The sequence below is a fragment of the Physeter macrocephalus genome, chromosome 11 (genome assembly GCF_002837175.3).
Source record: "Physeter macrocephalus isolate SW-GA chromosome 11, ASM283717v5, whole genome shotgun sequence".
NCBI classification, from domain to species: domain Eukaryota; kingdom Metazoa; phylum Chordata; class Mammalia; order Artiodactyla; family Physeteridae; genus Physeter; species Physeter macrocephalus.
In genome coordinates this window covers 98,664,857-98,736,945 of record NC_041224.1, presented here as the reverse complement: position 1 = coordinate 98,736,945, position 72,089 = coordinate 98,664,857, and the positions used below count along the sequence as shown (strand labels likewise).

At 43.3% G+C, this 72,089-nt stretch overlaps 2 protein-coding genes across 6 annotated transcripts in view; one reads left to right on the top strand and one right to left on the bottom strand.

Annotated features, from left to right (window-relative positions):
* Positions 1-36,795: 36,795 nt before the first annotated feature.
* On the top strand, positions 36,796-53,297 carry THBS1 (thrombospondin 1). Its single transcript, XM_007103207.3, has 22 exons — positions 36,796-36,982; positions 37,557-37,652; positions 37,931-38,490; positions 39,401-39,476; positions 39,765-39,964; positions 40,078-40,200; positions 41,251-41,344; positions 42,772-42,945; positions 43,256-43,432; positions 43,732-43,905; positions 44,143-44,270; positions 44,377-44,529; positions 44,975-45,193; positions 45,706-45,813; positions 46,389-46,548; positions 46,692-46,810; positions 48,425-48,659; positions 48,849-49,076; positions 49,245-49,516; positions 49,929-50,026; positions 50,130-50,269; positions 51,194-53,297. The coding sequence occupies exons 2-22, from the start codon at positions 37,586-37,588 to the stop codon at positions 51,199-51,201; spliced, it is 3,513 nt and encodes a 1,170-aa protein (XP_007103269.2). The 5' UTR covers positions 36,796-36,982; positions 37,557-37,585; the 3' UTR covers positions 51,202-53,297.
* A 3,110-nt stretch (positions 53,298-56,407) lies between these two features.
* FSIP1 (fibrous sheath interacting protein 1) overlaps positions 56,408-72,089 on the bottom strand; it is a 199,153-nt gene continuing 183,471 nt past the window's right edge. For 4 of the 5 annotated variants that reach the window (XM_024132750.3, XM_024132745.3, XM_024132754.3 and 1 more), the window contains exon 12: positions 56,408-56,483. In XM_024132750.3, the coding sequence (XP_023988518.1) occupies positions 56,437-56,483 (47 nt within the window). In that variant the 3' untranslated portion in view covers positions 56,408-56,436. The remainder of the gene's footprint in view (positions 56,484-72,089) is intronic. The other variant, XM_055088327.1, reaches the window with a different exon arrangement.

The following is a 72,089-nucleotide window of genomic DNA, read 5'->3' as shown; positions in this document are numbered from 1 at the left end:
CCAGGGAGCACGGAACCAGAGGCCAGGAAGCCAAGAAGAAAGGGACCCGGTGACAGTTTGTTGACTTCACTCATGCCCAGGGATAGCCTGGCCTCCACCACTGCACTGTAAATGCTCTTGTATGTATCTGGCTCCATGCTGGCCCAGAGGAGCAGCTCAAAGGCAAAGAGGGGGACTTGTTCCCTGGATCTCTGAAGCCGAGCATTGTGTGGTCATTGTGTGTTCCCCGCTGCCCTAGGTGCTGACATACCACACAGCCCTTCATATGACAAATGTGCTCTCAGGGTCCAGCCAGCCTGCTCAGATGCGCCTGCTACTACATGACAGACAGGACCCTTCCCAACCCTTCCATCCCCACACCTGTCATGGACAGCACCTTTATTGCAAGTGAAAGGGCAGACCTCCAGTCAGAGGTTTGCCTGAGCACAGGACTCTGAGCCACTATCCTAGGACCTCTTTGCAAAGAGAAGTTTGGAGGTGAAAGCTGATCTTTGCTTAACAGGGGCATCTTCTTCCATAGCTTGCATCTCCTGTTCATTAGCAAGGGGGATGCTTGGACCTACAAATGTCAAGATTAGGCAGGCTACTTCAGGATGATAGAGAATAAATGCAACTTGTTAAGAGGAAAGAATCATCCTAAAACAACTAAAAATAGAGTTATCGTATGATCCTGCAATCCCACCACGGACATATATCCAGAGAAAACTCTAATTTGAAAAGATACATGCACCCCAATGTTCATTGCAGTACTATTTACAATAGCCAAGACATAGAAATGTCCATCGATAGATGAATGGATAAAGAAGATGTGGTGCGTGTGTATATATGCATGTACGTATATATATATACATATATATATAATTACTCAGCCATAAAAAAGAATGAAATAATGCCATTGCAGCAACATGGATGGACCTATAGATTATTATACTAAGCTAAGTCACAAAGACAAATACCATATGACATCACTTATATGTGGAATCTAAAATATGATACATATGAACTTATTTACAAAACAGAAACAGACTCACAGACAAAGAAAACAAACTTATGGTTACCAAAGAGGAAAGGAGGGGGTGAGGGATAAATTAGGAATTTGGGAGTAAAATATAAAATAGGTAAACAGCAAGCAGAGCCCAGCAGAGGCAGGAGTCCTCCCTGAAGCTCCTACTGTAGAGCACAGGGAACTATACTCAATACCTTGTAATAACCTATAATGGAAAAGAATCTGAAAAAGAATACATATATGTAAAACAAAAAAAGAAGAAACAAAGTCAGGGACTTCTCTGGTGGTGCAGTGGTTAAGAATCTGCCTGCCAATGCAGGGGACACGGGTTCAATCCCCGGTCTGGGAAGATCCCACATGCCGCGGAGCAACTAAGCCCGTGCGTCATAACTACTGACCCTGTGCTCTAGAGCCCATGAGCCAACTACTGAGCCCACGTGCCACAACTACTGAGCCCACGCACTCAGAGCCCGTGCTCTGCAACAAGAGAAGCCACCGCAATGAGAAGCCCACACACTGCAACGAAGAGTAGCCCCTGCTCGCTGCAGCTAGAGAAAAGCCCTCGCGCAGCAACAAAGACCCAACACAGATGAAAATAAAATAAATAAATTTATTTAAAAGAAAAAAAAAAAAAGGAGAAGAAGAAACAAAGTCAAACCATGGCAGGGAGCAGGTTCCTGCAGAAAAGGGAATCCTGACTCCCTGTGAGGGAATCCTGACTCCCTGTGAGAGAATCCTGGACCCCCAGAAAGGGCCTCACCGCCCCAGGGCCACTCTCTGCTAGGGGCTGAGCTCCACCCCAGGGGCAGCTGTGCCAGGACACTGTGACCCAGGGATGCAGGTGCGGCCATACAGGGAGCCCGCTGGCTCTCAGCAATACTGGGCCCACTGCTGGCGGGCTCTGTGACTGAGGCCACACACCAGCTGAGCCACACCGGTGTCCTCATCTGCGAAGAATGCACTGGGTTGACCCAGGTCATCATTCCAGGACCTTCTGACACTGAAGTCCTAAGATCGTAATGCTAAAGGAATAGCAAGTCATCAGCAATCAGCTTTCTTTGGGGTTTCTACAGGGCAGGCCATTGTGTTTTGTGTTCTAGGGCCTAAAAGACCCAGACCTGAGCAGAGGAAGATTTCTCTTTCTTTCTCTTTCTCTCTCTCTCTCTCCCTCTCTCTGAGGGTGTCCAGCAGAGGCACAAGTCCTCCCTGAAGCTCTCCCTGCCCACACAGCTCTAACCACCCCTGCCTCTACTTCCTCACTCAGCAGCCAGCACCTCAGCTTACCGTTCATGATCCTTTAGCACCTTGCTACTCACACGGTGGTCCCTGGACCAAGAGCCTCAGCATAACCTGGGAGTTTCTTAGATATACAGGCTCCACCTCAGACCCGCTGAATCCGAATCTTCATTTCAACAAGACCTCCCAGCTGATTGTTATATACAGTAAAGTTTGAGAAGCAGATTTACCAGACTTGTCAAACTGGGTGTAAACGGAATCACCTGGGGAGTGTTAACAAATAATGATGCCCTGTTCCCACCTCTCAAAAGTCTATTTCATTGGTGTGGGGTGTGACATAGGCACAGAGAGTTTGAAATCTCCCCGATGATTCTAATGGGAAGCACAGCCTGAGAGCACTGCTTTCATCTCTCTCTCCATTTGGATCTTCTATTCATTCATACAGTATCCAGTTACTGAACAAAGCAATAGTAAGCCGTCTTATAATCAGCTAAGTTATAAATATGTTTTAAATCAATTTTCAGTGCCGCTAATTTTAGTGGGTCCCGAGTTTATATCTTGCCTCTTCCATGGAGATGGGAGGTCTAAGGAAGCGGTGCAGACACAGGCCCAGCCCAGGAATCCTCTCAGAGGGCAGAGCAAGAACTTTTCCCCTTTTAATATCTGGACAGAAGGAGAATTTCAGGGACAAATCAGCAGATGACTGGCCTGAAGCCTCACTGTTATACTTGCTTAAGAATCTAAGAAATCAGATAAAGACAAATACCATAAGATTTCACTTCAGTATGGAATTAAAAAACAAAACTAATGAACAAAACAAAACTGTAGATGCAGAGAACAGATTGGTGGTTGCCAGAGGGGAGGAGGGTTGTAGGGTGGGCAAAATGGGTAAAAGGGGTCAAGAGGTACAAATTTCTAGTCATAAAATAAATAAATCCTGGGGATGGAATGGAGAGCACGGTGACTATAGTAATAATACCATACTACATATTTGGAAATTGCTATAAGAGAGTAAGTCTTAGCAATTATACTCCAACAAAGATGTTAAAAACAAAAAGTCCTCATCACAAGAAATAAAAAAGTATAACCTTTTATGGTCTGTAACAGATGGTAACTAGCCTTACTGTGGTGGTCATTTTGCAGTGTATACAAATATCAAATCATTATGTTGTACACCTGAAACTAATATAGTTCTATGTCAATTATACCTCAGTTTAAAAAAAAAAAGAATCTATAACTGCACAGTAGGAGGCAAGTTCTTTCCCTCCCTTTGGATCAAGGCCCAGTAGGCGATGCACTTTGAATGCATACCCTGAACACCAGCATGAAGCTCTAATCACATGAACATAGTCCAACCTGGGGCCCCTCCAAGGATGACGACACCACCTGGCAGAAGGCAGGGTTAGCCAGCTGCCATCTACGGGGGAAGAAGCCCAGGAAAGCTGGCTAAAGGGACTCTGCTGAGAACACAGAAAAGTCCAAGAAGGAAGACGGGAAGACTGAGCTCAGGGTTTTCTGAATAGGAGCCCATTTCTAGGCCAGAGGATTCCCCTCATTTCTCAAGGAACAGGCTATCCGACTAGGGCCTACCCAGACTTTTGGACCTTAGTGGGCGTAATCCTTTATATGGAAAACCGGCTTATGCTGCAGTCTGAGTAGGTTAATTTATTTACGAAGAGAATTTAATAGCATCAAAATGGGTATCCAAAGGAAATGTTAAAAATAAGAAATCTACCCCCAATAACCTTTTCTAAAAGTGCAGATACTCATCTGCCAGGTACACTTGGGTGGAAGAAGAGAGGCAAAGAAGCTGTGTGACCTTAGGTAAGTCACCTCCCCAATCTGGGCCTCAGTTTCCTCTATGTAAAATAGAGGGACTGCATTTGGATGATCTCTAACTTTCTATGTCAACATGTTGTGTCCTTCTAAAGGCTGAGGCTTTCCTTTCAAAGCCTTGCAATAACTGCTATGATCCCAAAATTTGATAACATACTTCCTCATGGTTGGAGCTGGATCCATATTCCTATCAACTAGGAATGTGTAGAAAATTCCAGAGAGACTGTAAGAGAAGATAATACAGGCAGGATGGGGGACTCTCTGTCCCGACCAGAGGTGCTTGAAGTTCTTGTTTTGTTCCATTTCATTAAGCGGCAAAGATGAATGAACTCTTTGAGCCCAACCCCATCAAGCTGTCACCTCCAGCCCTCCACCAAAAATGGCCTTGCCAAGGTCACCAAGAAGTTCACATGGTTAGAACCAGTGGCACAGCTCATCTTCACCTTCTCAGCAGCATTCTCCACAGATGACCACTCCCTCATCCTTGAAACCACGTACCTGGTTCTCCTCCTAACCTCTCTGGCTGTTCCTGCTTGGTATCCTTTGCTGGTTTCTCCCTGTCTCCTCAACCAGCCCCTGGTCTCTCAGTCTCTTCTCTCTTCTTTCTCTGTCCACTCCCCAAGTGATCTCACTAGTCTTGTGATTTTATCCCCGCTAACAATCCCCAACCTTACGTCTCCAGCCCCAACCTCTCCCTGTATAGGGAGCCAGGTACACCTGAATAGCTGGAAATGCTCCAGATGGAGGGGTTTGCTTTCCTAGTACAATGGGGTAGAAAACATCTTGAGCCTAGTTGGTTTTTTAAAGCTTTCTTTGCAGAGGACAATGGATACTTGCTGCTTACAAAACAGGCAGCATGTTTTGCAAACATCACAAAAACGTGAGGAACAAGGCAATACTCTACAGAGAGCTGGTCCTGTGTCAGGCACATTCATTCATTCATGCATTCGTTCATTCTGTGCAGAGGAACAATATGCCCATGAACCTGAGGGAACCACTCTCTTGGGAGGAGGCCAGGAGGCCTTGTCCTTGGGGCACTTCTGACTCAGCATTATGAGGAGGAAAGAGTAGGATGCCCACCAACCCATATTTCATGTTTGCCAAATGAGTGAATGAATGAAACAAAGAAGGCATAGTTCTGTGCTGGTTAATGAACCAAAAGCGCATTAAAAGGCAATCATAAGTTTTCAGCAATTATTTTGAGGACCAACCATATGCATGAATCATGGTAGGCTCTGCATGGTATACAAAGCTAAGGTCACATCCTTCCCCAGGCTATTTGTCACAGGGGTCCAAAGGGCCTAAGTGCTCCAGGACAAATGGGCAAGGCTGTCACACACTGAGAAGCCAGAGCTGGCCCTCGTCCTGAGCCACCTTCCCAGTCCTCTGCACTCCTTCGCAACCAGTGGCCCTCCAACCTCACAGGCCTATTTGTCCCAACTTGTCTGAACACATACGACTTTTTCCTTTTCCATTTGCAGTCTTTGATAAGCAAGTATGTAAGCAAGCACAGAGCAAGGAGTTTAATCTGGAAACTGTTTCTCAGAAGTCCCTTTTGTGAAAGAGTTTCTAGCTCTGCCCTGCTTTCACAGGATCAGAGGAAGGTAGGGACAGAAACACAAAGGAGGGACCACCCTCCCAAAACCTTTGATCTCAGATTCGATAACACCCCAATAAAGCCCCAAAGCCATCACCTTCGGGGAGGCTCCTGAAACAAGGAATTCTACCAGGATTTCAGTCAACAGGCTTTCTGAGGCCCTCTCGCCTCCCAGTCCACACTGCACAGGAAGGTGAAAAGCAGCCCTCACCCCAAGGCTCGTGTCCCCCCATCAGCAATGAGCAGGTCTGCCCACGTGGCTGCACCATCGCAGCAGCAGGAACCAACCGTGGGTCTGTTCTCCCACCTCTGACCTGGAGGCTGAACCAGCCCCAGCAGAAGTCCCCAGAGAGGCTCAGGCCCTCCTCACCTCCTGTTTCCCATGTTGAGATCCCATCAGAATGAAAGATTGAAAAGGCCCTTTCACGGGGGGACTGGCAAAGCTTGCCTTTATTTTTTATAATCTTGATATTTCATCATCCTTTTATAAGCAGAAAAAAAGTCCATGGTGGTTTTGTTTACCTGCTCTCCATTTCAACAACTGGGCGGCTTGCCTACCCAGCTCCCTCACTCCTGTTTGGAAATGGGCACTAGAAATTTTTCCTGCTCGCGACTGAGGCTGCAGTCTATTTCCAATTACCTTGTTGTAGGTCGCACGGTTACATCCCCTTTATAGTGGAAGGAAAACAATAGCTAATGCATTCCAACTCCAGTGGGGCTTCAGTCCCTCCAAGAGCTGCTGACATACATTCCAGCCTGAGGTGGGTTCCCTCAGAGGGTGACTGAGGATAGACTGGGGCCAGAGACAGGGAGCAAACTGAAGAGGCATCCCATGGGGTTAGGAGCCTCCTTACAGGTGAAGAGCAGGCTGTCTGATATACCAGGAGAAGGGCACTCCGAGGCCGGGTCCTAGGCAGCTGAAGAACAGGGTAAGCCAGAGGGGCAAAACCTAGGAACTATACCGAAGTAGCAGGACTGAACAGATGGTGAGTGAAATCTTTAGCAGGATGAAAACCCACCCGGAGGGTCGTTAAAACGCAGACTCCTGGGCCCAACCCCAGAGATTGCTGATTCCACAGGCCTAGGGAGGGGACCAGGCAGGAACATGCATTTCTCCGGTTTCCCAGATGGTTCCAGTGGCGATGGTCACTGGATTACCATTTGAGAAACACTGATGAAGTGTAAGTGTGGTCAGACTGGAAACACTGACCAAACCAATTTGTGTAAAGAGTATGTACTTTAGAAGACAAATCTAAAGTCAGAGGCTGGAGGGATGGACGGGAACGCACTCCAGCTTGAGGGTTAGGTCTGGAGGCCCAAAAGAAACACAGGTCCAGAGGCCAGAGCAATCGTTGAGGTGAATGAGCCTCAGAGGAGCTTCTGGAAGCCAATGGCATGGCAGATGGCACACAGCAGGTGAACCCTATATGCACAGCATTCAAAGTCACATTTAAGAAAATAAGGTGGGTTGTTAGCAAGTGGACTGGCTCCTCTACGTCCAGAATTACTGGGCAGTTCTTTAGAAGCATGGGTTCTGTAGGGGATTTTTACCTTCCCTCAGCAGGAATAAGCACAGGTAAGCATAGGTTGAAGCCATAGTTCAATTGCTCTGTATCTATTATTTGAGCATGGATGATGCTAGGTTCTGGGAGAGATTCTAAAGAAGATGGCATAGCTCCTTTGTCACCGTTAGGGAGACATACCTAACACATAAAGCACTTTAGAAAAAACTGGCTATTTAAGTAGGCCCCGATATTGGATAAGACAGAAGTCACTGACCACAATCTAGAGTATAAAGGGGGTCCAATTAGGCCAGGAAGAAGTTCCCAGAGCAGGCAGAGAGTCAGGACTAAGCAATTTAAAGTCAGGATCCTGCCTGCTGGGCCCCTTTTTCCAGCAGGCCTGACCCTGTTTTATGCAGTCCAGATTACATGAAATTAGACCTCAAAGCATCAGTTCTCTCTTACTTGCACCTTCTGGGACCCACATTTGGCTTCTTGTCCCATTCCAACCCTTCTCAGCTTCTGATAATCCATCTTCCCTATGAGGTCTTGCCATACCCTTGAACCTGACATGTAGATACCACTCCAGTTTTGACTTTTGCTATCCTCTCTCCTCATTCTCAACACAATGATTTGCAAATTTCCTCTGGTTATAAACATGCACCCCAATCCAACCTGGCCCCAGATCCTTGCATCCTTGTACCTTGGAATAGGCAGCAGCTCTACGGGGTTTCTCTAGCTCCAGAGGAGAATTCACACACCCATAAAAGGAGAGAGCAAGTGGGCTGGGTATGGGGGGACAAAGGAGAGATGGCATGTAAGAAGCAGTAGTCAGAGAGGAGGGTCCACATTCTGAGATCAGTGATCCACATCTTCTCTTTCAATCAGAATGTTTCCCAATCTCAGCTACTCTGTTGGGAAGGGAGAGAGTGATTGTTTCTGGAGTCAAATAAAGGCAATCTTTGGCTTGAAGCACTAGCCAAGCATAGTCTTCTCCAACTTGCTGGAACCACATGGAAAGGCGGAGTCAGAGCACAACAGAAATATAAAAGGAAGTCTGATGAAATTGATCATTAGTGGCAGAACTTCAGTTCCCTGGCCTGATCTGGGCCAGAGCTGGGCTGTGGGAGTCTTGTTATTGCTGAGCTTTGTCTTTAGCCCCAAAGCCTTTGGGCATTTAGAACCCATTGGTTCTATCAATCGGTAGTCTCTGGCCATGGTCCAATACTTGGAGGTTTAGGGATTTGTAGCCTAGACATATACGTTTATCAGAGAGGATGCAGTAGGTAGGCAAATAAGGATAGGTGAGAACTATCTATTTTACCCACTCTGTAAAACTGTAGAAAAGCCATTCTTCACTTCCCCAAGAACCCCTCACTGATAAAGATTTGCAGAGAGTGTTGGTTTGGGGTCCCCCACTGTTTCATTCACTTTTCATAATGAATCAGCCATATCAGGGTCCCACCTCACTGGATATCAGCAAAGCCTTTGGGAGAAAGCTCATAGGTCTATGGCTCTGCATCCTTCACCCAAGGATTACAGGTCCCTGGAGACATTTTTCATCAGGGCTTGCCCAGGATTTGGGCTGATCCCATTGCATTCCAGCTAAGGCTTAGCTGAAAACCTTATGGGAATAGAAAACCCTCTAAGCAGGACAGAACAAACATCCTCACTCTAAAATGGTTTTGCCTTTCCTGGTCAAAGAGTCTCTGATATGTCTTTTGTGAATAGGGCAACATGTTACTCCTCCCAGAAAAATATTGATTCAAAGTGTGCTGGGGTAAAAAAGAGTTGCAGAGTGAAGCTGGTCTTCCGATTCTCTCATTTTGTTCCCATAAACAATTTGAGGAAAACAAGTATTACCTTTTCCCAAAGAGAAAAGTGTCTGCCATTTTGGGAAACCAGGTGTGATATGATCTCAGAGACAGGAGAAAGTTGCCTTGTCTAGGGTTAAAGGCCACAGAGTCAAATATAAAGAAAAAAGAAATAAAGACACTACATTGTTGAGCTGAATGGCCACCCAAATATCCCAAAGAATGAACTTGAACTTTCTCAACAGAAAGGCAACCGCAAGCAGTTTGGCAGCTCATGGAGAAAGTTCCTTCATGAATGTGGGACCTTTACAGCACTTCATCTTCACACAGAATTAACACAGGGCCTGAAAGATGTGTGTCTTTTCCTATTTTGTTTTAATGGCAGACCCAGAACACAGGGTACAGTTTTGCTTCTGTCTTGAGAGCCGTCCTCGCCTTGCCCTCCATGGCCCGCAGCCAGCTGAGTATTTTTGGCCAGACAGGAACATTCTCCAATCCCAAGAATGCCCAGGAACCAACTGACCTAGGTGGTTCCTAAGCTTATTTCCTGTGTTCAGATTCTGGAGTGCAATCCCAGTTTGGCCTTGCTATAGAGACTGGAAGGGAGAAAAGGTGAGAAATTCTCTAAAATGTTTCCAAGTTTTCTATTTACTGGATAGACAACAAACCAATAACTGTTTGGAGGAGCTAGCCTGCTGCCAGCGATTTTCCAAGAATTTCCAAATAGCTGTGCATGCCCTAAGGGAAGGAGGTACCAGGAATGGAGTAAGAAGGGAGGAAAGAAAAAAAAGATTTATTGGTGCCCTTGGTAATTTAAGGTTGGAGTGGATAGCACAGCTAAAATGTAGCTTGCTACTGCAGAAGGGAACTTAGCCAAGGGTGGTACCATTGGAGTTACAAAGGATGCTAATTTCACAGAAGAAAAAGAAAACTTTGCTTTCCTGGAGATAACACAATTGACCTGATACACAATTCCTGTTAAAGACTAATGTTCCTCCCTTACTTGAAGACAAGGACTCTCTGCCTGGCAAGGCGACATGGTGTCTGTCCCTCAGGATCTAGCCCCATCTCTCTACTTCTGGCAACCAGAAAGTCACGTTGTAACCGAACCTGGCCAGGAAAGTGCTAGGTCTGCAAGGAGAGGAAAGAGACCATAACCCAAAGGGGCCATGGTTCCCAGACAACATGCAATAGGGGGAGTGGAATATAAATCTGAATAAGGGAGAGATCATTGCTATGAAAGCACTCTCTCTGATGAACACCCAGGCAGATGGTATTAACATCCTGCCAGGATGGCTCTTGGAAACCAGGAAAAAGCAATGGCTCTCAGGAAGTAAAATTTAAAACCAGACCACCAGGATATGGAAGAAGAAATCAAAGGCTCAAAGGGGTGGATATGAAGTAGTATAGACAATGGAAGCTGGTACCTACCAGCAGATTACATTCTGCAGGAGGCCAGGTGCACACTGCATCCACCAGTGATGAGGGATGCACTGGGTAGAGCAGTAGCTCGGTGGTGACGGTCCTCTGTAGGCTGGGCCATAGCAGATGCTGTTACAGAGCTGGGCTCCCCAAGAGCAATGGAGATGAAAGGAAATAACAAACACAACAGAGGCCAAGTGGCAGTGCTTAAGTGTCAGAAACAAGATGAATGCAATCATTGTATTGAGCAGCAAGACTCGAGTGGCAGCCAGGGGCGCCTGACGTGCAGGGAGCTATGGAATGGTTAATAGAACATAACATCCCTAAGAGCAAGAAAGATGGGCTGTCAACAAGAGTATTTCTCAATCTGAATGGTCCAACCAAGACTGGATGATCAGGAGGCTAAGGGCAACCACCCAATAAAAAGTTGTGATCCCTTGCCCAGTTTCCAGAACTAAACCAGTTCTCAGATCTTCTACCTTCTGACCGAAGAAGAGGTCAAGTCCCCAGAAGGAATGACCCTGCGATGCCTCAGCAGGTGTGTAAGGTAGTGATGGCATTAGTCTTCTCCAAAGGGTCCATGGCCATTCACTCAAGTAACCACAAAGTGAGGAAAAGGAAACATCCTGGCAATATGAAGACTGATGGATATAGGGTCTTTCACCACTTTTGCACCACCTATGGCTGCATGGAGGTGCCTGATGTCTAGCTGATGGAAGGGGAAACACGCCAGGCTTTGTTCATAGATGTGTCAGCTTGATGTATGGATGCAAACCAGAAACAGACTTTAGTGTTCTCAGTCCCACTCAAGAGTGACCCTGGGAGAGACCAGTGAGGGGATATCCTCCCAATGAATTTCTGGTGATGCACCTAGTCACTCACTTTGTGAAATACATACAGACCACATGTTAGTGGTCAATAACTTGACTGGTTGTTACTGGCCTGAAAGGAGAGAGCTTAAAAGATCAGAGACAGTGAGGTCTGGGAGAGAGGAATATGGAACTGGACATAAAGTGTGAAGATCTCTGGATCCCATGTTAATGTCCACCAAAGAGCACTCACCATGGAAGAGGCTCTTTACAGTCAAGCAAACAAAATGACTCGGCCAGTTGACGTCTGACAGCCTCTCTCATTCACCACCCCAGTGCTGGTCCAACAGGCATTTGAACAAAGTGGTCATGGTGGCAGAGATGGAGGCTATGCAGGAATCCTTCTTACAAAAAAGCTGACCTATCTACTGCTGCTGCTAAACCTCCAGACTACCAGGAACAGAGATTATTGCCAAGTCCCTGGTATAGAACCATTCTTCAAAGAGACCAACCAGCTATTTTGAGGTACACTAATTACATTGAACCCCTTTCTCTATGGGAGGGCCAACCTGATCCATCTTGAATGAAATCAACACATACTCAGGGTATGGGTTTGCCTTTCTTGCCCAGAGAGCGTCGTCCAGCATCACTATGTAAGGGCTTACCTCATGTTTAGTTCACGAACACAGAATCCCACATAGCATCTCATCATACCAAGGAACTCACTTAAGACAAAGGAGGAACATTAGCAAGTACAGGACCATGGGATCCACTGTCTTGTCACATACTGTACCACGTGGAAGCTCTCGACTTTACAGGGTGAAGGAACAGACTTTTGAAGGTGCTACTGAAGCACCACATTCGAGGTGATACTTAAGGATGGGGTGTCGTACTGCAGGATGCAGTGAATACCTTAATCAATGTGAATTGTGTGGTACTGTGTCCTCTCTCTATAGAATACATGGTCGGGGATAGATTCAGGGGTAATCCTACTCACCATCCCACCCCGTGACCTACCCAGGGAATTTATTTCTTTCATCCCCACAACTCTGGGCTCTACAGAACTAGAGATTCTGATTCTAAGAACAGAAACACTTCCACCATGGGCACTACAAGAAGCTATTAAACTTTAAGCTACAGCTGCTACCCAGGCACTTTGGACCTCTTGTGTCAAGAGTTCAACAGGTAAAGAAAGGCATCACCATCCCTGCAGGGGCAACTGACTCTGGTCATAAGAAGGTTGGGCTGTTGTTACACAATAGGAACAAAGAGGACTATGTTTGGCACCGAGAAAGACCTCTGGGGCATCTTTTGGTACCCCCCTAACCAATTATAATGGTAAATGAATAAGAGCAATAGTCTGCTTGAGAAGAGAATGATGACCAGGGGTTCAGATCCTTTAAGGATGAGGATCTGGGTCACCCACCCGGTAAGCCCCCGGAACCAGCAGAACTGCTAGCCAAGGGGGAGGGGAATCTACAGTGGGCTGTAGAGGAAGGATTTGATGAATGCCAGGTGTCCCTGAGAACAGCTGTATCAATGAGAGCTATAGTTAGACCCATTAAATTTTCTCTTGTACATTTCCCAAGGAAAAGAGGCTGACCAGAATTCTAAAGGATCTGTTCCCAGATAGGATGAACTTTTTATAAGAAACAAGTGTTTCTTTTCCAGGAGGTGCAAGGGGTGACTTCAGTGGATGCTGTGCTACACCACCACATTCTCCCCTTCAGTTCTGAGGACTCATCCCCCAGCTGCCAGGACTGTTAGCTGCTGACAGCTGACAATTGAGTCCTTCTCCAGGAATTGCCCTTGGCTAAAGGGAGAGGCCTCACTTAAGGACAGGCCTGCTCCCCAGAGGCAACCTGCAGCCATGAGTGGTCAACATAAAGGCACAAAAGCTCAACCCCTTTGTCTCAGTTTAGGACAATTCTAAAGGGACCTCCAAATCCCAGAGCTCTCCAGGATCAGCTGAGGCCAATATTGTAGTACATCCCAGTTCAACTTCTTCCTCTGCCTAATCCTTCCCATCACCATCTCACAGATGTTCAGGGAGCTCCCTAGTAAACTTCCTGTACACAGACCTCTATGTCCTTGAAGCAAGATCTGAAACATAATATACATTAAAATCTTAAAAAACATTCATACACTTTGACCCAGTAGTCTCAAGCCTAAGATGGTCTAAGGAAATAACGAGAGATGAAATCAGAGTTTTGAGTTTGCTGTTGTGATATTATAATTTTAAAAACTATAAAGAACCTAAATGATCAATAAGAGGGCAAAAAGTAAAATAATGATATAGAATTCTTTGCAGCCATTACAATTCATATTTTTGAAAAATACGTTGTGACATACGATAGTGTTCACATATATATTAAGTAAAAACAGCAGAATACAGAACTACAAAAATATACATGGTTTGCAAACATATTACTTAAAGAACCGTCAAGTGTAAAAGAAATTAGATGACCGAATGGTAAATTTATGAGGAAAATCCAAGAACACAGTCAAATTTTGTTTAATTGAGTAAAATTCTATCTCACAGCCATACTGATTTTTAGATAAAATAATGATAGTGAGTTTCCCAGCACTGGATATTTCAAGAATAGTGTAAATGACCACTTGGCAAGCTTGATGTAGAGTGGAATTTAGTATTAGTTGAAATTTTTAAGGTACTGTGTGGCCGTCTGGAATTCCATTCCACAGTGGGTAAGTGTCTTAGAGTTGTGTGGTTTGGGTCTGCTTTCCTTCGCCGTCCCTTGGTTTGCTTTGCTTTGGTTGGTTTTTCTGAGTTAACAACTTAACTCTTGAAGACTTCTGATTTCTTTGGCTGACTTTGACAATTCAGTGAGAAGTAATTTGCTTAATCATTCCCACCTCAAAACCCTACAATCCTCAGACCTTTATCACAAGCATTACATGAAAAGAATCCCAATAAAAGAAACTCACTTAAGATGACACCAACAAGAAGCTCTAGGCAACGGGAAGGAGTAACCCGGCCCTAATATTGAGGAAGGGGGAGTGCTCTTTATTTATTATTAAAATTTATTTGTTTATTTATTTATTTATTTTTGGTTGCGTTGGGTCTTCCTTGCTGCGCGTGGGCTTTCTCTAGCTGCCATGCGCATTGCGGTGGCTTCTCTTGTTGTGGAGCACAGGATCTAGAGCGCAGGCTCAGTAGTTGTGGTGGTGCATGGGCTTAGCTTCTCCGTGGCATGTGGGATCTTCCCAGACCAGGGCTTGAACCCGTGTCCCCTGAATTGGCAGGCAGATTCTTAACCACTGCGCCACCAGGGAAGTCCAAGGGGGAGTGCTCTTTAAATGTAAGGTTTTACCTTACATTTAAATATTTCATGTTTAAATAATCCCCTGTGCATTTTCTCTCACTTTCAGCCGAGCTCAACCGCACCAGAGCAGTTCAGAGAATCTGATCCCCTTCCACTGCCAGGCCCCTGGCATTTTCTAGGTCTGAATAAAGATCCAACACTCTCATTTTCCTAGGTTTTGACCCCACCGCCCATATAGTTCAAACACCTGGAATGGATAATTTGAAGGTTTTAAAGAATGAAATTTAAGGTCAACACACCGTCCCCCACCACTACTCCACACTCCTGTGACTACAGCCTGTCTGTAGAAGGAGACACTTAACTCCAAGGAGAGATGAGCCCTGTCTTTGTCTTCTTTGTGCCCAGCCTTCAGTGAGAAGGGTCAGTCCCTGCCCTGCCCTTTCCAACCAAGGACGCCCTAGCCTGGCCGTGAATAAGGAGTTCCTCAAAGCAGAGGGGGGCCCATGACTTTGTGTTCTCAAGAAGTCACCAAGGGACACTGACCACCTCTCCTTCCCTCTTCACCTCATTTTTCTCCATAACGTGATTAAAATGCAAGAATATACCAAGAGGAATTGATTGGAGGAATTGATTGAATTCAAGTGACCTCGTGGTAAAACAAGAAAACTAGCAGTGGAAAAGAAGGGGAGTATAATGGATTTAGTTCCTCTCCATTCCGTCTACAGAACTGGAGAAATCTCTTTGATGTAGAACCACTGATTGAAGAAAAGTCCATGTGGAACTATAACACGTGATTATTCAACAAAATATTTTTAAAGCACTTGCTCTGTGTCAGGCACTATACTAGATACTGGAGATCTATAGACCTAGATCTCGCCCACATGGAAATCCTGTTCCAGCAGCTCAGAGATTTATTAGAAGATTATTTCACAACACCTGGTAGACCAGACAACACTGTCAGACACAACAGTGCTGTGAACTTATCCATCCCTTAGATGTTCCCAGGAGTGCTGAGAAAGGGAAGTACCAGCTGGAGACATCCCGAGAGGAGGACGAGTCCAGCAAGAACAACTCAAGAAAACCTACGGAGTTGCACCTGCTTTCCTCTCCTCCTCTGCCAGGCAGGAAGACAAGATGGGATTGGAGAGAGCAGATGTGAAGAACTCCAAAGAAGCGCTGCTGTCTCAGCTCGAACTACTGCAGCCCTGGGCGAAACTGCCTCATTATCAGTCTCCCAGACACTACATGCACTTAAGCTGCTTTAAATCTGCCCCCATCTTCCAATAAGCCTACACATGCCATTAGATTACTGTCTGATTAAAAATGCAAATTAAGTTTTACCTCACCAGGGCTGCTTCCACAGCCCCTGGCCAATCCTCCACTGAGACAGGAAGAAGTGGTGTAATGGAAAAAGCATGGGTTTGAAGCCAGAGAGACTTGGTTTCTGCACCCTAGTTCTACCACTTACTATTTTGTGACCGCAGGCAAGTTACTTAACCTCTTTTAAGTCTCAATGTTCTTGGCCGTAAAATGTAGATAGTCATGTCTGTCCAAGTACATCTGGGGAAAGATTAAAATACAAACAAGCTCTTCATTTCTTATCTTATCCTTCCTCGGCTTGTAAAGGGAACCTATAAAGATCAGGAAAAATAAAATAAAATAGGCATTGACAGAAACCCTGTCCTGAATAGGGACCCCCGCCTGTAGTTTGCTGTTGTTGGTTGCCTTGGCTAGGAGGTGGGAGATGGGTCCTGGGGCAAAGTGCAGTGACCCAGGGGATCACCCTAGCGGGGGCCAGGCCCCCAGACAAAATGTCTGAAAGAAGCCATTAGTATTTTAATCCCCCTAAGAAAGGGCACGAAAAGCAAAGTGCATTCTTAGCGGCTTCAAAAAGCTCTGGGTTCTAAATAACGTGTCCTGGAAATAATGACAAGAAGAAAGATTAGACTTGGCTTTATTTATGGAGGTGACATCATCGGGATTTGCAGCCTCTTTCCTGGCAATAGCGCAGGGCTGGCCTCCACCGCTGCTTCCTACATGAAGTCAAGGCCCTGACCCACACCCAGCCTGGACGCCCCCTGCTCCCCACCAGGCAGCCCCCGCTCAGTTCCGTCTCAGCCAGCGCTTCCCTGCACCACCAGCGAGCTTCTGCTTTCCTGCCTCTGTGCTATTCATCCTTTTCTTCCTCCTCCTTTCATGGCTGCCCTTCACCTTCCCCACATGCCCATGTTCCAGCTCAAATGGACCCTCTTCCAGTCACGGAGAGGTGATAGAAGCCAGAGCCCAGGATCCGTGTCCGAGGACCAGGGCCTGGTCTGGACACTGCAGACGTGGGACTCACTCCAGATTGTGGCTCTCAACCAGGCTGCCCTTAAAATCAATTCAGGAGCTTTTAAAAACAGATAGACACCCAGAGCCCACCCCAAACCTACCAGCTTGGCATACCTTGTGGAGAGGTAGCTGGGCATCTGTATTATTCAAAGGCTCCACCCTAGAGTCTAACATGCAGCCCTAGCTAAAAACCACTGCTCTCAGATAAGGACTTTTCTAAATGAAAGAAATTGGATGCCGTGGTATTACTTCAAAGACTCTACAAATAGAGCTGATGGAAAATAACACAAAAAGCAGTGGTTGGACAACCTGAACATTTACAAATCAAAGGGGCCAGGTAATTAGTCATTTGGGATGTTCAAAGACATGGGTAAGAAACCAGTGAAAGGTTTCATTATTTCTCAGAATTTATTGGTGAGCAGAGGGGTGGAAGAAGTGGAAACTGAAATGTCTGGACATTTGTCCTGAAATTAAGCAACATCTGTAGGTCTGTAATTAACAAAGTAAGGATAGTGATGGTTTAAAATATGATTTGTAGATATATCTAGGACAGTGAAATTCTCAAGAAATAACCAGAAAGTTCTGCTTAAGGACAAAGAATGCAAAACAACATGATATCTTGTTTTTTTGGTTTTGAAAAGGGTAACCGTATGATAGGAGAAAAGAAGCACAGCAGATGTTGCATTTTTGGGCTCGAGTTGCAGTATTTCATACAGCAACTCATGAAATTTTAATTGCTAAAATGGTTCAGTTGGCAGAGAGAGCAAGTCACATGGATTGAATACAAACAAAAGATTATGAAGAAAAGGTGAGGCTCTCTGAAACTCTCCAGCAAGAGGTGCTTAGCAGGGTGCCCTGGGGTCAGTGCTTGCTCACTTTAGATTTCCTTGTGCATTCTAATTAGCAACGTAGGAGAGAGAACAAGAGACCCCTGAAAGTGATCTGAAGAAGACTTGCAAAGGTGGATGTTGACTAACCCTAAAGAGAAGTCCAAATTGAGATGGATGAGCCCACAAGGTTTAACCTACGGACGAAATAACCAAAGGCTGAGATTATTTATAAAAAGGCAAACAAGCTCATTGGAGGGACACTAATCAGAGCCCCTTATACCACAGAAACAAAAGGACCCAGACCACAGAAGTCTCAGCTAACAGGAGTAAGAGTGGACAGCACCCTGGCGATGAGGTCAGGCTGGACCGGACCCAGCAAACCTGCCCTACCCGCCCCATATCCTATTTACCATCAGTATCAGCCACACGTGGACAAAGGCAAAGCCTGTCAGTGTATTGGTGACCAGTATGTTGATGGTTTCTTTCTAGAAAAATAAAATGTTAAAAGAAATGTCTATTAGCCAAACAATCTGCTTCAAGATCTTTTCCCCACCCACAGCCATTCTTTGATCAGCATGTGCAAGTAGCCAAAATCTAAAAAGCCTCCATACTTCAGCAGCCTGATCTAAGAAGAAAAAAGAAAAGGAGGTGGGGTTGGCTGGTCAAGGGGAGAAGGGGATTCTCTACGGCCCCTGTACTGAGTGCCTGCTGTGAGTGTAGCCCGGCCTTAGTCACACGATTCATATCAGTCCACGTAACTACAGTGGCAGAGTTGTGAAGCAGTCGTTACACACAGGGCCTGGAGAAGTTAAGCACCCTGCTTGAGTGTATACATCTAGTGAGTGCAATCATCTGGATTTCAATCTGTGTCCCTCTGACTCCACAATCTAGGCAAGGTCTTCCCTTCCACTGCCCAGGCACCCATTGTTCTCTCTAAGAGAGAACATTTCCTTCCAGGCCTCAGTGCTGCCTTTCTGCCTTTGCTCCTGGAGGCTTGAGAGAGCATCGTTGGATGGTGCTGGCACACAGACCCTTTTACAGTGGCCCAGACAACAAGTGAGCCTCTCCCTTATGTATGTATTGATGGTTTTCACTGATGGTTTCAGTGACCCTCTGGCTCACTACTCAGCCAGGGAAGGCAAAGATCGCCTTCTCCTGGGAGTCCCCCTACTCCTTGGAAATGCTGCCTGCAGAATTCTGTGGTTCTGGCTTCTAGTGAGTCAATCTCAGGCCCAGAGGGTCCAGAATCAGGCAGAAGGGATTGAAAAGGTGAAATACGGTAGTCAGGCATTTAAAAAGGACGTGGAGGGAAATTCAGGATCCCTTGAGAAGGGCAGATAGCAGAGCAGTTAAGAGAGCAGATGTGGGAGCTTCAGTGTCTGGGTGTAAGTCCTGGTTCTAGTACCTTCTATGTGAATTTGAGCAACTCTCTCTGCCTCAGTTTCCTCATCAGTAAAATGGGTTGCAGTGAGCATGCTGCGTGAAGCACTCAGAAATGCTTGATGGCTGCTAGAAAAACAAAATGGAACGGAGATAAAGGTTCTAAGAAGCCTCAAAAGGCACTCTCAACATTCCCGGATGGAGAGGTTTCATATATCTACTTCCCTTGTTTACTTCTCCAGGGACTATTCCTCATTTCTCCTGTCTTGCGTAGACTAATATACCTCTGAAGTTGTTCCTGCAACTCTTTATCCCAAGGAAGGTGGAGGATAACAAACAGGCAAGGTGTGCACTGAAGTCAGATGGCTGCCAGCAGTGGGCCTTTGGGGGCAAACAGGAAGGAAGGGGTTGTGGGTGAGGAGGAAGGAGAGGTACCCATGAAATGAGATTCCAAAAGGGCCAGTCAATATTTCTGGGAATAACAGATGCTTCTTGCTGAATTTAGAAGAGTCTTTTTTGTTTTGGACCTCCTGGACCAACTGCGAAGCTGTTGAAAAATTAAATCTGAACACAGGGTACCGCACCTAAGCAAAAAACAGATGAGCAAGTGCAAACGGGCCCACTGGTCTCTCTTCCCATCACATCTCACCATCAAACACCCTCTGCCGTGACAGCTGTCACCGTCACCGTTGCTGCTGCCAAAATACAAAGTGGGCGTGACCCAACACTGCTTCTGCCACAAAGGAGAGAGGACTGGATGAGGGCCCTGCCTACTCATTGGGGTGGGGTCCACATGCAAGGGTTTTCTAGCACACAGCCTCCAACAGGAAAAGAGGAAGAGGCAGGGAACCCTTCGATGATAATATAAACTTGTTGCACTGCAGCTACTGGCCCCAAAGGCAGCTTTGGATGTCATCCTCGGATTTCTTGAGATTTTCCAATATCTAGAACATAGGAGGTTCTCAAAACATATCTGCAGAATGAAAAAACATGAAAGAATGCATGCGAGGCAGTGGCTGCGTCACTGTAACCCCCGGAGAAGACAGGGACAAAGCACTTTGCTAAACAAGGCATAGAATTACGAGAGCATCCCGTGTGGTAAAAAAGAGAACTGGACTTGGCATAGAGGCTTGAGACCAGATTTCCCAAGCCGGGAAAAATGTAGATCCTAGAGCTCCACTCCCCAGGAACTGGGATTCTGGGGCCGGGCCCAGGAGTTTGCCATTTTAATGAGTTCCATAGATGATTTCAAACTAGGTGGTCTGTGATTCACACTTTAAGGAACAACTCCTCTAGGTCCCACTTAACTAGCAGCCTTGCCTTGAGCTTCAAAGATGATCAGAGTGCTGGCTACCTTTTCCCCCCAGAGGAATCCCTCAGCCTCTCCAAAATTAATGGATGCTACGGCCTCCCAGACCTAAATGCAGACAGAAATGTTCTAGAGGGGATGGCACGTAAACCCGCTCACCAGCAAACAAGCCCCAGGTCAACCAGAAGAGGAGTTTCTGGTTTGGCTGAGCTGTAAGAAAAGAATAACATTATCTGAACCACAACCCCTGCCCCACTAAAATTCCTGTCCCATGAAGTAAGAGCCTTCTGCGTAAAAGCCTTTGTCCCTTGGAGAGGAAATTCTTGGAAAACGTAGAGGTTTTTATGGCTTAGTTTTAGAAAGAGGACAGGGTCAATCTCCCTACTATAAAATATGGGTAAATGGAGAGCTGAGTATCCTGCAAAACATCATAAAATTTTAATTTTATGTTATTGCCAGCTTAATTCTATTGGTGGACTCTTAGGAAGAACAAAATAATAAGGGGCATTCCTCAGAGCACTTTGACAGAAAGAGAAAGAGAGAAGGGGCTTTGGAATTGAGAGATGTTCCATCGGAAAGCCAACTGACCTTGGGAGGGGTATGTCTTTGAAGGCTCAAGTCTGAGACACACAAAACTCAGAGTACAGGAAGCAGCCCCTCCCTGGATCAGGAGTTCAGTGTCTCAACAGGTGTGAGCAAGTGAGAAAAACCAAACAGGACTAAGGGGAAACGGGCAAGCTTAGCTCCCACCCTTTCTCCACTGGAGTGAAATGCAATCTGCTCACTGTATCCAGGCAAAGGGACCAGAAAGACAATGCCTGGTCCTCACCTGGAAACTGCTGGAATGCAGTCTGTTAGCATCGGGCTCTCCTCTCTGCAGCAACCTTCCTCCGAACCAAGAGTCTTTTCTATTCTTGTTTGGCCAGCATCTGTTGAGTGCCTAGTGGATACTCCCAGAAGTGCAGGAAAGGATCCCATCCGCCTGTCCCTCCAGGGCAGTGTCCAGTCTCATACTGGAGACAAGAACACACCCTTAAAGTCCCCAGTGGAATTTTAAAGAAAAATAAATTATCAGAAATTCAAATTACAAGACCTGGAAGCACTAACTACTTACAAATGAGTTGTTTCCCAAAAGTTTCTTTTCAAATTCATTGTTTAGAGGTCCAAACATATTTGTCCAAAGGACAGGGTTATGAATCATCCTTGGGGACACAGTGTGAACTAATGAATTCATAATGCAGCTAAAGCCACGCTGTGCAATATAAATGGGAAACACTTCTGCCCCATTATTATAATTAACGTCAAAATAATTTTTAAAAAAATAAATGAATAAAAATTTTAAAAACTAAAAATCATTTAAATGAAAATATTTAAAAGACTTATCTTTAATGATGACAGTCCCAGGAAATAAAGCTCAATTCGAATTTGATCAAAAAGAGAAGGCTGTTACAGAAAGTAATGGGAAATCTGGACGCAGGGGACTTTAGATTCTTATCTCACATTCTCTTTTAAAAATGACATTTTCTCTTTATAAAAATAGTACATGTTGTCATGGAAATTTTGAAAAATAAAATTAAAAAGTAAAAAATATAGATTACGTATGGCCAACAGTTTGTAACGGCTGTTAACATTCTGTATATTTCTGTCCAGGTTTTTTATTCCAAACATATATGCGTGTATTTTTAACTGGACAATAGAAACATTTTTGTCATCTGCTTTTTCACTTTTTTACTATAAAACTGTCCATTTTATCACAATACCATCAACGCTGTGTATAAGCTTTCTTCTTAATCCTTGCCAAATTGAGAAACCAAAAATCATGTCTCACCTTAATTTTTATTTATTTGATCAATAGTGAGATTGATCTTTGCTCTCCTTTGATTAGATGGCCACTTGTATTATTTTATATGTAAATTATCTTTTGTGTTTTGTGTCTATTTTTCTGCTGGAGTACCCATAGTTTTCTTTGAGTTGAAAATATTATGAATATATATTAATCTCCTTGGTCATATATATATATATATATAACAAATATTTTCATGGTTTTTCATTTAATTTTGACTTAATTCATGGTGTCATTTAACACAGAGAATCTTTGATTTGTATATAGTCAAATCTAACCATGTTTTCCTCTTCAGTTTCTCCCTGGTTTTAAGTATTGAAATTCTTCTCCACATGATCCAATATCCATGTTTGTTTTCTTCAAATTGATATATTATTGAATTTTTATATTTTGAAAAGATGATGCATTTCCATGATTATAAGACCAAATCTGGAGAGACAGATATCCACAGAGAGGTCCTGCCTCAGCCCTCACCTTCCTCACCCCAATCACCCCCACTCCCTGTAGGTAACCAGTTTTATTAGGGTCTTAATTTTCCTTCTAGTACTTCTTTTTGCAAACTTTAAAACAATTATTTATTGATCCTTCTGGAATTTGTACAGGGTATTACATTTTTGAAAAGTATTTTTTTCCATTAAATTTTCTAATTGGCTATGGCTGATATCAAAGAAAAAATGTTGACTTCTGAACATTTATTTTGAATACATTCCTCTTGTTGAATTTCTAATAATTTTTCAGTTGATATTCTTGGGTTTTTAGACTGACAATCACATCATCTTTTCTATTTATACTGATCATTTCATCCTCTACTTCCAAATAGTATATTCTTATTCCAGTTCTTATTTTATTACATCTAAGTAAAACATCATTTTTCTTTGTGATAAATTTATAATTGCACTAATTACGCTTTTTAATCATAAGACTCTTTTCCAGCTCTTAAAGAAAATGACCAATGCAACACCTAGAATTGCTGTTATCATTTATATTAGTTAGGATAGGCTAAGTTATGTGGCTTTAGAAAACAACCATAAAATCTTAAAAGCTTGGAACGATGAAGGCTTATTTCTCACTTACACTACAAGTTTATTGTGGGTCATGGGAGACTCAGTTCCATGTCATCCAGAATCAAGGGCCCATTCCACTAGTGATTACACAATCAAATGTCTGTTATTGTTACTCAGGCTAGGGGAAGGAAAGGTGGAAAATTATGCACTGGCTCTCACAGCCTCTGTCTGGAAGGGACACACGTCATTTCCAATCACATTTTACTGACCAAATCAAGTCATACAACCACACCTGCCTTCAAAAGGACAAAGAAATTCTATCCTACATTTGCCTAAAAGGAAAACAACTTGGAATTCTGAGTGGACAGCACTAACAAACTAACATGTCAGTCTAAAGCACACACACCCATACACACACCCACAAGTATACATGAATAGATTTTCACTGTTGATGATAGCTTTTTTTAATGTATCCTGGGTTTTTGGAGGGGACAGAAGTGATTCAAGTTAGTTGTACTAACTAACTAGATGATTTTCAAATAGACTCTCTAATCCAATAATGGTCACCTTCCAATAAGATTAGAATCCATGCAAAGGTCAAAATTTTTTAATTTATAAATTATTAGGGCTTTTACTTACTTCTTCCCTTCCCCTTTGAGAGTCTAAATTAAATGTTACTGTGATTTACTGGTGGTTGATTTCCAGATTTAGGTTCATAATCATATACAGCATAGCTAGTATTTTAATTATAAATGCAAGTAATCCCTAAGAGGCCATAGTTTACTTTCAACTCTTACTCATTTCAGAAAATTTGGGTAATCCAAGCTAGGACTACCACTGAAAAATTAGCACCAACTGGGAAGCTTAAGCAACAGAAATTTATTTCTCCCAGTTCTGGAGACTGGAAGTCCAAGGTCAAGGTGTCAGCAGGGTTGGTTTCTCCTGAGGCCTCTCTCCTCGGCATGCAGATGGCTACCTTCTCACTGCATCCTCCTCACATGGTCTCTCCTCTGTGCATGCACATCCTTGGTCTCTTGCTGTGCTTCCAAATTTTCTCTTCTTATAAGGACACTAGTCATATTGGATTAGGGCCCACCCTCGTGGCCTCATTTTAACTTAATTATCTCTTTAAGGCCCTATCTCGAAATACAGCCACATTCTGAGTTTCTAGGGTTAGAGTTCAACATGTGAATTTGGGGGGAACACAATTCAGTCCTTAACAATATCCTAATAGTATCCTATATTTATCTTGCTAATTCATGTCATTATTTTCATATTAAAAACCCATCTCTGATTTCTATTATGCTTATTAATGAAATTTTACCTGTTTCTTTGTATCACTAGCTTCATAGTTAGTCAGGTGCAAGGGAACCCAATCGACAGCCTAGTAGTAGCAAGGGTGGCTGGTGAAGTGAGTTTTTGTCTTTTATCCTGGGAGGTGGGGAGTCATAATTGGGCTCTTTTTTGGCAGTATCTGTATTCCTCTCCATATCTCAGCATGCATGGTGTGATATGTGTACACCAGCTTCAACTTTAGGAACAGTCAATCACCTCAGTAGAGAATCTACACTCAAGGGTTAGCTATTTGGCAATATTTAGGAGGCTAAAACAAATGCTCCAGCTATCCATAAACTGAGCCGTGTCCTTACCAGAGCAACCTTGGGTAGGGTTTGGCATATTTCATTATTTCAAATCCCTCCCAGGGATTCTGTGAGTTACCTTACAGATCATTCTTGTAATAAATCCCTTTCTGCTGAAACTAGCCAGAATCTGTTTCCTTGCAGTCAAGTCATCTGACTGACACTGTTACCAAACCTTGGATTTCCAGAAATCTTATATAGCATAGTGTATATAGCACATAGTATTTTTAGAAACCATATGTAGTATAGCTATCTCCTCTCACACAACTAAATCACAGGTTGATCAGCTGATCTGTCTACATTTGGGCATATTAGACCTAAAGCAGGAAGGGTAAGAATTAGAGAATGATATCATGTCAGAACTAGAAGGAACTGTAGCAATTATCTAATGCAGATGAAGAAACAGAGCCCCAGAGAGAAAAGATTACTCAAGGCCACACCTGCTTTCATCCCTACCGCCAAAAGGATGTTTTAAAGTAACTCTTGTAACTCATCCCATAATTCTCAGCCTAAGGATTCTTTTTTATTTAGATCTAATCTCTAAACCTATCTGTGTGAGCCTGGAAGATGAATACAGTAGGTGTTCCTAGTTGCTGGGGCTGTAACTTAGGAGAGAACAATTTTCTATTTCAGTTTAGACTCATAATCCAAGGTGATGGAGGGAGACATGGAGAAAAGGAAACACAGCTGGGTCTTTACTAGAGACACACCAGAGCCAAGGTGTGTTACCTGTGCACCCCTTCACCTTGGCAGGGACCCCCAGCCTCAGCAGTGATTCATTACAGGGTCATGGGTATGCCTTGCTCTGTTCTGTCTCTGTACCAAACAACAACTCAGTGAGGCTTTAGGTCAGCATCCGATTAGGTTGCCATGGAAACTTCCCTGGCTGGGGGGCCATGAGGAGAACAAGATCCTGGTGCCTGAACCTGGCCCACGTGTCTTCCTTAACCAGGCCAGGCTAGTCAAGGGGAGCACTGCTATCTTTTATGGATGTCATCTGGGGTCCTTCAGTACTCTGTATTTGCCCATTCAGCCATAACTGTGGTTGGAGGGGGTACTTTTCTTAGTTTTGTGTGTGTGTTCTAAACCTAAACCGTTCAAAGAAAATATGATTTTCTTGGACCACAACAAGGCATGTTTTCTGAATTAGATGCATTTTCACAAAAAATTAGTCTTTAAACCCCTGTGAGCTTAAAAATAGACTGAAAACTATTTCCTGAGTCTCCTCTTTTTGGAATTTATAGTGTTTTTGTGAGTGTGTATTGTTTTTGTGGGGGGAGGGCGGATGTGTTAGCATAATTAAGCAGATCCAGGAAAAAAAAGGAAATAATTTAACTATTTCCCACATTACTCCATGCTCTGAGACTTACGCCTGGTTTTTTGGTTTGTTTTTTTTTTAAAGGTATTTTAAATGAATATATTTATTTAAATGAAGGTATTTTAAAAATGAAAGAAAATAGAGTTTATTATCTAATTTCTGGCTGGGAAAGGTCTTCTAGGTAACATGAAAATTCCTATAGCATTTCTTTTTTTTTTTAATTTACAGAAAAATTCACCATTTCTTTTTTTTTTTGGTGTACACATTACTAAATGAACCATGAGTCAAAGAGGAAAGTTCAAGGAAAATGAGAAAATATTTTGAATTGACATTTGTAATTTGTGCCTTCTCATATTTTTCCTAATCAGTTTTTGTAGAGTTTTATTAATTTTTTGAGACTCACTCCTGTTGATAATAAAGCTTATCCTGGATATGCATTCATTCATTCATCCTCTTTCATTCTCAAAAGTTGACTGTGTATCTATCAGGTTCAAGGCTCTGTGCTAAGAGGAATATACAGGAAGGAGCCTGGAGCATTTAAGAGCAGGATGTTGATACACATACATACAAATTGAAGGTACCATGATTTGAGCTGCTGAGATTTTGGACTAATTAAAGTTCAGGAAATGCGGCATCTATGTTGCTGGCAAAACTGCCAGCAAAGAAGATATCAAGCAGAACAGTCCCTAGTAAATTTTATCAGCCAAGAAACCTCAATTCATTATGCCCATGCAAGGAGAAAGTTAATTACTGGCTTTGGTTAATTGCTTTCCTGGCTCTGCAGTATTATTTAACACAGAAGGCAAGAGAAGCCAAGAAAAAGTTGAAAGAACTGTTCTTCCAAAATACACCGGGGAGAATCAAAAACACAGATGTTCCTCTCCAGGGCCCTTCGTCAGAGCCTCCTGCCCAGATTCTAAAGGAGCTTAGTGGAAGCGAAAATGGTGGCTGCGAATGTGAACACATTAATTGGTCTTTCTTCTGTATCCAAAGTTTCAAGCCTTTGTGAACAGTCTTCCGAGACTCAGCTCAGACACCACCTCTTCAAGAAAACCTTCTGTGACCTCTCCAACCTCAACCCCACGCACACAACCAGGCCAGGCTAGGCCCCTTCTCACTACCATGCATCCATGATGACCCCTCACAGCCCATCCCTCAATGTCAGTGTTGTGGGTCTGTGGGTTCCCCTCCCTCACGGGCCTGGTGGCTACATGGCGGGTCTTTGGCACACAGTAGGCACTTAATAAATGACACGTAATATTCAATACATAGATCATGAAATTTTCAGAGCGTGCATTTAAGGGAAAACATAAAAAGAGAGTACTCATTGTGGTCATTTAAATAATAAAGACTACACTAAGGGCAGTTTACATTTATAAACAGAAAAAAAAAATTGGTACATGGTAGAAGATAAACAATGACCTATCCCATAGGGTATAAGTAACCTGCCCCATCTTCCAAATTGCTAAAAGGGAGGTAATTAGCCTAAAGACAACTCTAACCACTAAAGATGTAGGGTCTACTTATTTTTAATAGTGGGGAACATTTCAGAACAGGATGTTGACACACAGACACACTGAAGGCACCATGATTTGAGCTACTGAAATCTTGGCCCAGTGAAAGCTTTAGCTGTTGGAGCTCAGTCTTCAAACTTTGCAAGATTATTGCCTGCAGAGAATATGTGAGGTTATGATCAAATAAACAAGTTACATCAAAACGTGAATTGGTGTACGTAATTATTATTCTGCTCTACAGTAATTAGGTATCAGTGGTAAGCGATTCATGTAGATTATTATAAGAATTAGCACAGCTAAATTACACTTTACTTTCCCCCTCTGGCATAATTTATTCTCCGCTATGTGGAGAAGCATCAGTGTCTACAGTGGTCCGCTATCACGCACTGATCAGTGCCTACCACACCTACACATGGGCACAGGCGCCAAAACACAGACACCTGTGCACCCGGCCCTGAGCATCTTTCATACACTGGCCAGGTACTGTCCGGGGTGGTGCTCCCCATGTTTTCTCCCCGTCCAGTCTCCTTCTTATGCCCCTCCACCAGGGAGGACTCAAGTTAGGTGGGTCTGAAAAGTATACAGTTTAAAGGGTCTTATTTAATTAAAATAATATAAAATTACAAATTCAAAATTAGGTAAAAATGAATGCTTATTTAAAACGAGAAAAGTCACAACAAACTAGAAAATACTTAGAGTAACAAATGCCACAAACATAAGAAAATCCAAAAAAGTTTGTATTACACATTCTTATAATACTTTTCCACAGACTACCTTCTGGCTCCATATATTTCAAACTTTGTTTCTCCTCCATGACACACATGCATCCAGCATCAGACACTACAGGGCACGTATGTCATGATACTACCTCTAACCCTACACCCTCCTGGTAGACACCAGGTGGGCAATAGAAATACTCATGGAAGCCATCCCAAGGCAAGCACAGCGAGTCGTTACTTCATTATATGTAGAAGGGACTGCAAACCATATAAACAGATCTTTGTTCTACGTCCTCTTAGATCGAAAAAAAATGCCTGAAGTCTAACTCTCCAACATGAGGGGGAATGTGAGTGAAGCAAGGTAGAACGGAAAAGCCAGTGGACTTAACCAGTTGCAGTTAAACTATCTTATTTTTACAAATGCTACCAAGCATAGGACCACATGAACACAACACTAGGGCCCCTCTATGGCCTTGGAAGGAGCCCAGGCACATGAGGAGCCCTGAAACTTAAGCTCCATTAACTTGCTGTTAAAAACATCTCTGTCCTCCTCCCACGTCCCACCCCCCATGGAATCCACCCAACCTACCAGGCTCGACTAGGCCATGAGGCTCGAGACACCCAGCACCACATCTTAGGGAAGGACAGACAGACTGACAAGGGAATCAGGAAGGGTGAAGTCACACAGGTGCCCTCTGCCTTCAAGTCTTGGGACAACGAGGGGTATAGAGGGAGTGGTTAGAGTTCTGAGATAAGTTAAGATTTGGAACTCAAGCAAGTAGACTCCAGGTCATTGAATAACGATGAGCTAAGTGCTTTCCATGCGTTACTGCAGTTCATTCTCACTAAAGGCTGAAGGAGAAGGGGAAGGAAGAAAGAAGAAGGAAGCGGAGGAAGAGGAGGAGGAAGGAGATGGTGGAGGGCGAGGGGAAAAGGAGAAGGAGATAAAACAAAAGAGGAAAATGGAAGGGGAAGAAAACAGATAAAGAAGAAAGGAGGCAGGAGAGAAAGAGAAAGAAAAGGTTTCCTCCCTGTACACCTCTTCCCTGAGAAGCAGCAGTGTTTACCTTTGGTGTCAAAATAAAATTAAAAGCTTTTTCTCATCCTCTTAAATTAGAAAGAGTGACAATTCCCTTGGCTCAGTTCTGCAAAATGCAAGTTGTCATGATCTCACTATTAAAAAAGGGATAAAGGGAGAAAACAACCTCCCAAGAGATGGATATCACTTAAAACAAATGCCTGGTAACCCAGCCATTTGGTTGCTGGCCATATTTCCCAGTGGCATGTGAGTCTTTCATCAGACTGAAATTGGATGCCAATCTCCATGTCATATTAAATCTTCAAAATTCTTCGCACAACAGTTGGGGTTTTCTTTATGTGTGCCCGTCTTACCCTTTTAACTGACACTCGTAATTTTCTTCCAGGGGAAAAAAAAAATAACAGAAAACTTAGAAATACCACTTAATCTGGACTGCACATGGGAAGACTGTTCAGAAAATTTGCAAAATTATAATTTATAAGTGGGTGGTGTGAAGTAGCACGTCGAACCTCAGAAAAGTTAAATACTTCAGGAGGAATGTGTTTCATTAGCCTCAGAAGCCAACTCCCTCAGAGAAGTCCTGGAAACTCCATTGTTTCACAGCCTTGCAGACTCATAGACTTCCTTAGTGACAGGACCTCTGGAGGGCACTCAAGTCCAGATCAACTACCAAATCCATACTCTTGGTAAAGACATCCAGAAAACATTTCACAACCTATCTCAGGAACATTCCAGTGTGTTATCATCCTCAATTTTAGGAAATCCTTCATTATTTCCAAAGATATTGGTATTGCTCCCCATCTTTTGTGAAAATAACAAGATCAACACCTTTACAATTTCAGTACCAAAGAAGGTACAGAATTAAAGTGCATTCTACTCTTCTGCAAGCTAATTTGTCTGTACTTTTTATTTTCATCTTTAACCACCTCTATGGCTCCTATACATAACCCAGGTGCTCCCTGGGTCTTTCACTTGTGGGCAGGACAACTAAACATCTCACTCTACAAAAGATTTGGTTGGTACTGGGCCAAAGGATTATTTCATAATTCCTAGAAACGCCATAAGGCCAGATTGCCTCAAGTTCTATAAAACTTGCTTAAGAATCAAAGCGATTCTCCATCGTGTCCTAGGCTGGATAAATCTGAAGTGATAAATCTGAAGTTGCGTTTCTAAAGCAACTGACAATCCTGACCTCTAGCCAGAGGGTAGCACCCTCCCGGGAGCAGCAATAAACAGCTCAGTAAACTCGAAAGAGAGGTCCAGGAGGGTTGGGACTCTGCTTGAGGGGGAGAGGAGGGAATGCGTAGTGCAGGTGGGCCTTTGGTTAACAAGCTGTGTTCGATCTCTTTTGCTCTGTCTTTCCTTCCTCCGTCTTCTCTAGCCCTCCTGATCCTCCTACCTCTCTCTGCCTCTCTATCTTGGGCACGTGCCTTGTTGTTAACTGGCAAACTGGAAAGCATTTCTGCTGATTTTAATACTGAAACATTTTTGAAACCATATGAAATGAATCTCTAAGAGTGGAACCACATAAAGAGCAAGGCTTTGAGCTGGAGGTATGGGCACCTGAGTTGTTCCCTGGACTACCCCACCAACACGCTCAAAGTCCCTTCTTCTCTTTGAACCAGCCTCTTCATCTGCTAACTGGGTGGTTGGACCAGATGGCTGTCGCTAGCTTGAAAAATTCCATGGTTTTAGTTCTGGAGGAATTTCAAGCCCTGATGGAAAGTGAAGAAACTGGGAGGCAGCAGGCATGCTTTGGCCTCATTAAATCAAGTTCCAGAGATGATTATGCTTTCCCAGCCCACCCCCACCCCCCTTATTTGCAAGTCTGCCTTCGGATGCATGGTCTTCTTGCAGGGTGACAAACACTGAAAAGAAAACGTTTCCCGATGAAACCCAGACCAGCCCATACTTACTGATACCCCAGAACAGCATCAAGATGATAATGCATAAAAGTTGAATAGAGAATAAAGTCTGAGGACCTAATGGATAACATGGTGACTAGAGTTGATAGCACCCTATTGTATAATTAAAATCTTCTAAGAGGGTAGAACTTAAGTGTTCTCACACACACACGGAAAAGGTAGCTATGTGAGGTGAGGGATGTGTTCATTAACTCATTGAGGGGAATCCTTTCACAGTGTATATGTATCTCGTATCATCATGTAGTCTACTTTAAATATTTTACAATTTTGTCAATTATACCTCAACAAAGCTGGAAAAAAGTTGAATAGAGAGAAGAGTATGAAAGGGGAGTCCGAGAGGCTGCTCTCAAACACAGGGCTTTCCATCTCCACCCTGGGTAACCCTGCAACCCTCACCCAGAGCACTAACAGGCCTTTTATCAAAGACGGCATTGGGGGCTTCCCTGGTGGCGCAGTGGTTGCGGGTCCCTCAACAAAGCTGGAAAAAAGTTGAATAGAGAGAAGAGTATGAAAGGGGAGTCCAAGAGGCTGCTCTCAAACACAGGGCTTTCCATCTCCACCCTGGGTAACCCTGCAACCCTCACCCAGAGCACTAACAGGCCTTTTATCAAAGACGGCATTGGGGGCTTCCCTGGTGGCGCAGTGGTTGAGAGTCCGCCTGCCGATGCAGGGGACGCGAGTTCGTGCCCCGGTCCGGGAGGATCCCGCGTGCCGCGGGTCAGCTGGGCCCGTGAGACGTGGCCGCTGAGCCTGCTCGTCCGGGGCCTGTGCTCCGCAACGGGAGAGGCCACAACAGTGAGAGGCCCGCCTACCTCAAAAAAAAAAAAAAAAAGACGGCATTGGAGGTTTCTCATTATTACACATTAAGAGGCTGTCCTCTGTGTCCTCACTTTCCTGTCTTGCTGATCTTCCCCGCTTTCATCTCTAGAATCAGGTCAAAACCTCACCATCTCCTTTGTCCGTCTTCTTGCCCCATAGCCTCAATTTCCCAGCAGATCAGTTTCCCAACTCCTTCATTCCAGATAAGCTTATTCTGGATACTCTTTCCTTGTGAACCCACTGGACTATACCTCACAGTTCCCCAAAGAAGGGATACAAAGACACAATAACATCAGAAGTAACACTCTGTCTCTCTCCAGTCAGCTGTGAGTCATGTTTGGGACTAAATTGGCCTGCTGGCAAAGGGACAGGAAGAGAGAGAACGCTGCAACTTTTCTGGAAAGCACCTTAATAATATACGTGAAGAGTCTTTAAAACATTTTTATCCTATGACCCGTTCTTATTTCTCTTACCCTAAAAAATTCAGAAGAGGTTCCAGCAAAATGTGTGTGAAAAGACCAAGCAGAGGGAATTTAAAAGCTGCATAAGTTATGACATTGGTGGCTCTGAGTAACGAAAAACAACAAACTGGCTTAACTAATAAGCACATATCCAGAGAAATTTGGAGGTACATGGCCTTTAAGGTTGGCAGATTAAGCAACTCAGGGGCTTCCCTGGTGGCGCAGTGGTTGAGAGTCCACCTGCCGATGCAGGGGACACGGGTTCGTGCCCTGGTCCGGGAGGATCCCACATGCCGTGGAGCGGCTGGGCCTGTGAGCCATGGCTGCTGAGCCTGTGCGTCCAGAGCCTGTGCCCCGCAACGGGAGAGGCCACAACAGTGAGAGGCCCGCATACCACAAAAAAAAAAAAAAAAAAAAAAAAAAGAAAGCAACTCAAAAATGTGCTCTGACTTACAGGTTCTGTCCATGTCTCTGCTCTTCCTTCTCTAGCGCTGGTCTCACATTGTCTAGCTCCCCTGGTAACCAACAGCACCCAACAGCGCTTATCAGCATTCTCGTTCACGTCCAAATGGAGATGGAGAAAACCTGATTTCACATGGCTCTTTCTTCAGAGGAAGAACTGGTTACAGAAGCCTTCAGCAAAACTCTCATTAGCCAGAACTGGGTCTCATGCTAATTCCCAAATCAATCACTGGCTGGGAAGGGGAGATGGTGGCGGGAACATAATTACCCTTAAAGCAATAGTCCTACCCCTTTCCCACTGAGATGGATTCTCCAAGAGTCTTGCTTCAATTCTGTGGGGGAAGGGTACAATGTTCAGGGGTCCATCACCCCAGGAGCTCAGGAATAACTGCAGGAAATGCTGGAGAGTCAGGTAGCTGGTGAGCTCTCAGTCCTTCTGGGCCATAAATTGACTTGAGTATAAAGGAATTTGGAAATTCAAATATTAGAGCTCTTCCCAAGCCCAAACCTTTGGATATTTACATTCTAGTCCTTACACATAAGAAAATAAAAGTGATTTTGAAAAACTAAATAATAAAGAAGGGAGGGTGATGAGTAATGTGGTAGAGAGAATGCATATTTCCAAATATCACAGAAAGAAGAAACAAGACAACTTAAAACTGCTGGAGAACATCTCGTGAAGGAGGGGGGAGCTTGAGTTGGTGTTTGATTGAAGGATAAGAAAAATCTGTTGGTAACTTCCCTCTGGCTCTGACCATCGAGGCAGCTGAAGTAAAACAACTTTGAACCATGATCTAGGAAAAATATTCAGAGGGAATGAATTTCTGCTGTCTTCATTTTAGAGATGATGTGATTTTGGTCTGTTGTAGAATACAACAATACTTGGTTGCTGTTCACTTCTAGGAAATTACTAAGAAAATTGCTAAACATTTCCAGCATTTTTTTAAAAATTCCTACACAAAATACAAGCCCACCTTGCTTCTCTTTGCTAAACAAAAATTTTTTTCTCAATTATCTTGCTCTCCTTAATCACATGCAATTTTTAAACTAGCTATTACTGACTGACCTTTCTTCCTATGTACTGACAGTGTTTTTAGGTCAATCTCACAAGCAACTAGGGGGAATCTGGAAAAAGGAAATCCTACAGCAAAATGCCATATACCTTACAATTTTATCTTAAATACTTAATACTCAAGGATGGCAACTTAGCAAAGAGAGAACCAGACCCTCTCCCTGGAAGGTCATCCTTTGGATCCAAGTCAGATTGTTGGCCTGAAATCCCAGCACTTGCTGGTCATGGATACACACACACAAGAGGGACGATATCCCCCGCGTTAAAGGTATAGGTTTTCTTTCCCCTTTTCTCATCCTACTTCTCTCCTAAAGCGTCCCAAAATTCTTTAGGTTTCTGCGGAATATTTTCAGCACACGATGACCAGCAGGAATGTGGGTGAGTTCCGATCAGCGACCCAGACACCCCTCCCACTGTGATCCTTCCTTTCCACCAGAAAAACTGGAGTACCATGGCTTGGGCAAGGCCTTTGTGTTTGAGACAAGTAACTCCTATACCTCTGTCAGCTTTCTCTGACATGAAAGCTCTTCCCTGCCACCGTACAGGTCACCTTCCCATTTGTAAGGCATATAAAAGGTTATAGATTTCTTCTCCTTGTTTTGTTGAAAGAAGCCAAGTTCCAAAAAAACTCCAGAGGGATTCCTACAGTCCCTCAGTCCCAGAAGTGGCTAGCCTGAAGGGACATTCCAGTGAGCTTGTGCTCTGTCCTTGTGGCTAAGCCTCAAGGAGATGATCTTTTTATAAAAGGAGAGATGTATCCTGCTTTTGTGGACCACTTGTGGCCCTCGAGCCCTCCGCTCATCTGTATAAAATTAGCAAATGAGCCAGAGGAGCAGGGAGCCATCAGCTGGCCATCCTCTGAAAACCGTCCCTAAGTTTATTAGGGTATTATTAGTAGCAAGTGAAAAAAAAAAAAAGTCACCTTTCAAGGAGCAAACAGGATGCTAGGGAAGGAGAAGGAAGGGGAGGGCTGTGTATGGCTGCTGACTCTGGAATCTTCAGATCTGTTTGGATGAATCGTTACCTATGACTTTCACGACAGAAATCTGATTTGACTAATCATCCAACAGAGACTTTTATTTCTGTCTTCCAGCCTGTGAAATCTGTCAGGTTCAGTTATTACTTAAGCAACAAACAAACAACTGTCTCAGGAACATACTTATCTTCTAGAGGTGCTTGCTGGGTATTGAGTAACTAGAACACACTCCGTCACCCACATGCCCCTTGTCACACAAGAAGAGTGAAATTGCTGTTGGATGAATGTAAACTTGCGGGTGTTTCCGGAGGGAAGTGAACCCCAAAGCTTTCCCTGGCCGGTGGCTGAGATCCTTATTTGGTGAAGCTACTACCTGCTCCCTGGGTCCCAGGGCCAGTCTGATGGTGCGGGATCACAGCAGGGGAAGTGTAGCTGCTGGCGTCCCAGCCCGAGGTGATGAATGGAATTCCAGGCAGCTGGAGTCATACTGGCTTGGGACGGTGGCTTGGACACCAGAATTCCAATGACAGACATATTAAGCAGCAGCACTCATGGCAATTGAGGCACCCACAGAAATGTAACCCACACCTCGGTTTTGGGAGCCGAAGAATGAAAAGAACGTTTAGGGAGAAAAAAAAAAAAAAAGGAAATAAAATGATAGGCGGAGGGTAATTTATTACTCTACGGGTCTGTTCTGTAAATAGTTTGAGACCCTGGAGCCAGATGGTGCTGCAAATCCTCCAACCAGGAGTCACGTTAAGAAGCACGAGTGGGCACAAAAACTGTTTTTCAAGACACAATTTCAATGTTGGCTTGAGGGAAGTGGATAAGAGTAAGTTTCCTTAACATTCCTGACTAGAAAGAAGCTGTCTGCTCGCGTCCCCTTGATCAGAATTCGCATACCGCCCCCAAGCGGTCAGCCATGGAAGCGCCGCAGCAATTGGGAGAAGGGACTTGCCCGGGGACTCCGGGGCCGGCAGCTGCAGAAAGGATGCCCTGACGCGCCGTGGGAAGCCGAGCCCCGTAGCCGCCCTGCTGGCCGGCGCGACACCGTACTCACTTCCCTCGCGGGGCGGGGTCAGGCGGAGGACAGGCGTGGGGTGAGGGCAGGAGCGCGGCGCGAAGTGGGCCCCATGGTCCCCACCCCACCTGGATGGATGGACGAGGGTCAACAAGTACCCAAGAGGGAACTCCTTCAACAACTGATTTCCTCATGGTCCCATTTACCCCGTCGGGCTCATTTTTTCCCCGTACAAACGGGCTCGTGTCCACCCTTCAGCCATCGCGCAGGCATTCAAGGGAACGGGTTTGCCTGAAAGCCCCCCTAAGGGTCTTGGGTGGGTGTCCAGAGCCCCGTCGGCTCGGGATGCGCACAGAGCGCACGGGGCCGCGCGGCGCCAGAGCCAAAGTGCTGAGCCCATGAGCGCCAAGGCCGCGTGGGCGGGCACCTAATTTTCTGAGAAGTTCCAGTGCTCCTCGGCCCGACCCCCGCCGCCCCCCTTCCCCTTCTAGCTGGAAAGTTGTGCGCCAGGCAGCGGGGGGCGGAGAGAGGAACCCAGACTGGCCCCCTCCTCCCGCTTCCTGCCCGGCGGCCTCCCATTGGCCAGAGGAAACCCCAGGAATGTGAGCGCCTCTTTAAAAGCGAGCGGCTCCTCCGCCTCGCCAGCCAGTGCACTCCGGCCGGCCGCCGAGCGCCCACCCCAGCGAGCTCTCCCCGCGCAGCCTCCGATCCCTCGGCCTCCGGGCATACCGCTCTGCCCGCACTTCTCCAGCGCTCGGTCCCGTTGCTGCGCCTTCGTCGCCGGCCCCGGCCGCTGCACCCGTGTCCACACAGGTAAGGAGTCCCTGGGCGGCCGCCGAGGACCAGTGCTGCCCTGGCCATCCACCTGGAGCTCCCAGGCTTCAGCGCCTCAGGGACCCCGGATCTCATACTTTTCGCCTTCCCCATCCTGTCCCTCCCAGCCGCTGGGGGACTCTTTTCGTGGAAGGGCTCCAGGGCCATCCTCTCCAGCCCTGGGGTACACAAACCAACTCGCCAGGACACCCCAAGATTTTCTTCTCCTCGTCTTCCCTAAACCTTTCTATCAGTCCTCCAGAAAAGAGTTTAGTCTCCCCCCGTGCCCTCCCTGGGCCCCCAAACTATATCTCCTGATGCTGCTGTTTACCCTCAACTTCTTAAGGATAAGCACCCCGCCCCCCGATTGTTGGTCTTGCCCCACAATCTCCTCCCCTCAACTCTCTCGTTTTCTTCCTGCTGCCCTCTCCAAAGTAAGTACTGTTGCCCCTCGTTCCCGCAAACGTGGAGCCAAAGGGGGATCCCCAGGGACCCGGCCCCAAGCCCAGCCAGGTTTTGCCCACCCGCCCTGCTTGGCTGCCTCTGACCCTGGGCTCTGTGCTTCTTGCTGCAGGCTCCCTGCTGGGCACAAACAGCTCCACCATGGGGCTGGCCTGGGGACTCAGTGTCCTGCTCCTGTGGCATGTGTGCGGCTCCAACCGCATTCCAGGTGAGTCTGTATAATACCTTTTGAGGGGGGGAGGGAAGAGGAGGAGGTCCGGTTACCCCAGGTGTGCCTCCCTCCCATGCACTCCTCTCCCAGCTGCTTCTCCCCTGAGCCCTGACCGAACGTAGGGATGCGGGTTCCCTGTGACCCTGGTGTTTATTCAGCTCTTTCGGTGGCTGCCGAGAGCTTTCACCCTGTCCCTCTGCTCCACACCCCAGAGTTGAACCCCACCCCAGGCCCAGCCCAGAGAGCTCACCACGTGTCCTGCTCTTGTCTAATAGAGTCTGGGGGAGACAACAGCGTGTTTGACATCTTTGAACTCACGGGGGCTGCCCGCAAGGGTTCTGGGCGCCGACTGGTGAAGGGTCCTGACCCTTCCAGCCCAGCTTTCCGCATCGAGGATGCCAACCTGATCCCCCCTGTGCCTGACGACAAGTTCCAAGACCTCGTGGATGCTGTGCGGGCGGAGAAAGGTTTCCTCCTCCTGGCCTCCCTGAGGCAAATGAAGAAGACCCGGGGCACGCTGCTGGCCGTGGAGCGGAAGGACCACTCCGGCCAGGTCTTCAGCGTGGTCTCCAATGGCAAGGCGGGCACCCTGGACCTGAGCCTGACCGTGCAGGGGAAGCAGCATGTGGTGTCGGTGGAAGAAGCACTCCTGGCGACCGGCCAGTGGAAGAGCATCACCCTGTTTGTGCAGGAGGACAGGGCCCAGCTGTACATCGACTGTGAAAAGATGGAGAATGCTGAGCTGGACGTTCCCATCCAAAGCATCTTCACCAGGGACTTGGCCAGCGCTGCCAGGCTCCGCATCGCCAAAGGAGGTGTCAATGACAACTTCCAGGTGAGGCCTCTTCAATCCCTGGTCCACGGGGTCGACTGAGAGGTAGCTGATCTGCCAGGAGCGCAATAACAGGAGAGGCAGGGGTTCTAGTACAGGAAATACTGCCTGTGCATTAAAGCAGTGGTTCTCACACTTTAGGGAGCATCAGAATCGCCCAGAGGGCCTGCTATGATGCGCACTGCTGCACCCCACCCCCAGTTTCAGCTTCAGTAGGTCTGGGAAGGGGCCTGATAATTTGCATTTCTAACCAGTTCCAGGGTGAGGTTGGCGCTGGTATTCTGGGGACCAGACTCTGAAAACCACTAAAGGAAACAAGAAATGGTTTTCCTATAACAGCCTGTTCAAAACCTTAAATACTCCTTAGGCTCTTCTCAAGGAAATAACTTATTTCAAATGTGTTCCAGCAATTACAATATTGCTTGAAGTGGGTACTTTTATGAGCAGAATACATACCACTTTGCTATTTGATTCCTCATGGGGATGTAACCGGTCTCAAAGAAAAGACTAAACTAGCGGCTATTTGCTGCTGCAGCTTCTTCCATGCTTAAACGTCTAGATCTTTGTATCTGTGGCTTTGAAACTCCCACATTTAACTCTTTGACACTGGAGAGTGTCATTATATCCTCCCGTCTCAGTATCAGATTCCGTTTCCTGTGTCTCCAAGTAGGCTGATAACTGAATTCTTTGTAAAACACTGAAGACTTGGCACAAGACACAGTTCGGAGTTTTGAAGTTGTCTGGCAGTTCATGTTGGTGTGTTATTTTGACATGGTGATCTTAAAAGGGAGTTCTTTGAAACTTCTAGAACATCTATTGTGTGCTTTTCCTAGCATAAACAGTCTCCCCCACCCACTGACCCCTGCCCCCCACCACCAAGCGTCTACAAATAATGTGTGTCCTCTACCCACAGGGCGTGCTGCAGAATGTGAGATTTGTCTTTGGAACCACACCAGAAGACATCCTCAGGAACAAAGGCTGCTCCAGCTGTAAGTATCCTTCTATTTTTAGGGCATACGGGGAAACTGGGGCAATTCCACCCAAAACAAGTTGAGAAACGTATGCAATGGTGGTTGTGCATAAATTACCCCGGGAACATAGTTAAGAGGTAGATAGAGGTGACCTCCAACAGCACACACACGTATCCCATCCTCCTGCATCCCTCACCCAAAGTGAAATGTCTTCTGTGGCTGGGAACCCTGGGGACTGGCAGGTGAGCTCTTCTGCTTGAAGATCCTCTATAACTTTCCCCATTGTGTTCCTCTGTTCCTTGGCAGCTACCAGTGTCCTTCTCACCCTTGACAACAATGTGGTGAACGGTTCCAGCCCTGCCATCCGCACCAACTACATTGGCCACAAGACAAAGGATCTGCAAGCCATGTGCGGCATCTCCTGTGACGAGCTATCCAACATGGTCCTGGAGCTCAGGGGCCTGCGCACCATCGTGACCACGCTGCAGGACAGCATCCGCAAAGTGGTCAGTGGCCTCCGCCCCCCGCCCGCTAGCACGAGCCCTCGAACGTGTACCACCGATGATGCTGAGGGACTGAAAGTGAGGCTGGACGCTAATGACCTTTCTCCCCCTTTTAGACTGAAGAGAACAAAGAGCTGGTCAATGAGCTGAGGAGGCCCCCGCTCTGCTACCACAACGGGGTCCAGTACAGGAATAGCGAGGAGTGGACGGTGGACAGCTGCACTGAGTGTCGCTGCCAGGTAAGGGGCTCGAGAGACTGGAATACGAATAGATGGTGCATCTGAAGCCACAGTCTCTGGGGAAAGATCCAGATAGCCACACAGGCCCTTTTTATGTTCCATGGCCTGATAACCCAAGTGGTGTCTTTTTCTTAAGATGCAGTTATGACATCTATAAAATCTTTAAATGCCCAAGAGTTTTTCAAAGTCTTAATGATACCCCAGGCTAAGTATCTAAAAGAACATATCTACTTAAACATCTCAGTAACTTACCTGCTTTAGTTCAAGGGCTAAGTGTTGAATGTCAGGTAAGTAAAACCTAGTTGAACTTTCTTCCCCCGCAACCCTAATTCGTATTCAGCTATGACACGGAGATTCTTTTAATACAGTACTGATTGCTGTTCAAGTCACTTAGCCCAACATGTTAGGACAGACCTGTCCACTTAGCTCAGATGGCACTGCCTACAGTGTGTATGTCCTTCTGGATCGCCCCCGCCCACCCTGCAATGCCAGGGGCAGGGGAGTGAAGGGGGTTTACCTGACTCATTGAGCAAAGTCAAGCTGAAATACCAATCACGGATTGCTGGATTTGGGAGTCAAATTTACTAAATTCCCGTTCTTGTCCAATATAATACAAAGCCAGATCTATATATGAGAAAATACGATGCTCATTGATCTTCTTTTCCCCATAAAATATAATTTAAGACTTTTAAAGTCCTGGCTGAGTTTCATGAGTTTGATTTTTAGATGCAGAGTAATAGATCTGACCCATGACGTTCAGTGGTTCCCGCTGGAGAAACTCTTCACGCTGTCCTGTGCATGAGAAAGTGACTAAGTGGCAACTAAGAAAGCTCTCTCCAAGGGGTGGAGTGACAAGTAACTGGCACCAGAACTGTCTCTACAGTACTGGTGGCTGCCAACATGACAGAGGCAGATCTTCTATTAAAATCATTCCACTAGAGCATTTACAGCTCTGACCACGTTTCAACCTGTAATGGAAATGTTTCAATATGTAAACTTCGGCTTGCAATATGCCTAGTAAACCATTTCTCCCTCACTCTTGCCCTGCAGAACTCAGTTACCATCTGCAAAAAAGTGTCCTGCCCAATCATGCCCTGCTCCAATGCCACAGTTCCTGATGGAGAATGCTGCCCGCGGTGTTGGCGTAAGTTCTTAAAACTGCATAATCATGCTTCAGCGACTGGATCAACTGTACATAGTGCTTGAACCCCACCCCCATCTCCATCAGATGTTTTTCATTCAGTTTCTTGCTGCGACATCTGGTTAACTGATGGCCTGTCTGCTGTAGAGAGCCAAAAGTGCCATTATGACTAAACCTGATTACCCCCCTGGATCATAGTACAGGCAATAATCCTTGTATAGCTTATTGAGAATGATTCTATGCTTTGAAGAAAGAAGAGAGGAATCGGTAGCAGTGATAGCTCTAAGTTGACTGCTTTTAGAATTTGACCTTATGGCCTAGAGTCAAGAAAAATCTGCGCACCAAAGAAATGGATGGCTTTGGTGCGAGCGTTGGACTTAATTGGGCCTGAAAGTTCTACCCAGTTTGTAAACAGACATAAGAGACCTGAGACAAAACAGCAGTTTGAGTGTCAGGGCCATAAAAGAAATAGGCACTGTGTTGTTCCACGGTACCCAATCCCTGGCTTTTGTTGCCAGTATGAATTAATCACTTTGCTGAGACAATATAGTAGGTACAAGTCATAAAAATGATTCATCACAACTAAGATAAATAAGACGAGAAAGTAGCACTCACCCTTCACACCCACACCTCCCACACCCCCTGCACCTACACACGCTGATCACAACTCAGAATAACCAGTCCCCTCCAGAGATGTTAGTGATACCGGCACCGTCATAATCATTTGTATATCACTTTCTGTTCAGCATTCACTTCAGGTGTGGGTTAAAGGGAACAAAGCCAGCTGGGGACTGGCAGAGCTCTGAACTTGAATCAGGGATTGCTAGGAAAGCTTCCAGCTGATGGCAAGAGAAAACAAGTTCTCTCTCTTGGTCAGATACAGCTAGACATGACTGTAGTCATCGTGCCTGGGCAGATGATAAACAAACGCACTTTCCTCTTGTGAAAATATGTGCAGAAAAGGTCCCAAATGCTAGGGTGAGAGAAGCAACACACTGACTAACCTCATGACCGAGCTGGAGCCACAGCCAACAGCGGCTCCGCTGCCTTCAAGTTCATCTGCCAAACACATGGTCTCTGGCTCCCCTGAAAGGCAGAAGTGACTCCTATAAGTTGCCTAAAACTCGAGTATTTTTGGAAGCCTGGGACTGGAACTGCCTACCGAAATATCTTAAGTCAGAAAAGGGAAACTCATTTGAAATGCAGACAGGAGGAGAGAGGGAGTGATGAATAGGAACACACACTGGGAAAAGGCTCAGCTGTACCAGCCCAGGCAAAGCATGCAACCGCTCCAAGGCTGTGCACAGAATGACGTGGCATAAACCCCTTGGCCACTGGCCTAACAACTACATTGCCTGTCTTTAGCAGAGCAGTCTAAAGAATAGCTTGTTTTAATGATTGCACGCTAAATGCGCCCATGTCCTCTGCAGCCAGCGATTCTGCAGACGATGGCTGGTCCCCATGGTCTGAGTGGACCTCTTGCTCTGTGACGTGTGGCAACGGAATCCAGCAGCGCGGCCGCTCCTGCGACAGCCTCAACAACAGATGCGAGGGCTCCTCCGTGCAGACCCGGACCTGCCACATTCAGGAGTGTGACAAGAGATGTAAGTATCTTGGCCACTTGGGGATGTGGAGAACTGACCTTTCCTTGTCGTCACCAACAGCAGCTCCATAACATAGAGGTTAAGAGCACAGGTTCTAGCCTCTGGATCTAATCCCAAGTCTCCCCCTTATCTGTGCACCCTTGAGCACAACTTACCCTCTCTGAGGCTCTTTCCTCATCTGCAAATTGGGGGTAAGAATAGTTCTTGATAGCGCTAGTTTGAAGATTTTGTTTAGATAATCCATTTAAAGGCACTAGCACAGAGCTTGGCTCATGAGAAGCACCGTATAACCATCTGGTTTGTCCTTTAGTTAAACAGGATGGCGGCTGGAGCCACTGGTCCCCGTGGTCGTCTTGTTCTGTAACGTGTGGAGACGGTGTGATCACAAGGATCCGGCTGTGCAACTCTCCCAGCCCCCAGATGAATGGGAAGCCATGTGAGGGCGAAGCTCGGGAGACCAAAGCCTGCCAGAAAGATGCCTGCCCCAGTAAGTGCATGCATCACCCGGCAGCAGCTCTGCCCAGCTGGCTGCCTGGCATCTGCAGCTTCCAGCTCGGTGGGTCATGGACAGGGAAAGGTTCCTTCCTAGAGAAACAAATAGAAGCACAGTCCTACACAGCGCAGCAGCTTCTTTTAATGGAAAACAGAACAATTTCAGACTCACCCTCTTCCGGAACATTCTTTCCACGTGTCAGGGTAGCATGAACAAACTCGGGAGAGTCTCCTGTGAAGGTAAGGCGTTTGAAAATCAGCCTTAACTTTGGCCTGTGGTTCATTTTCTTACAGTCAATGGAGGCTGGGGACCCTGGTCGCCATGGGACATCTGTTCCATCACCTGTGGAGGAGGGGTGCAGAAACGTAGTCGGCTCTGCAACAACCCCACACCCCAGTTTGGAGGCAAGGACTGCATTGGTGATGTGACAGAAAACCAGATCTGCAACAAGCAGGACTGTCCCATCGGTAAGCCATGCAGCCCAGGACAAAACCACTGAATGCCATGGTCAGCATTCACAGGGGTTCGGCTTTGAATGGTCCTGAGTGATTTGATTACTCTAAAATGCCAGATGGGCAGCATAATCTCAACAAGCTATCAGTTGTATAGACCCTACAATATTTTACACCCTGGTTTAAGTGTCCAGAATGGCAGTTACTGGGCAGCAGCCGAGACCCACCATTTGCCTGTCTCTCTTGTCTCAGATGGATGCCTGTCCAATCCCTGCTTTGCTGACGTCAAGTGTACCAGCTATCCTGATGGCAGCTGGAAGTGTGGTGCTTGTCCCCCGGGCTACAGCGGAAACGGCATCCTGTGCAAAGATGTTGACGAGGTGAGAAGCTGGGAGTTACCAGACCTAGGAAAGCAGCTCACCTGTCCTAGTCATTTCCTTTGGCAGTGTTCTCTAAACACCAAGCAAACTGCTGTTTCTTCCATAGTGCAAAGAAGTCCCTGATGCCTGCTTCAATCACAACGGAGAGCACAGGTGTGAGAACACAGACCCCGGCTACAACTGCCTGCCCTGCCCGCCACGCTTCACTGGCTCGCAGCCCTTCGGCCGGGGCGTGGAACATGCCACCACCAACAAACAGGTAGAGCAGAGGGGACTAGCAGACGGGAGTGAAGGAGGGGTGTCCTTGACCGAAAGAGCCTTGAAAGGGGAGAACGTCACCTTATACCCTTCACAAGAAACAGGGAAGGGGGTGAGTGGACAACCTAGCTCTTAGACACGGGACTAGAAAACCCACTGTACCTCCAGCAAGGAAAACAGGTCCATCACATCTGACAATGCTGCTCTGGAACAAGTTGTGAGTGGATGGACTTCTAAGTGCCTAGGTGCTGAGCAATTTCAAGGAAAACACGCATAAAGCCATGTTAGCCTGTAACCTGGACATCCCCAGAGGAGGATGGGGAGGACCCACACTCTTCCCATGGAGCTCTGTCTGTTCAGAGACGATGGGGATCTGGGTTCTTGGTCCTGCGGTGTCTGGGGACTCTCAAAGGCTTTGCCTTAATGTCAGGATGTTGTACCCTCAGGTGTGCAAGCCCCGCAACCCCTGCACAGACGGCACACACGACTGCAACAAGAATGCCAAGTGCAACTACCTGAGCCACTACAGTGACCCCATGTACCGCTGCGAGTGCAAGCCCGGCTACGCCGGCAACGGCATCATCTGTGGGGAGGACACAGACCTGGACGGCTGGCCCAACGAGGACCTGGTGTGCGTGGCCAATGCAACTTACCACTGCAAAAAGGTAGCCCCCCCTTTCCTCGCCCACCTCCAGAAAGCCCTTATCAAGGGAACAGGCTGAGGAATTTTAAATGCTTAAAAGTCTGAAAATGAAACTGAAAGATTAAATCATCCAAAGGCAGAGCAGCCCTAATTCTTATTAATATTAAATCACTTGGTGCCAAGAACATGAACGGGGCAGCAGGCCCTGTGGGCAGTTGTGTTCCACAGTCGATTATGTTGTCCAAAAAAATGTTCACTTCTCTACCAAATACCAGCAGAGCATGGCTGTGTTCCCAGCGTGTACAAAGTCTAGAGCGTTTATACAAATTATATGTTATTTATACATATATGTGTGTGTGTGCGTGTGTGTGCATATATCCCCCAAGAAAAGTGTTTTTTTTGTCTTCCCATTAAAAATACGTGCTGTCACAGAGCAGCGTTCAGTTCTGTCTACAGTGTTTGTGTGCACTCTCTGGTGCATGAGCTCAGCAAAAGGCATGCAAACTGCAGCTGTAATGTGTCTTCTCTTTCCAGGATAATTGCCCCAACCTTCCCAACTCAGGGCAGGAAGACTATGACAAGGACGGAATCGGCGATGCCTGTGACGATGATGATGACAATGATAAAATTCCAGATGACAGGGTAAAACACGTTTTCCACTCCTCTTTCAGCTTTTGTATTCAGCAACAGCCTGTAACACCTTAAGATTCAATGAAATTAATGAAATGAAATTCAATGAAATTCAATGAAATCCTGATATCTAGGATCGTCAGAAGTTATTTGTTGTGTTTCAGTAGTTTGAGGACATAGGTGTTGCCAAGAGAATTTTTAAATGAGGGTTTTGTTTTTCATCACAACCTTCCCTTCCCCCAGTTGGAGCAAGAGGTTACAATATGTGAACAAATGACACTTTGCTCCTCAGATTGGTTTCAAATGTCTTCTCTAAGTCACATTAAGATTTTCTTTGAGCGCACTGAGAGCAGTGATGTTGAGTTTCTATTTACATCTCACTGACTCGTAACCAACAGGAATTCATTTTTCATTATGTCCTGGCTTTTAACTTTTGCAGTGACCATTTTACAGAGCATTCGATTAGTATATCCACTAAATAGAAAATAATTGTTGCAGATTTTCACAGTTTTATAAATATTCTGCATGTGGTTTGAGGCTGGCTTCATGGACCACGTTGTAAAATGCTCCGCTTCTTCTCTTTGCAGGACAACTGTCCGTTCCATTACAACCCAGCCCAGTACGACTATGACAGAGACGACGTGGGAGACCGCTGTGACAACTGCCCCTACAACCACAACCCAGACCAGGCTGACACGGACAACAATGGGGAAGGAGACGCCTGCGCGGCAGACATTGATGGGGACGGTAAGGCGCTCCCTGACTCCAGCGGGCCCGAGTGTCTCTCACTTGGCTCTCAACCTTGAGCAGCCCTGGCTGTTAGTGTGCGATTTGGTTGAAACAGCTGAGGCTGGAGATTCCAGCTCTTACCTGTCCCCTGTTCTCTGCAGGAATCCTCAATGAACGGGACAACTGCCAATATGTCTACAACGTGGACCAGAGAGACACTGACATGGATGGGGTTGGAGATCAGTGTGACAACTGCCCCCTGGAACACAATCCAGATCAGGTCGGTGGATTCCTTTCAGAATCTTTCAGTAAAGCGTTAGAATATCCCTTTCTAGGCCTCTAAAAAATAGAGGAGTTAAATAGAGTTCAAACACTTCCATTACCATGGCTCTCAATGCTCTCATAGCCAATTGTAATATTTTCATGTGAACAGTTTGCCTGACATGAGTTCCTCGCAGAGTCTCATAGGTCTTTAGTGTGACAGTCTTGTAATGTCAACCCTGTCTTCTACGAGAAGGTCCACGTGACTTGCTCAGCGGGATCTACCATTGTTAAGATAAATTATACAAAGCAGAAATCTGTGACTGATGACTCTACGGGAATATGAATCATATTTGAAACTAAGAGATGGAAGAAAATATCCCTAAGCACCATACACAACCATTTTCATGGCTAATGATAGAATCTGGCTGCAAGAAATTCAAACTAAAAATAGTTCCCCAAAACTGGAGAAATCCCTCTTTCTTTGTCATTCTTCAAGTGTTTGGCATTGCAAGCAGATAATTCTCCGTAGCACTGCTAGGGAGTGCTGCAAACAGACATCAGCCAGAACAAGCTCCTTTTCTTGTTTCTTTTCTTGTGTAATTGCTCATCATTATTTTCTAGCTGTGAAAGTTAGGAATTGTTCTGAAAACATAGAAACCAGCTTTTGAAAAATGGGAATATTTTTAAAAGATTCAAGAAATGAGAAGTCCAGCTGAGCTCCTAATGTTTGTTCGTTTGAGCTCCTACAAAACAAAAAGCAACAGGATGAATCTCTTTGGGGACATAATGGGAAAGCATGAATGATCTGGGATAGCTTTCCTGATCAAATGGCATTGGGGGTCATCTATTTTGAGTTTGGATCTTACTATAAATTAAACCTCAATGCCGTTTAACCTCCCTGGATGAGTTTTTGGTTCTTCAGATAATAATAAAGTTTATAACAATTAATGAATCATGTAAAAATCTTAATGGCAAAGAGCATAAATACTGGCAAGAAAAATTTCAACTTGTGTATAAATAATCCCTAAGCATCCCATATATACTGAATAATGTAAAATAGTATTCTGAGAAATACAGTTTTGAAAAAATTTAGAATTCTGACTACCTGAGCCAAAAGTTGACAACCATTATGGACTAGAGATATAAAACCAAATACCTAAAAAAGAAGAAAATAATTGATCCCACCATATGGATTACCAAGTATGTATAAAAAGCAGTGCCATGTTGCCATGATTTAATGACGTGAGTAGACGGTGACGTGTCAACAATTTCCTAATTGAAAACGTAAATGGAAAATAACAAATTGTACTCAAAGAATTTCATTTATCATTAAAATATAAGCAGTTAACATGGCATTCCATCCTTGGGGATTAGATAATGCTTTCTATTTAATTTTATTTAGACAGTTTTCTATTTAAAAAAAAACACAAATATCCCTATTAAAACTGTCATATGAAAACAAGGGTCAAGAAGAAAAACATTTAAAATCTGTTAATATGACTAGCTTTTGGCAGTGGCATACAGACGTCAAACCTCACTGGCTGAATCAAACACTGGAGAACCTTCCATAAGTTCTCTTTAGCATCAATGATTCATACTCCAATTGACCCTCTGTTTCTGTCTCTTTCAGCTCGACTCTGATTCGGACCGCATTGGAGATACCTGTGACAACAATCAGGACATTGATGAAGACGGCCACCAGAACAACCTGGACAACTGTCCCTACGTGCCCAACGCCAACCAGGCCGACCACGACAAGGACGGCAAGGGCGATGCCTGCGACCATGACGATGACAATGACGGCATTCCTGATGACAGGGACAACTGCAGGCTTGTGCCCAATCCTGACCAGAAGGATTCTGATGGTGAGTCACTGGAGCCACTTTTTAAGAGAGTCACTGAAACCATGGCTGTCTGGCTTCAGGAAATAAAAACAAAGCTGAATGCATTTAAGGATGAAGAGACCAAATGTCAGCTTTGAGAAGACAGTGAATTTCTAGCACCAGTCACGGTTATTTCAGAATTTCACTGAACTCTTGCCTTTTTGGCCTCAGGTGATGGTCGAGGTGATGCTTGCAAAGATGATTTTGACCAGGACAACGTGCCAGACATCGATGACATCTGTCCCGAAAACGTTGATATCAGTGAGACCGATTTCCGCCGATTCCAGATGATTCCTCTAGATCCCAAAGGGACATCCCAAAATGACCCTAACTGGGTTGTACGCCATCAGGGTAAAGAACTCGTCCAGACTGTCAACTGTGATCCTGGACTTGCTGTAGGTGAGTAGTGAGTTCTTCTAACGAAAGGCCGATGCATAGAGTGGAAAGAAGCAAATATAAAAGCTGGCAGTTGTGTGTGTCCCCGTGGGTGCTAAAAATGCCTAGGAATGTAACAGAGAACCTCCTGAAGGCTGTAGGTTTTAACCTGGGTCTGGCCCCCTCTTCCAGGTTATGATGAGTTTAACGCTGTGGACTTCAGCGGCACCTTCTTCATCAACACCGAAAGGGATGATGACTATGCCGGATTTGTCTTTGGCTACCAGTCCAGCAGCCGCTTCTACGTTGTGATGTGGAAGCAAGTCACTCAGTCCTACTGGGACACCAACCCCACAAGGGCTCAGGGATACTCCGGCCTTTCTGTGAAGGTCGTGAACTCCACCACGGGGCCTGGCGAGCACCTGCGGAATGCGCTGTGGCACACAGGAAACACCCCTGGCCAGGTGAGACCACCACCCTGCAGAAGGGGGAGAGGCACTAGACCAGCATAAGGGACGCTGTGCTTTGGCCAAGCCTCCCAACAGGGAATCTTAGATGTCACGTTCCCCGCATCACCAACTGCAGCGTTAAGTTCTGCTTTGAAAAAACATCCTAGGGTCTGAGAGGGGAGCCCACTTCAAATCCAAAGGCAGTTTTAGCCTCTTCAAACAAACAAATAAAAATTTCTCTTCCCTCTGCTTTATATGTACACGCAAGGCTACACACATCTAATGAAAAAGACCTTCGGAAAAAAATCCTACATTGCAGCCCTCTGATTTAGGTCAACTCTGTACCTTTCAAGCACCGTTTCTCATGGAATGAAATATAAATCTCATAATGAGGCTGTTTCAACCTTTTCGTTTCCTTTTCCTCCAGGTACGCACGCTGTGGCATGACCCTCGTCACATAGGCTGGAAAGATTTCACCGCCTACAGATGGCGTCTGAGCCACAGGCCAAAGACGGGTTTCATTAGGTAAGATTGCTCTGATTAAATTTCACTTAAGTCACACTGACGGGCGAGAAGGAGAGGACCAAAAAGCAAGGGTGTCACTAACGCGACTTCCTTTTTCCTGCAGAGTGGTGATGTATGAAGGGAAGAAAATCATGGCCGACTCAGGACCCATCTATGACAAAACCTATGCTGGCGGTAGGCTAGGGTTGTTCGTCTTCTCTCAAGAAATGGTGTTCTTCTCTGACCTGAAATATGAATGCAGAGGTAGGAGCAAAATGAGAGTGAATATACAGTTGACATCCCTAGTTCAGACCAATACCAAGAATGCCAATCATGGGAGAGGCTGATTTAAAGGCTATTTTAGAGAAAGGGTTATTTATATTTTGCTGTTGAAGGCATATGATAAAAAATGAAATAGTGCCTATGAACTGCAGCTTATGAAGTCCTGAGTCCTTGTGAACCATTTTAATTTAGCAATCTCTGTCCTCTTCATAGCCAGAGCAAAGTAAACTGCAGACAAGCTCCTGTACAGTTCAGACCCCAACAATAATACCTAAAACTTTTTTAAATTTTACATTTCCATGTCTTGCACACCACTTAGTTTTATTCATGCCACTATGGCCCAGGTTGTCTTTCAGAACCTTTCCCTCTTGGAAAGGAAGGGAAAGGAGTATTGCCTTCATATTGGCATGTTAAATTAATTTTCACTACTAACCTTTGCTCTCTTTTTCTCCATTCTTTTTCATTTAGTGGTTACTTAAGCTCTCACTGAGTCTAGCACTGGGTCTCCTACAAAACAGGTGCTTAATAAACGTTTACTGGGCCAAGGCTTGGAGCCAACAAGATGAAGCACAGTAAAAAAATATGGTTGCTGTTACTCAATATTTAAATTATGGTGTAATCTTTGAGTCTGAAGTTTTAAAATAAAACTCCCTAGAGTTTTAAAACTGAAAGACTTAGAAAGCACAGCATAAGTTCTAGAAGGTTATGCAGTGTCAATCTCCTAGCAACCATGTTCCAACACACTAACGTGTAATTATATAAGCTGACAATCTTAAAATATGCTTTTGACATTAAAAAAGTAGAGCTATGCCTAGGTTGTTAACGTATCAAGGGGATATTAAGATGACACTGCCTTGATGCATTAGTTTGTTTATGTATTTATGTGTTTGTCTATTTATTTAACAGATTCCTAATCATCAAACTGTTGATGAAAAGACTGATCATAACCATTGCTGGTATTGCACCTTCTGGAACCATGGGCTTAAGAAAACCCCCAGGATCGCTCCTCCCTGCCTGCCTTTGCTCTCTGCTTGCATCAGTGTGGACTCTTAGAACATGTGACTTGCCTCAAGAAAATGCAATTTTCCAAATCAGACTCAGCATTCAGCCTCTGAATGAGAAGAATCTTCCAAGGATATAAACAATGACTTTGGTTGGCTTTTGAAAAAGCAAAAGCATCCACTTGCTTCAGTTGGAAGGTGCCTGTCCCACTCTGCTTTTGTCAGGGCAGAGGGCGATTGTGAGGCCAGCTCTGAGCAGTGGACTCCAAAGCGTTTTCAGGCGTGTGAGAGAAGGGAGGACTCACTAGAATTGACAGACAAAACCAGCCCTGACCTACTCCCTCGGGAATGGGGGGGGCGGGGCCGAAGCCCTAAGGGGAGGGCGCATACCCAAGAGACGACTGTATGAAGAAAACATGGAGGGACTGTTACATTTTCGGTACTAAATCATTTTCAGGGGAAAGACTGTTGATGGATTTCATGATGCTGACCCATGTTAGCTGACTGACCCACGTAAATAGGCACTTAAATAGAAGCAGGGAAGGAAGGAAAAGACTGGCTTGTGGACTTCCTCCCGGATTTCCACCCCTTACACATCACCCGTAGCAACCAGAACAGGGAGTCAGAACTAAACCAGCACAAGGCAGTGCTGGCTGCCACCGCCTGGTTATATTGAAATTGTCAGTTGTATTCCAGACGTAGCTTGTGCAGATGTAGCAGGGAAATAAGAAAACCTACCATCTCAGTGAGCACTGGGCTACCTCCCAAGGGAAAGGTAGCCGTGCTTGTATTTTTATGGTTAGAAAGGCACAAAATTATCAACTAAGACATTCCTTTTCTCGCTTTTTTCCTGAATATCATGGAGTTTTCCAATTTTCTCTTTTGGACTGTAGTTTGGTGTTTGTTTTTTTTTTACAAACATTTTACAATGTAAAATATTTATTTTTTACTTATACTGGAGGATCTGTCTGAAAGACTATTCATGGAACAGGAAGAAGCGTAAGCATATCATCTTTGCTACAAGTCTTCATGACTGTAAGATTGTAAATACAGATTATTTATTAACTCTGTTCTACCTGGAATCTAGGTTTCATATGGAAAGTGTTTGAGAGCTGGTAGTTGAGATTGATCAGCAAAACTTTCATAGGAATGGCACAAGGAAATCAGCACAGGAAGCTGCTCTTCATTTTGTGCTTAGACTGAATGATTTGGGATTCTTCTTTTTTCCTTTATTTTTTCAAGTGGAATTATTTGGTTGTCCATTTGCAAGTGTTTTTAGTTTGCAAAGAAAGCCAGGAGGGCTTTAATACTGTTTTGCTCCATCCCTTGTGCCTATTTCCAGGGAGATGAAAAGCATCTACATTTATTATTTTTGCCTTTTTCCAAAAGAAAAAAATGACAAAGGTGAAACTTGTATACAAATATTACCTCATTTGTTGTGTGACTGAGTAAAGAATTTTTGGATCAAGCAGAAAAGAGTTTAAGTGTCTAACAAACTTAAAGCTACTGTAGTACCTAAAAAAAAAAAAAAAAAGTCAATGTTGTACATAGTATAAAAATTCTTCGCAGAAAAGTATTCCCAATAAGGAAATAGCATTGAAATGTTAAATACATTTTCTGAAAGTTGTGTTTTTCTATCATCTTGTATACCATTGCTTTATTTTTATAAATTATTTTCTCATTGCCATTGGAATAGATATCTCAGATTGTGTAGATATGCTATTTAAATAATTTATCAGGAAATACTGCCTGTAGAGTTAGTATTTCTATTTTTATAAAATGTTTGCACACTGAATTGAAGAATTGTTCATTTTTCTTTTTGTTTTGTTGATTTGTTTTTTGCTTGTTACCCTCCTCCCTGTTTTTACTATTTGCCAATACTTTTCTAGGAATGTGCTTTTTTTGTACACATTTTTATCCATTTTACATTCTAAAGCAGTGTAAGTTGTATATTACTGTTTCTTATGTACAAGGAACAACAATAAATCATATGGAAATTTATATTTATACTTACTGTATCCATGTTTATTTGTTTTCTGGCTTTATGTTATGAGGTATGGGTAAATTCCATCCTCAAAACAATAGAGTATATACAAAAAGAAATCACAGTAAGTAACAGGAACATTCATATTTCCTATACGATTTAGGAAGACTGAGTTGCTTAGATGACATACTTGCTGGATTTGTGGAATAGAAGAACAAAACAACAAATTAACCTGTCATATTAAAAACACAGCAATGAGAAATGTCCCCCACTAAGATGTGGGACCCAAAAGGATACTAGTTCATATTTTACCAATGTCACTAAATGTCATTTATTGAATCCTTTTCAAAGTCCAGTTCTGTTTCTAAAAACAATGAAAAAGGAAAACAGGAGTGAAGCACATAGAATTCACAGCTACATCTTCTGAGCCATGAATGAGGGCACTGGGTGGGCAACACCATTGCACATTGTGGAGAAGCTTTAGAAACGTTAATGGAGGAAGAAGAACTGTCCTCGAAAAGTTGGGTCAAACTCTACAGGTAACACTTTGGAGAACGACTATACCTTTGGTCAAAAACAGATGACTACAGAGACAGGTCGAATTTGGAAGAAATCCTAAAAATATATATACATATAAAAAATCAAATTATTTTGTGAAGAGAAGGCCAATGCCTTACAATAAGCAGAACTTAAGTTTCAGGTGGGCTAACCATGAATGTAGAATACTAGCCAATTTTTAGTTTTAATAAGAACAGGTAGAATAAAAAAATTTATGAGTAGGTTAAAGGTCTCGCTTTGAGATCCATTAAAACACAAAGGACTGGCTGAGTGAGACAGCCTTTTTTTCCCTTGTTGATCTTTCTCTCTCATTCTAGAAACATCTATCTAGGGTAGCATAGTCATATATAAGTATAAATTGCCAAATCATTTTATGGTATCCAGGTGAAGAGTAAGGAACTAGAAGGTGTTGGTAATGGTTATAAAATTTGGAAAACTGATTTGAAAGAAATAATTCTTTGAAACATGACATTCACTCTCAGAGCAGCTCAACGTGTGAAGTCTTGGGAGAGAATTCTAATTCACTTTTAAGTAACAGAACAAAAGTAACTCAAAATATCAAGATGGGACAGAAAAAAGTGTCTGGGAACAGGAGGTTTTTCCCAGGCATGCTGCATATTCACTCCAAGACTGACCTTCGTATCAGGTTGTACTAAAATACAGGATTTGTTAAAAATTAAAATTATGCCATCAGGGTATAGCTTTGTCCTTCTATTTTATTGTCATGTGTTTCAAAGAGTTGGATAGGACAGCAATAAACTTTAGGTCCTCTGGGAATTTACAATAAAGGTGATGCCAGTAATTTTCTTGAGGAGTCATAAGTAGAAAAACCTCAAATTTTAAGATCCTAAATTCATTCCTGAAATGAATTAGCTCTTGCTCTTTTATATCTTTTCTTCTCTATCTTGTTCTGGAGCAAACACTCAGGTCTAAAAGGAACCTTAAAATAAAAACTTATTTTTTAATAACATTTTCTTTCCCTATCAGGGCAACCTTTCTTTTTTTTTTTTTTTTTTTAATCTGGAGCCTTCATGTTGAATATATTATACAAATTCAGCTTGCCAGTTCTTATTAGAGGTACCTTCAGTTGACATGCTATGGAATGGTGTCACCTCTTTTAATGGTAAAATTCCCTACTTAAGATCATTCTGTTTTCCTTTCCTTCTCTTAAACTCTTATAACATAAAGGTTCACTCTGCCCCAAATACCATTTGCAGGAACAGTTTATAAAGGCATAAGCTCTCTCTCCAACATCTATCTCCCTCTCCCCTTCTCTCCCTCTTTCCCGCTCTCCCTCTCTCCCTCCCTTCTCCCTCTCTCTTTCTCTCTCTCACACACATACACATACATGTCAAACACCAGAAGCACACAGGTTTAGAAAGCCCCACTCCTCTGAAAGCCTTATGGGCAAAAATGGCTCCTCTCGATCACCACTGCAAATCCCCATCCACATCACCTCTCTCCTCTGATTGTTCTGACCCAAACCCTACGACACACACGTCACTCCTATGAGAGTCCAAAATCATGACTTTTAACCTCTGCTGGCACCCCACAGCAAAACTCTTAGCATCAAGACAAATTACACTGTAGCACATTAACATCATCAAGAACCACTGCTGTTTTAATATAAACTGAAAAAGGCTAGAAAAAGAAATTGCCTATCAATTCTTCTGAAAACAGTAGCTATAGAAGTCTTCACTTTAAAAAGTCAAGCAAATTTGACGTAAGCTATCACTAATATTATCCAATATCAGTAGATGAAAACATTCGAGCAAAAATAATGCTACATGTACATTATTCCAAATTTCATTAAATGCTGCACAATAGCTCTGTTTTTTTTTTTAGAATCAGAAATAAATTGGACTTCTAGTTCTAATGCCAATTCATCATATGGAGTATTGACATAAAATGTTCTCATGAATCCAGGCTACTCACTTGTAACTAACAAGCCCTCTCTCTTCAAGTAGTACCACAGGTTATTTTTTTTTAAGTAGCTGATCTTTATTTGCTGCATTGTTAAAAGGCAAACTGAAAGAAAATAACTAAATATAATATATGTAATAATTCAGTCAAACTTCTGCTTATGAAAAGTACCATTACTAATAAGATAGCAAGGATAGCCTAAAATTGCTTTGTTGAGAAAATTCATTTCTCTCCAAGGCAAGTTGTACTTACTTAACAGGCAGTAGAGAGGAGGAAAGAAGGGAAAGCAGGGGCAAAACTACAATTCATGGTGATCAAATCTGTCTAAATCACAATAAAGTGGCAAAGTATCAAATCAAATACAAAACAATCATAGCATTTCAACTAGTTTTAACATAGCACACATACATAAAATGTTGGTTTCTATAACATATCCCTGATGTTGCAAATTTAGCAATAAAAAATTTTCCCAGGAATTTCAATGAAGAAAAACCACTGAAAAATTATACCACGAGTCTCAAAAATATCAAGGAAATGTGATCCAGAAAGAGAATCCAAACATTAAAATCATCGTTTGAGGAATGGTCTCTATAATGCATTCATTGAATTCAAAGAATTTTGAAAAAGTGTTATTTAACTTAATTTACCAGCTTTCTTAAAAGCACACCCCAGCAAGTCTTTGCTTAAGATTCTTTACATTCTTCTGTTACATCTTCAGTCTCCTGTTCATCTGCACATTAAAAACAATAACCAAATATGTCAGAAATCTGTGCATAATTAAGAAAAACCATCAGCCTATAAAACATTAAATCCTTTTACACATGACATAATAATCACATTCTCATTTAATATTGGACATCTCACCACAAGCTGCATATAAAATTTACAAGAAAAAGTGAGAGATAAGGTGCCTGCCTTCATTGAGCTTATAGCTGAGGGAGAGTTCTTTGGGTTTTGAGAGCTAAAATGGTTATGGATTTGGAGACAGGCATAAATTTTTTTTTCTTTGTACTAAGTTTCTGGGAAGCAGGGTGAAACCAAAAGTAAATGTAAATATTACAGTTAGGGTAGATTAGAACTAATCACCTTTCATTTCTTTAATGCGAGAAACAAATTGTGACTCTAACAGAAATGGAATGGAAATATTCTTCTTAGTGAGAATGTTATCAGAAAAGGCAGAACTGACAATAGCACCAAATAAAAGAAGACAATAAAATAGAATCAGGAGAAACTGGAACCCTCACACACTGCTGGTGGGAATGTGAATGGTGCAGCTGCTTGAGAAAAGTCTGGCAGTTCCTCAAAAGGTAACCAGAGACCCAGCAATTCTACTCCTAGGTTTGTGCCCAAGAGAAATGAAAACATACATCCGCCTAAAAACGTGCACACCAAGATACGTATAACAGCCCAAAAGGAGGAACAACTCAGATGTCCATCGACTGATGAATGGATAAAGAAAATGTGGTAAACCCACACAAAAGAATATTATTCAACAATAAAAGAGTAAAGTACTGATACATGGTACAACATGGATGAACCTTGAAAACATTATACTCAGTAAGAAGTCAAACACAAAAGGCCACATATTGGGGCTTCCCTGGTGGCGCAGTGGTTGAGAGCCCGCCTGCCGATGCAGGGGACACGGGTTCGTGCCCCGGTCTGGGAAGCCTGTGCTCCCCAATGGGAGAGGCCACAACAGTGAGAGGCCCGCGTACCGCAAAAAAAAAAAAAAAAAAAAAAAAAAAAGCCACATATTGCATGATTCCATTTATATGAAGTGTCCAAACTAGGCAAATTCATAAAGTCATAAAGTAGATTAGTGATCACCTAGGGCTGGGGGTTTGGGAGAAAATGGGGAGTGACTGAAAGTTGGTACAGTGTTTTTCTCTGGGGTAAGGAAAATGATGTAAAATTGATAGTGGTGATGGATGCACAATTCTGTGAATATACTAAAACCCACTGAATTGTATGGTATCATTGAACGGTGGCCCCAAAAAGGTTATGTCCACATCCTAATCCCTGGTACCTATGAAACTTATCTTACTTGGGAAAAGGGTCTTTGCAGACATAATTAATTGAGGATCTTGTGATAAGATCATCCTGGATTATCCAGGTGGGCCCTATATTCATTAACAAATGTCCTTTTAAGAGAAAAGCAGAGGGAAATTTGAGACACACACACAGAGAGAAGAAGGCAATGTGAAGACAGAATCAGAGACTGGAGGGATGTGGTCACAAAGCAACGAAGCCAAAGTATGTCAACAGCCTGAGAAAGTGGAAGAAGCAAGGAAGCACCCCTCCCTAGAGCCTCCAAGCAGAGTGTGGCCTTGCTGACACCTTGATTTCAGACTTCAGGCCTCCACAACTAAGAGATGATAAATTTCTGTTATGATCGTTTATTGTGACAACCACAGGAAACTAACACAGGTATTTAAAAAAGATGTCAATAAAGCTGTAATTTTAAAAATCAACCTAATAATTAAGGGTAAATGATTTGGAGTTTCAGAGAGTAAAGTGAGAAATGTAGTGATAGTGTCAATGCGTGGAGAGGAAACAGTAAACAGGATGTAGAGGAAGTTGGGATGGATGAGAAGTGTACCTCAGTAGCCCACACATGCGATGAGAGATGATAAGACCACAGCCCCACGCCTTCATAACTGCTAGTCCTTCTATCTGGAGTGTTTTCCCTCTTGCCCACCCAGTAAATGACCACTCATTCTTGGAGGCCCAATTCAAATGTCACCTCCCCAACTCTCCAGTGTTCATCATTCCCTCTAGTGTTGTCAAATACTTTGTCAGGAAGCTCTTATATTCTACTTGTCCCACTATGCTGCTATTATCTGCTTAAGTGCCTGCCTTCATCAGTAACCTATGAAATAATTCAGAGCAGTGATCATGCCCTACTCACCTGATAACCTAGGAACAGCATCCTTAATGAATGAATACGATGGAGCCCTGGAGCATAATCATAGCTACACAACAGAATCACCCAGACCCCATCCTCAGAACTGACTTTAAAAAATACAGATGCCCTGAGCCAACCCCTAGAAATCAACTTAATTCTGGAATGAAACCGAGGCATTAACCTATTTTTAAATCTCACCAGATGAATCTAATGTGCAGTCAGAGGTAAGAAGCATGGTGTAAGGGATAGACTCAGTAAAGCTTAACATGCCAGGCGGACTTGAGGCAGATGCCAAGGAGAGAGGTCTGAAAATCAAAAGTACACAAAGCACAGATGATCCCATACTGGCTAAGTGTGTCTCCAAATAAAATACTAACCATGAAAGAGTAGAGAACTTAAGCTAGGACATGCTTGCTCTCAGTGCCTAAGAGGAAGGTTACCCATAAGAAGGACAACAGGGATGGTTGGGGAGATAAGAAGACAATCTAGAAAAGGTAGTTACCTTCATTAAAATGAAATTCAAGAAGATAAAGCAGGGATTGAGTAGATGGGAAAGAAGATACTTTCTGACATTATTTTCACCACCACCACATATGCCGGTATTTTTTATAATCCTAAAGTAGAGTGACTAGCAAACCATCTAATTCAGATCTTCTCACACTTTACTGTGCATACAAATCACCTGCTGGGGGCATCCTGTTAACATGCAGACTCTGATACAGTAGGTCTGGGACTCTGCAGCTCTAACAAGCTACCAGGTGATGCTAATACCGCTGGTCCACAGATCTAGTCTACAGTAATGATCTTCAGTAACTTTTTCATTTTTTCATTTTACTCAATTTGAATGAAGCAATGGAATCAGAAGTTCCCAATACCTGATAAAGTGATAAGTTCATTACAGTTAAACACCAAAACTCTCCAACATGCCATTGTTCATTTTATACTACTAAACAAAAGAGCTAGTGAAAGTGATATTTTACAGCAGAGAAAATAATCAGGGGCAAATATTTATATGAAAAGTCTACCTGAAGAAGAACTGAATTAAAGAAAATTAGATGAAAGTAACTTGAAAAGATAAATTCATCAGATATAAATTTACTATATACTAAGGTCTTATATAAAACAGGAATTAGCCCTGGGAATTTCTAACATGGCAGCTCTGATATTTTGATCAAAGAAACTTTGGAGGGTTGATTAAGTTACTAAGAGCATCTGAGAAGCAATCAGTAGCCTTGGAAAAGTAATTTAACAAATAGTAACTAGGAGGCCTGAAGGCACACAGAGAAAGAGAACTCCATCAAAGCAATGATGAGTTAAACATTTCCCTGAGAACAAGACAAAATATTTTTTAGTGGAAAAGAAAAAAGTCAGCTAGTAGTAGTATTATTTTCAGAATCTCACTGCTCCACTGCAAACCAGTAAGACTATAGTACAACAATGAAAACTTTCTCAAAACAATCTAGTGCCCTTCAAACTGTTCAGGTGGTATGAGTAATGATACACACTAACACACACCTCCTTCAAACTGCAGCATCTTCCCAAAAGTCAGTCCACCTGCAACCATGCTTCACTGAGCAAGTTACAATCAGATCCTTTGATGGGCAGAATTTCAACATGAAATATATTTAGATTGTAAAGTTGTCATTGTTTAGAACTTGTTCCATCTGAGGACCCCAATAGGATAACATAATTAGCTTTCTTACATCTAAACTGAATGCCATATTTCTCAAATATGCACAGCAAAATCTTGTGGCTCGCATTAATTTGACAGACTGAACACTCCATATCAGGGACTCTGATTTCGGGAAGTCTGGCTAGGGCCTTGGACATAGGTATAAAACAGACAAACCAAACATTTCCCAGATGATCTCTACCTTCACCCTGGTTAGGAATAATGCTCTGGTGCTTTGTAACAGTGCTTCTCAAACTTCACTATAAGTACCACAGGGGGATCTTATTAAAGTACAAGGGGCCTTAGGCCCTGCATTTCTAATGAGCCCCCAGTGATTGGACAACACTCTAAGCAGCAAAGCCTTATAACATGGGGTGGAAATCATATGGTCCCAAAGGACCAAGCACATGAAGTACAGAGGGCCAGAGAGGGGCCATGTTTTCCAGGAGAGTACATGCTCCTTCTAAAGGGAACATCTGCTATTCAGCTCTCCTCCCCAGTGGAAGACCTGCTGATTTGTTAGAAAAGTCAGAAATCCAGGCTTTTATGAGAAATCTCCTGATGAAATGTTAAATATATACTATGTAGGCCAACCAAGTCCAGTCACTGAGCTAATCATTTTATGTGGCTTTTCTCATTTGATCCCTATTACAACCCTAGAGGGTAAGTACTAAAGCCATCTTATCTTACAGATAAGGGAACCAAGGTAGAGAGGAGAAAGAGATTAAGTAACTTGCATAAGATCATCTGCTAAAAGCCGAGCAAGGATTCAAACCCAGGTCTCTCTCACCCACAGCCCACACTCCTAACACTAGGCCAGATCATGCTAGTGGGTGGGTGAACAAGGCATCTCTCTGCTCATCTAGGTTCTAGCCTCGAATCTTGCTACTTACCTGGACTCTATTAACTTTGTCCTTTGGGTAATTAATTTGCTCCTTGGTTTTATGTTCTCGGTTTCAATTTAGAGTGACCAACCAGCCCAGTTTGCCAGGGACTGAGGGTTTCCCAAGACAAGGGCCATTCAGTGTAAAACCAGGACACTCCTGAGCAAACCAAGACAGGTGGTCACCCTAGTTTTCATTTAGGGGTGTTATTTTAAAAACAACCTTATCTGACTCATTGCATTTGTTCGAAATTTTTTAGAACATTATTCACTAAATGGGTCCTATGGGAAATTCCACTTTGTTTTTCCTTGAAGAATTAATATAGTCCTGTCCCCCTTCTTTACTATGTGACTTTGTGTCCCTTTTTGCCCTATTTTATTGTTGTTATTTGTTAATCATATTTTCCTCTTTGTGATATGAATTTATGTTGATAAGCAGTTCAAGTGCCTGTTGGGAAAAAGAGAATACTGTACATGCATAGATGCCTTTTTGATTATCTAGGAAGCAATTCAGCATAAGATACTTAAGTACTAGACTAACCATAGACCTGAAGCACCAGTGTACTTGGCGGTGTCTCCCGGGTTTATGGGACCAAAGACCACTTACTCTCCTCACACTTCCATGCAGAGGAACCTACAGTGGGGGCGTATCCAGCATCACCCCACCCCACCTCCCCTCTCCCCATGGGAAGAACAGTCAGTTATCTGATTGGTGAGTTTAGGGGAAGAAATGGCATGCTCAGCTCACTCCTCCCTCCAAGGGGGTCAGCATCCCCTGCCCAGGGTGGTCCTTTGCTCCTCTGTACTATTGCTCCATGTGGACAGGTCTCCATGGGTGAGGCTTGAGGATTTTCACCTCTGCCAGTGACTGGGTGTATAAGTTCATTTTGAGGGTGTAGCATTAGGAAGACCATGGGGCTGCCTGCCCAGGTAACAACAATCCCCTACGTTTCATCAGCAATAAAGCCAACCTCCTTGATCTCCATTTGTCAGGATCTATCCATCTCTCAACTGGTTTGATAGGGGTGGGGAAGAGAAGGTACTATTTATCGATCTCCTGAAACCCCAACAGTAAGTGAGTACAACACTGACCTTACTGGACCTTGTGTATCCAGAAAGTCAAATAACAGTAGTTACCACTAAGCTTAAAGCACAAACATGAAAAATGAAGTATTTCAGGAGGAGGGATCAGGTGGCAGAGTAAAAGGACATGAGGCTCACCGTCTCCCACAAACACATCAAAAACACATCTCCATGTGAAACAATTCTCTCTGAAAACTGGCAGAAGGACTCCTATACAACCAAGGCTGTAAGGAAGATACACAGAGAATCAGGCAGGAAGAGAAGAAAAGCAATCGGGTTGGGACCTGTGCCCCTGGAAGAGGACTCGGAGGAAAAGGGAGATTACACGGGTGGACACCTGCACTGGGGAGTGAGCAGTTCGAGCCACAGATTGGGCACCCCAGGCTGGGGTCCTACACGGGGGAGACAAGCCCCCTTCGTTGGCTGGATAACCACTAGGACAAACAGAAGAGCTATGAGAAGCCTGGACTCTGCCCCTGAGGAGCATAGGTGCACTGACTACCCCCAGGCAGGGCGGAGAGACGTCTGCTCAGGGCAGCCAGGTTTCCTGCAACCGTAACCGCCTCGCCGTGTGCCCAGCCTGAGCTCCAGCCCTGCTCACCCCATGCCACAGCATGGCACTGGATCTGAGGCGCCCATGACCAAGAAAAGACTCGAAGGTGGGACACAGAGGCAACCCAGTCCCAAGGTGGAGCCCAGGTGGGGTGGTGGTGGCCACAGCTGGCGTTTACTCAAGCAGCTCCTGAGAAGCCACCCAGATCTCTGACAGCAGTTCCTCCACCACAGCTCACCTCCTGATACACATCAAGAGGGCACACGGCTCCTGCTAGCCTTGCGGAGTGGCTAAGCCACAGGGCAGGGGTGGTAGAGGCTGGGGGCAGCGATCAGCTGTGAGGGGCAAAGGGGACTTGCATCTGAGGCTGCGCCTGAGCAAAGACGTGGGTGCCTCCACAAGCATCACAGCCGACCACTGTCTGTGCATGGGCCCCACTTACTTCAGCACCGCCTCCTCTGCGACAAGGGTCCCGGTACAGGGAGAGGGAAAAACACACACTTAAAGGGAGCAGAGCCAGCTTGGGCCCAACCTCCAGGGCTTCTCCTCCAGCAACTTGAGATCAGACCTCACCCCTAACAGGGCAGTGACAGCCAGTGAGCAGAGAGGGAGTCCTACTTCACACACAGCACCAGTTCTAGCCCCTATATCTACAGCCCCACCCCCTACCAAGGGGATAGCTGCCAGAAAACCCTGAGGAAAAATATGACTTGAGTTGACCTCAATCCAGCTCTCCCACCTAAGGCAGTGATACATGCAGTCCACACAGGGATGCTCCCACATAATAACACCCCTTTAAGAACACAATCAGTAACTGTTTTACCTAAATTCACAGAAGCAGAGAAAGTCAAGCAAAATGAAAAGGCAGAGGAACTACTCTCAATTGAAAGACAGAGAAAAACCCTGAAAAAATAATAAAATAGTAATAAACAATTTACCAGATAAAGAATTCAAAACATTGGTAATAATAAGGTTAACTGAATTATGGAAAAGGATTGATATAAACAGTGAACATTTTAACAAGGAACTAGAAAATATTAAAAAGACTCAATCAGAAATGAATGATTCAATAGCTGAAATAAAAAACACATTAGAAAGAATGAATAGCAGATTAAGTGATACAGAAGAATGAATAAGTGATCTGGAAGATAAAATAATGGAAATCACCCAATCAGACCAGCAGACAGAAAAACTAATTTTAAAAAATAAAAGCAATTTAAGAGATCCCTGAGATAACATTAAGCATACCTACGCTCACATTATAGAAGTCCCAAAAGGAGAACAGAGAGAGAAGGGGATAGAAAATGGATTTGAGGAAATTATGGCTGAAAACTTCACAAAACTGAAGAAGGAAACAGATATCCAAGTACAGGAAGCTCAGAGAGTCCCAAACAAGATGAACCCAAACAGACTCACACCAAGGCATATCATAATTAAAATGACAAAAGTTAAAGAGAGAATTCTAAAAGCAGCAAGAGAAAAACAAAGAGCTATATAAAAGGGAATTCCCATAAAGCCATCAGCTGATTTCTCTGCAGAAGCGTTGCAGGCCAGAAGGGAGTGACATGATATACTCAAAGTGCTGAAAGGGAAAAACCTGCAACCTAGGATACTCTACACAGCAAGATTACCACTTAGAATAGAAGAGATAAAGAAGTTCTCAGACAAGCAATAACTAAAAGAACTCAGCAATACTAAACCTACCCTAAAAGAAATATTCAAGGGTCTCCTGTAATTGGAAAAGAATAAAGAATCTATAGGAAAGGGAAAATCCCACCAGGAAAGGCAAATATATAGCAAGGATTGAGGATCAACCACTTAAAAAGCCAGTATGTAGATTAAAAAACAAAATATTGTAAAAGCAACTATAACTACAACAAACAGAAAAGGGATGCATGAAGATGTAAAATATGACATGAAAAACACAAAATGTGAAGGAGGGAGTGAAAAATGTAGATCTTTAGAATGTGTTTGAACTTAAATGACAGCCAGTTTCAAACAAGTATATATAATTATAGGTCAACATATATGAACCCCATGGTAACCACAAATCAAAAACCTAAAATAGATACATAAAAACTAAAAGTAAAGGAACACAAGTATACTACTAAACAAAATCATCAAACCACAAGTGAAGAAACAAAAAGAAGTAATAAACAGAGAAGAAAACAAGTAATAAAATGGCAATAAGTACATACCTACCAATAATTACCTTAAATGTCACTGGACTAAATGCTCCCATCAAAAGACATAGGGTGGCTGATTGGGAAAAAAAACAAAAAATAAAAAACAAGACCCTTCAATACGCTGCCTACAAAAGACCCACTTCAGGGCTGAAGATACACACAGACTGAAAGTTAGGTGATAGAAAAAGGTATTTAATAAAACAGAAATGAAAAGAAAGTAGGGGTAGCAATACTCATATCAGACCAAACTTTAAAACGAAGCCTATAACAAAAGGGCATTATATAATGATAGAATACAAGAAAAGAATGGTACACTTGTTAACATACAGGCACTCAATACAGGAGCACCTAAATATATAAACAAATTCTAATAGATATAAATGGGATAAACTGACAATAATACATTAATAGTAGAAGACTTTAACACCTCACTTACTATAATGGATGTATCATTCAGACATAAAATCAATGAGGTAACAGTGGTCTTATAATACAATAGACCAGTTGGATTTAATAGGTATCCGCAGGACAGTACATCCAAAAACAGCAGAATACACATTCTTTTCAAGTGCACATGGTAGGCCACATGCTAGGCCACAAAACAAGTCTCAACACATTTAAGATGACAGAAAGTATATCAAGCATTTTTTCTGACCATAACAGTATGAAACTAGATATCAATTACAAAAAGAAAAATGGGAAAAGAACAAACATGTGAAGACTAAACACCATGCTACTAAAAAAACCAATGGGTCAATGAAGAAATCAAAGAGGAAATCAGAAAATACCTCAAGACAAATGAACATGGAAACACAACACTCCAAAATCTATAGGATGCAGCAAAAGCATTTCCAAGAGGGAAGTTCATAGAGATACAGGCCTTTATCAAGAAACAAGAAAAATCTCAAATAAACAACATAACCTACCACCTAAAAGAATTAGAAAAAAAAAAGAACAAACAAGGCCCAAAGTCAGCAGAAGGAAGGATATAATAAAGGATTTATAAATTGAAGGATTTATTTCAAAGAGGAAATAAATAAAATAGAGACCCAAAAAATAGAAAATATCAATGAAAACAGGAGTTGTTTTCTTTTGTAAAGGTAAACAAAATTGATAAAACTTTAGCCACACTCACCAAGAAGAAAAGAGGAGAGGACCCAAATAAAATAAGAAATAAAAGAGAAGAAAAGCAACTGATACCACAGAGATACAAAAAGTCAGAATAGAATACTATGACCAATTATATGCCAACAAATTGGACAACCTAGAAGAAATGGACAAATTTCTAGAAACATACAGCCTGCCAAGACTGACTCACAAAGAAACAGACAATTTGAACAAACATGTCACTAGTAGTGAAATTGAATTTGTAATAAAAAAAAATCTTCCCAGCAAACAGAAGTCCAGGACCAGATAGCTTCATGGGTAAATTCTACCAAACATATAAAGAAGAACTAATATCCATCCTTCTCAAACTATTCCAAAAAAATTGAAGACGACGAAACACTCCTAAATTCATTCTACAAGGCCACCATTACCCTGATACCAAAACCAGACAAAGACACTACAAAAAAAGAAAATTACAGGCCAATATCTTTGATAAATATAGATGCAAAAATCCTCAATGAAATATTATCAAACCAAATCCAACAATATACAAAAAGGATCATACACCATGATCAAGTAGGATTTATCCCAGGGAGTCAAGGATGGTTCAATATCTGCAAATCAATCAATGTGAAACACCACACTAACAAAAGAAAAGATAAAATTACATGATTATCTCAATAGACACAGAAAAAGCATTTGACAAAATTCATCATTCATTCATGAAAAAACTCTCATCCAAGTGGCTCTAGAGGGAACATATCTCAACATAATAAAGGCCATTTATGACAAACCCATAGCTAACATCATACTCAACAGAGAAAAGTTAAAAGCCTTTCCTCTAAATTCAAGAACAAGATAAGGTTGCCCACTCTTGACACTTCTATTTAACATAGTATCAGAAGTACTAGCCACAGCAATCAGACAATAAAAAGAAATAAAAGGCACAGAAATTGAAAGGGGAGAAGTAAAACTGTCACTATTTGCAGATGACATGATACTTTAATATAGAAAACCCTAAAGTCTCTACCCAAAAGCCATTAGAACTAATAAATGAATTCAGCAAGGTAGCATGATACAAGATTAATATACAGAAATCTGTTGCTTTTCCATACACTAATAATGAACTATCAGAGAAAAAAGGTTTCCCTTTTTAAACCAATCTCTTTTAAAATCACATCAAAAAGAAAAAAATACCTAGGAATAAATTTAATGAAGGAGGTTGAAGACCTATATTCTGAAAACTATAAAACATTGATAAAGGAAATTGAAGATGATACAAAGAAATGGAAAAATATTCTGTGCTCTTGGATTAGAAGAATTAATATTGTTAAAATGTCCATACTACCCAAAGCAATCTACAGATTTGATGCAATCCCTATCAAAATACCCATGGCATTTCACACAACTGGAACAAATAATCCTAAAATTCAGATGGAACCACAAAAGACCCCAAATTGCCAAAGAAATCTTGAGAAAAAAAGAACAAAGCAGGAGGTACCACCCTCAGACTTCAAACTATACTACAAAGCTACAGTAATCAAAACAGCATGGTACAAAAACAGGCACATAGATCAATGGAACAGAACAGGGAGCCCAGAAATAAAACCACGCACTTATGTTCAATTAACCCACGACCAAGGAGGCAAGAATATACAATGGAGAAAAGAGAGTCTCTTCAAGAAGTGGCGCTGGGGAAACTGGGCAGTAACAAGTAAAAGAATGAGATCACAACATTTCCTCACACCATATACAAAAATAAACTCAAAATAGATTAAAGACCTAAATGTAAGACCTGAAATCATAAAACTCCTAGAAGACAACATAGGTATAACATTCTTTGACATAAATTGTAGCAAAAATTTTTTGGACCTTTCTCCTGAGGCAAAAGAAATAAAAGCAAAAATAAACAAATTGGACCTAATTAAACTTAAAATCTTTTGCACAGCAAAGGAAACCATCAACAAAACAAAAAGACAACCTACAGAATGGGAGAAAATATTTGCAAATGATATGACTGACAAAAGGTTAATAACAAAAATACATAAACAGGTCATACAACTCAATATCAAAACACAAACGATAAGCAGAAGATCTGAATAGACATTTTCCCAAAGAAGACATGCAGATGTCTTACAGGCACATGAAAAGATGTTCAACATCACTATCATTATCATTATCACACATCATTATCAGAGAAATGCAAATCAAAACAAAATGGGAGGGCTTCCCTGGTGGCGCAGTGGTTGAGAGTCCACCTGCCGATGCAGGGGACACAGGTTCGTGCCCTGGTCTGGGAAAATCCCACATGCCATTTAGCAGCTGGGCCCGTGAGCCATGGCCGCTGAGCCTGCGCGTCCGGAGCCTGTGCTCTGCAACAGGAGAGGCCACAACAGTGAGAGGCCCACGTACCGCAAAAAAAAAAAAAAAAGGGATATTACCTTACACCTGTCAGAATGGCTATCATCAAAAAGCCTACAAATAACAAATGTTGGAGAGCATGCGGAGAAAAGGAAACCCTTGTACACTGTTGATGTGAATGTAAACTGGTGCAGCCACTATGGAAAACAGTACAGAGGTTCCTCAAAAAACTAAAAAAAAAACTGCCAAATGACCCAGCAATTCCCTCCTGGGTCTATACCCAGAAAAAATGAAAACACTAATTCGAAGATACATGTACCCCAATGTTCATAATAGCACTATTTACAATAGCCAAAATATGGAAGCCAGCCAAGTGTCCATCAACAGATAAATAGATAAGAAGTGTTATAAATATATATAATATATATATATATATATAATGGAATATTACTCAGCCATAAAAAAGTATAAAATTCTGCCATTTGCAGCAATGTGGATGGACCTAGAGAATATTAAGCTTAGTGAAATAAGTCAGACAAAGAAAGACAAATACTGTATGATATCACTTACATGTGGAATCTAAAAAATAATACAAATGAATGTATATAGCAAAACAGAAAGTGACTCACAGATATAGAAAACAAACTAGTGGTTACCAGAGGGGGAAGGGAAGAGGGGAGGGGTAAATTAGGGCTATGGGATTAAGAGATACAAACTACTCTGTATAAAATAGATAAGCAACAAGGATATATTATATAGCATAAGGAATTGTAGCCATTATGTTATAATAACTACTAATGGAGTATAATCTGTAAAAATACTGAATCACTATGCTGTACACCTACAACCAATGTAATGTTGTACATCAGCTGTATTTCAAAAAAAAAATGAGGTACTTCACACTAGAAACTTTTAAAACATCTGTGAAGCAAATCCTTATTTTCAATACCACAATTGAAACTGGTCCTCAATGTCATTAGGCTTGGTCCCTTTTGAAGTTTTATCTGACTCTGACTTTTAGAAGCAGAATTTTAATATTTGTAACAGACCTCAGTTCATCAAGGAAAAGAAAACTACATATCAAAAATATTTGCTATTTAAAGAGAAAATGATAAATGGTTCTTCTATTTTCTTCCTCTCTGCTTACAGAAATCTCATCTGACTCATATTCACACATATCTGTTTCCTGAGAAAGAGAGGGAATATAATGTAACACCTGAACACACTGCAATTTCTCGTTACAATTACATCTTTAAAGGGTTTTTTGCCAAGAAAAGTGGTTTAGCATGTTCATTTTTGACGTTTTGGTGTTCATTTTTGCATAAAGTACATAATGTCCAGTTTAGTATTTTAGAATAAACTGATTAGCAAGTTATTTTAATAATTGTAAATGCTGAGGTTAGTAAAAGAAAAACTCAAGCTTCAGATAGGCTGACCTGCTCTCAAAATAATAATGTAGGACCTATTCCTTAAGGTTTACTATGTAATAAACAGAAAGTAAAACTGGTTCATATATTCACATCTATGCCATCTTAAGCCTCCATACTCACAGGGTCATTTTAATCAAACATTAGGGTTATCTAGCGCCATCAAAGGCATGTTTTCTGAAGTTATAGGTAAGCCACCATAGCTTCTTTCCATTAAGTCACATTAAGTTCTAGTTCATTCCAACTTTTCATGTTCTACTCAGTGACAAATATACATCAGTGTGACTGCCATTCACATGGAAGTAAAGTCATATCTTAGCAAAATGCTGTTCCAAAGCCCCACACACTGACTCCATGGGAATGAGACCTCATAGGCAGTAAATCATCATACCCAACTGAGTAAGTCTGATTACAGTAGACAAAGGGGAAATGCAGATACTTTGTTTCTACTAAAAACCTTCTGTCCAAAAAGAAATAAAGAAAATCTTCTGTCCAAAAAGAAAAGAAAATACAAAAAGTAAGAAAGAAAAAGAGTAGAACAAAGTTCTCATGGCATATTTATTAAATGAAGATCTTGGTGGGAGAAGGCAGACCACACTCATTTAATTGAATTGCATGTTGTAAGTGAACTCTGCTGCTAGGTAAAAACTGTATAGCTTGTGGAATTTCACCAAAAGAAAAAAGTTCCAAATCTTTATATAGAATGTGAGGCTTGCATAATTCTTAAGCAATACCACCTGCTTTCATTCATAATGCAAAGAATAAATGTAAACCATACTTTCAGTGCATTATTCTAAAACTGGACAATTTAAATTCCTTTATTTATTAAACAGGCACTCAATTTAAGGCAGCACTTTGGACATCATAGAAGATGTAACAATGAATCAGAAAATAGGACCCCTGTCCTCAAAAAGGTTACACAATTCTAAGGGAGAGAAAGTGTGGGTGTGTGTACAAAATGATGTCGAGAGAGTGTGTGTAAAATGATGTGATCAATACCTTTGGACATTCAGAAGAGAAGTAAGATTTTTAAAAGAGAAGACGAGGGAAGGTTACATTCAGAGAGTATGGGGTTAGCATTCAACTACTATTGAAGGGATACCTGAACAAGCCTGAGAAGAAAGGGGCCTGAGCAACATGGGAAAGCACTGGGAATCCTGAGCCCAGATCAGCTACAACCTGAATAACATTTAGGGCACTAGATAGAGATTGATTTCAAAGGGAACTGCAGGTCAGAGTGTGGAGGCCTTGAACAGCAGGCCTGTTCAAGAATTCAGACTTCATTCAACAGGCGAAAGAGAGCCATAGAAGCTTTTTGAGCTGGGAAGTATGTTTATCAAAGCTGTTCTTTGGGGGGATTAGTTTAGGTGGTTGACAGTGGCAGGAGGAGAGGAGGGACCAGAGGCAGGGAGGCCTGATCAGGTTATTGCATTGGTCCAGTTGTGGTAGGAAGAGCAACGGAGGGATGGACATGGGAGACACTGCAGGAGCAGAACAAACAAGATTTGAAGATCGGAAGTGGGAAGCAAGAGAGGGGGAAGATTCAATGATGACTCAGATTTTAAGCCTGGGTGGTTCAGGTAACAGAAGTCAAGAGGACAATCTGAGTTGAGAGGGAAGAATGAGGAAATCAGTTTGAGGCCATATCTAGATGGCAGTTAGAAATACAGGGCTGAGGAGTTAGTTCAGAATTAATAGATTATAGATTTAATAGGTAACAGACATAGATTTAATAGACAATATATTTTAGAGTAATCTACACGAGAGGAAAAGCTGAAGCTATTTAAATAGACCCAACAAATACAACATAGACTATGTTAGACTTCTAACATAAATAAATAATTGAATATTTGTTTATATCAAAAAACTGCCCACGGGGCTTCCCTGGTGGTGCAGTGGTTGAGAGTCCGCCTGCCGATGCAGGGGAACCGGGTTCGTGCCCCGGTCCGGGAGGATCCCACATGCCGCGGAGCGGCTGAGCCCGTGAGCCATGGCCGCTGAGCCTGCGCGTCCGGAGCCTGTGCCCCGCAACGGGAGAGGCCACAGCAGTGAGAGGCCCGCGTACCACAAAAAAAAAAACTTCCCATAGTACTTGTATCCTGTACCATTGTACCACTGTAAGATGCAACAGTGGGTCAAAATTTAAAAAAAAAACAAAA

What these genes read in the sequence shown, in the direction of transcription:
- THBS1 (XM_007103207.3), top strand. Translation starts at nt 37,586, where the DNA reads ATGGGGCTGGCCTGGGGACTCAGTGTCCTGCTCCTGTGGCATGTGTGC. An exon ending in TCAGGAGTGTGACAAGAGAT is followed by an intron (nt 42,946 to 43,255) that starts GTAAGTATCTTG and finishes TTTGTCCTTTAG; the next exon opens with TTAAACAGGATGGCGGCTGG. An exon ending in ATAAAATTCCAGATGACAGG is followed by an intron (nt 45,814 to 46,388) that starts GTAAAACACGTT and finishes TTCTCTTTGCAG; the next exon opens with GACAACTGTCCGTTCCATTA.